Source organism: Mugil cephalus, chromosome 7 (genome assembly GCF_022458985.1).
Source record: "Mugil cephalus isolate CIBA_MC_2020 chromosome 7, CIBA_Mcephalus_1.1, whole genome shotgun sequence".
NCBI classification, from domain to species: domain Eukaryota; kingdom Metazoa; phylum Chordata; class Actinopteri; order Mugiliformes; family Mugilidae; genus Mugil; species Mugil cephalus.
In genome coordinates, this window is record NC_061776.1 from 99923 (window position 1) to 172011 (window position 72089).

Below are 72089 nucleotides of genomic sequence, written 5' to 3' on the forward strand. Positions count from 1 at the left end.
TTTAAACAAACTAAACATTTTGAACGCTTAAATATTGCCCTGTTTTGTCCTTAAATGTTCCCCCCTGAAAAAACACCTTCCCACCTCGGCCCCCCTGGTAATTTTGACCTAGAACCACCACTGGTCATTCCTTATAACAAACTGCAAATGCTTTTGGACATGCATCACTTGCTGTCATACAGTTCTCTGCTGTTTTATAACAATATGATCTGCTCATGTCATGTCAGTCACAAATGAACTGTACTTATGAATGCTGAATAGTCATTCCCTATGAAACTAATACAAGCTTGAGTCATTCCATACAAAAATACTGAGCACTGCTCCCCTTGATCTGTGCTTTCATCTGTCTTTAATCATCATCATTAATTATTAGTGAGTTAGTTGAAGGTAGCTGTTATGATTTAAACACTTTTCTCAGGAAAAAGAGACTTGATTAGAAAGAATTCCTCTTCTTTTCATCCCACCACCTTCTGTCCATTTGTCTAGACCATGGAACCACTGAGTCCAGTCCTCTGTGGCTGAGTTTTTGTGAGGTAATATGGAGTTGATGTTGGTGAACAATGTAAACCTGGATAAAAGTAAATGTCCCCAGTTAATACAGACATATGTGCTATATCAACTAAATAATTAATACAATAAAATATAAACAACATGGACCATGAAGATAAATGTAGAATAACCTTGATGCAGAAACGTACGCTCCCCTGTAGTTTTTACTTTGGATGTAAAATGATTGTGTTGTTAGTGTCCATGGTGTTTAGTGTGTGAACCTTCAGTTGGTTTGTCATTGATGTGGATTTGCTGCTCATGTGAATCCTCCCACAGTGTTTCATTAGCAGCTGTAACCACAGTGACTCTGATAAAACAGGAATTAGCAGAATCCATCTGATATGAAGCTGTGGTTTGAATACCACTTCCCTCCTCTTTGAAGAGTAGTCACATATCTGGGTTCAGGTTTTTGTACAGCCTCTTCTACACTTTGTATCACTGTGTTTCTAGAGCACAGTAGTAGAGAGCTGTGTCTGCCGGGGTTAGGTCTGTTATGGTCAGTTCAGTTGATGTATCTGTTGTTTTTGATGTATAGCGTTTATCAGGAATGTGTTCACTCCCACTCCAAGATTTAGCTCCTTTATAGAGAATAAACTGAGGAGCCTGAAGGTCAGAATGATGTCTGTACCAGTGAAGCGCAACACGAGTTTCATCTGTCTGATAGTTGCATCTGAGTGTGACAGATTGTCCTTCTGTTCCACTGACTTCATCTTCATCAGGAGAGATTGTGTCTCCAGCTGTTAGTCCTGGAAAAAGTAGAGAACATGAAGCCATTAGACTAACATTGTCCATGAGGCTGAGAGGAGAAGACAGTGGAAAATGTTTCCTGTACAGTGTTACTCTGTGGACATTCACAACAAAATCAACTGTACAACTCTGTCAGTACAATGTAGAAGATGATGAAAAGATGATTTTCATTGCATCAGAGCAAAGAAACAAGAAGAGTTGTGAAGTGCAGTCTGTATATCTGGTTAATGCAGCAGCTTCAACAAAACTTGAATCCCTGTTCTTCAACTCACCTATAATGTGAGATAGAAGCAAAAAGAGGTAAAGCAACATGTCTTTGGAGTTATTAAAGCCAGACAGACAGCACATCAACAATGTTCTTCCACCAGAGTAGAATGAGGAAGAAATAATGTCATTGGATGAGCTGATGATGTTGAGTGGGCGGGGCCAGTTACAGCTTGACTTCAACTCAACCAATCACATTCTTCTCTGCTTCAACAGCAGCTCTGTCTCAGATGTCAACTGCTTCATTTCTCTGTTGTCTTTGTCCTCAGTCCAATGAGTCAGAAATCAGTGGTTGAACAGAGTGTGGCTCCCTCTAGTGGATGTTGTGGAGTATTGTGTTGTCTTTGCTCCAAAGGTTTTTGTTCAGAGTTTTGGTGTTTCCTGTCACTGTGGGCCTCAGAGCACAGTAGTACACAGCAGAGTCAGACACATGAAGCTTCTGGATCTTCAGAGGAACTGAGTTCTGGACGATTTTAGCATCAATTCTGTCTCCAGTTGAAGGATTATCTTTTGTTCCAGTGTATCGTTGAAGCATGTACTTTGGAAAACCATTCACTTCTTGTTTGTACCAGAACAAATAAGCACCATAGTTAACATCAGCCTCAAAAGTACAGCTGAGTGTGAGAGTGTCTCCTTCAGTAGCAATGACATCTGCTGGTGTCTGCATCACTTTGTCTTCTCCTTTACACTCTGGGGAAGAACAGAACATGCAGAGGAAGAGATGAATCAATAAAGATGATTGATTCAAGGACAACAATCAGCAGCTTTAAATGTGTTCAAGTGTGTGAAGAGGAAACATGTTGAGCTTTCTATCTTACCAAAGAAAAGAGCAGCAAGAATAATCCACAGCCAATGTTCCATCTGTACAACAAGGTTTAAATCAACAGGAGAAACTAGCTGATGTTCAACATTCAGTCTGACAATTGTTGTCTTCCCAGCAGCAGTTATTATTGACACAATGGTTGAACCCAGTGCACAAGTAGTGCACCGCCTACTTGATAATGTCGCCCTCTAGTGGAAATAAAAGGACATTTTATTGTTCAAGTGTCTCAGCTGGAAGTTGTTTGTTCAGTGAGCTGTTCTTGCTGGAAGTGTGTTGTGTGTGTTAGTGTTGGGGGGTTAGTGAGTCTTGGGAGCAGGCAGCATGTTCAGAGTTGTGATGACCTGAGGGAGGAAGCTTTCTGAGTCTGAGGGTTCTGGCCTGGATGCTCAGGAAACGTTTACCTGATTGCACTAGGTAGAAAATGCAGTGGAGAGGGTGGGAGATAAAATGTTGGAGGCTTTCCTGATCCACCTCAACCTGTACATGTTGAGAGAAGATGGCGAGAGTCTTCTGACTGAGTCACATGTGTGTGCTCCCTCCCTGCCTGCAGGGGGTGCTGGGTTTCATTCATTCAGTCATCATCCCAATAAGAATGCCTGGGAAGGATGCAAACATCTCTAGTGATTACAGGCCCATAGCATCGACATCTCAAATGGGGAAGCTGTTGAGAGGATGATTAATGACAGACTTGTACTCTGGGTGGAAACCAGAGGTTTGTTGCTGAACTACCAAAGTGGTTTTAGGAAAGGTAGAGGAACAGTGGAGCCAGCAGTTCTCACTGAAGCCTCTGTTAGAAAGGCGCAGGTAAACAAGGAGTCAGTCATTGCTGTATTTGATACTGAAAAGGCCTATGATGTGGTTTGGAGGCAGAACCTTCTTATGAAGCTTCATCAGGTGGGAGTTAAAGGTAGAATGCTTCAATGGATGAAGAACTTTCTCTCTGGTAGGAAAATAGTGGTAAGAGTTAAAGAAGCATTTCGCAATGAACATACAGGACAGTATTATCAGCCCAGTGTTGTTGTTGGTCCTGATTAATGATGTTTTTAAGAATCTGGAAGGATCCATGGAGGTAGCTCTGTTTGCAGATGATGGGGCTATGTGGAAAAGGAGGAGGAACCTCAACTATATGGTAAGTAAAATGCAGCAAGCAGTGAATGAAGTTAAAAGATGGTCTCTAGAGTGGGCTTTTAGACTGGCTATTATTTTTCTGTGAGAGAAGTATTCCCCAAGACCTAAAGATTTCAGTTTCTGATTAAGAGCTGGAAAGAGTTGATCATTTAAATACCTTGGTTTGTGGTTTGATAAAACATTAACTTGCTCAGTTCATATCAGTAGAATAATAGACAAATGCAAGAAAGTGCTGAATGTGATGAGATGTTTACAAGGGCTGGACTGGGGAGCAAATAGATCTGTGATGAGATCAGTCCATGTTAATGTCATTAGATCAATACCAGACTATGGGTGGATCATTTATAGATGCGCAGTAAAAGCTAATTTAAAGGGGTCAGATGTAATCCAGAGTAAAGCTGTAAGATGGGGTTGTGGGCCTATGAAAGCTGCTCCAGCTGCAGCACTCCAAGTGGAGCTGGGGGAGATGCCTCTGCATATGAGAAGAGATCAGTTTATTGGGCCAACCTTAGAGGTCAGAAGGATGAGAAGAGCAGCAGATCTGTTCTTGTGCATTGACAGGACAAAGAGAGAGCTCAACTCAAAGCTTTGGTTGGAGCATAGAACAGGAAGCCAGAGAGATGGGCCTTCAGGAGCTTAATGTGAGTCCAACAGTGTGTTTCCCAGCAGTTCCTCTGATGTTGATGTACACGTGCTAGAGTTAGAAGGGAGAGATGTTACTGTCATGCAGTAGAGAACCAGATCAGATTATCATATGGAGAAAGAGTTGTTGTTTTTACAGATGCATGTAAGACAGAAACCAGTAGAGTGGGCGCTGCATTTACAATCCCCGGTCTGAGGATTTCTATAGGAGAGAGACTGAATAACAGCCTCTTTAGTTTAGTGTGGCTTTATTTCAGTCAAGTACACACATCAACACAACATTATGTACGCATGTAAATTAAAAAAGCAGATTTTTATTCACTTCATACATCATTTGATCAGTTTTATAGTTGAGAGGATCACTGAATTTTAAGTTCTGTGAGTTTATGGATGATTTGTTAGTTGGGTCTTGATAATCAGCTCTGTTGATTATTCTTAGTGCTCTATTTTGTAATATGAAAACTGGTTTAATAGTTTTATACATACGTCCCCAGACCTCCAAAGGTTCAGTACAATACATGTAGTGAATATTAGTGATGATGTGTTTAGTTTTATTTGATATTGCAGTAGATTGTATACGGCCATTGTGATAGCTCTATCCTGGGTTGAGTGTCATAGACCTGAGAGTGAGGTTTTAATGCTTCAGACTCATCATGGGCATTAATAAGCACTCTAAATGTCATGTCTCAGTCTAGGCTGGATATTGTTTTAGAAATAGTCCAGAGGACAGACAGATTGCAGCACTCCAACATCAGTAATGTCTTTCTAGGAGTTCAAGGGAATGAGTTGGCAGAAGAGCTGGTCCACAAAGCTGGTGAAGTCCCTCAGGTCACTATGAGCCACATCTACTAAAGGTTTGTGTGTCCAAAAAAAACGTACAAACTGATTTACTAACAGTGGACGCTAAGGGTTGTGTCTTTCAAAGGTGCAATATAGCACGTCAGCATCCAGTTAGCATCCAGTTAGCATCCAGTTAGCACATTGGCCTCAATGAATATACAGTATTGGGTGTTTACACACAATTATATGTGTACTGGGCAGAGAAAATGTGATCACACAAAGTGATTTATCAAACCTGAAAGTAATGTTGCTCATAGAAACTGTGTCTATATTTAACACGTCTCAAAAGGACGTGCAGACGGTTTGTCCTTTGTGTAGCTGTGCACATACTGTAGCTTCTGTTATTGTAGAGGAGGAATTCAAACATCTTACACGTTCTTTTTTTTATTCAGTAAATATCCAAACGGATCAGATGTGTCCACTAAATGATCTGGTCTACAGTGACTGTTCTGTAGTGTGGACCTCTTTTACTTGGCAGTCCGTCTCTACGTCCTGTCTTATTTTCAGATGTTTTTATCCAATTCAATTTTTCAATTTATTTATTTTATTTATAAAACACATTTCAAGCACAAGGCAGACTCAATGTGCTTTACAAGAGGTATATATAGTTACAATACAAACAGTTACATAAAAATCAGTTTGGAATCAATTGAAAGGTATAAGTGCAAGGTAGATTTTTAATCTGTTTTTAAAGATGGCTACTGATGTGGATGTTTAACTGTGTCAGGCAAGGTGTTCCATGTTTGTGGGGCATATCCACTAAAAGCTGCCTCCCCTTCTTTGGATCTGGTGCGAGGGATGAGTAAATCTGCCCGTTTACCGAAGTGTTGTTGCTGGGGTGTAAGTGATGAGCATATCTGTGATGTACTGAGGTGCTAGACTATGCCGTGCTTTATAAACCAGGAGCAGTATTTTGACATTGATTCTTGTTCTAACAGGTAACCAGTGCAAAGATTTAAGAACAGGTGTGATGTGTTGATATTTTTTGGTACCAGTCAGAATACGTGCAGCTGCATTTTGAATTAGTTGTAACCTCTGAATACTTGAATCTGGAGTCCAGTGAATAAACCTTTACAGTAATCTAATCTACTTGATATAAATGCGTGGATTCATTTTTACGAGTCTGATTTTGACAGAAAGCTCCTCAATTTGGAGATATTTTTGAGATGATAAAAAGATGATCTTGAAATGTGATTGATATGACGTCTGAAATTTAGATTGCTGTCGATAATTACGCCCAGATTCCTTGCTTCAATTTTGCTATGAAGAGAGAGAGAGTTAAGAAGTTCTGCGATTTTCAGTCTCTGAGCCTGTGCATCAAAGATGATTATTTCTGTTTTGTCTTTGTTTAGTTGTAAAAAGTTTTCTGACATCCATTGATAATATCTTTGATACACTGAGTGAGGGATATTATGGGTGATAGGTCATCTGGGTGTAGTGAAATGTAAAGTTGTGAATCATCTGCATAATTACGGTAACTAAGATTATGTTTGCGTATGACATGAGAGAGTGGAAGCATGTAGAGATTGAACAGCAGTCGTCCAAGAATTGACCCTTGAGGTACCCCACCTGTAATGTTCCTTTTGTTTGAATTGAATTCACCAATGGAGACATAAAACTGCCGATCATAAAGGTTGGTTCTGAACCAATTTAGAACTGGGGCAGACAAGCCAACCCACCTTTCAAGCCTTTCCAATAAAATTTTGTGGTCAACGGTGTCAAACGCAGAGCAAAGATCAAGTAGAACAAGAATCGAGATTTTTTGGAGTCTGTGTTTATACGTAGATCATCTAAAACTTTAATAACTTTAGCTTTAGCTCCATAATGTGTTTATTTGCCTCTTCAGCTGAAACCTTTGATGTAACGCCACCAAATATTATTCTGCACTTTCTCAACCGTGAACACCTACGGCCCTTTGCACCCGCTGTCATTTATCAATCAGTCTGAGCAAATCACCCACTAACCGTACTTCCAGCCCACATGCAAAATTCTAGATAAATTAGTACACAACTTAGTACACGCAATGTGGGATCTTGGTAGATCCGGCCCTATGAGTGTAAGTATTAGTGAGGCTGGAATCCAAAGCAGAGTCAAACTATAGTCTAAGGAAGAATGGAAATACATGTGGGATAGTGAGAGGACAGGGAGATGGTTTTGGAGTAGGACTACAAGTAGAAACAAGCAAGAAGGACATTTTTACAAGGATGAGGTTTGGACATAGAGGACTGAACAGTGTGTTAGTTAGAATGAATAAAGATAACAATGGAGCATGTTATAGAAAATGATCCATTATATCAACAGAAATTAATGTTTCTATCAGTCAATTATAGAAAGAAAATATTGTACTGAACATATCTGATCTATTGCAAAGACACTGAGAGATTTGGTTGAAAAGTTTTTTATTTTTTATTAATGACAGGTTTATTTCATAGGATTCAGATTATCCAGATCCACACTCCATTTCAGTAGGTGGCAGTAATGCACCTGAAAGTTGTTTACCATCCGCCATTTAAAATAATAAGGAGAAGAATCCAGCTCTGTCCCTCTTTTCCTGTGACCTCTCAGCAGCTGAAACGCTCCATAATCTGACTGCGTTGTCCGCTCCAGGTCTGAATGTTTTACCACCACAGTCCTGACAAGTAGAGCTGAGAACACAGTTTAGTTTTCTGGTTTCATCCTGTTTTTAGTCAGACAGTCAGGGAAGGAGCTCTGGATTTCATTTGGTGTCTGTGATAGTTCAGTTAGTAATAATGTTGGTTAGTTGTTTTGTCCATACCCACTCTGAAGATGAACATAGGAAATAAAGATTGTTCCTGGACAGTAATTCAAGGAAAAGGGGAGAGTCATCTTTTGTGTTGTGTACTAGTTTCCTCCAGGCTGGTCATAATAAGAGATGCCCATGATCCTCTCTGCTGAGCTCACGACTCTCTGGAGGAACTTTACAACCTTTGTGTTGGGAAGTCCAGCAGCCAGTTCCAGGAGGAGGTGTTGAGGCCTAGAAGGCTGAGCTTTACCATGAGCTGCTGTGGGATGATGGTGTTGAATGCTGAGCTGAAGTCTGTGAACAACATTCTAACGTCACTGTCCATGTGTTGGTGTGTCAGGGCCAGATGCAGAGCCAGGGATACTGCATCATCTGTAGATCTGTAGGAACCATACTCAAACTGGAAGAGGTCCAGAGTCATTCAAGAACACTGCTGGAGACTTCTGTGGCTCTGGTAGGATGGTGGAGGTCTTGAAGCACTTGGGTTCAACTGCTTGACTCAGTGAGGTGTTGAAGATGTCATTGAAGGCCTCTTCAGGTCTCTCCCAGGAATGTGGTCTGGTCCAGCAGCCTTGTGGGGACTGATCCAGGAGAGGGTCTTCATCACATCAGCTGAAGAAAGACAGAACACCTTGTTGCTGTCACATAGTGGATGGATGTGACAGTGGGAGTCCTTTTCTGTTCTGCTCTTTGACAGTGTTGCTCCTCCCTCCACCTGTTCCTCCTCTCATATCACTGGATGTTATGAAGACCAAAACCACAGCTGGATAGATTTTAGAGCTTTAAGCCCCAACACATAAACCTCTGTTATTCTGGAGGCTTTCTGCTGCGTTTTAGCAGCAACATCATCCAGTAAATAAGGAATCTAATGGACTATGATCCATGTCGTCACTTCATTCTACAGATTCTAAATCAGCCTCTTTTACTGTTTGACTGCTTTGAATGCTGTGGATTTTATTGGCTGGAAATATTATTTGAAGAACAGAGATTATTTCTCTGTCTTCAACATTCATTTATTTCTATGTTAGTTCTTAGTGTCCATGGTGTTTAGTGTGTGAACCTTCAGTTGGTTTGTCATTGATGTGGATTTGCTGCTCATGTGAATCCTCCCACAGTGTTTCATTAGCAGCTGTAACCACAGTGACTCTGATAAAACAGGAATTAGCAGAATCCATCTGATATGAAGCTGTGGTTTGAATACCACTTCCCTCCTCTTTGAAGAGTAGTCACATATCTGGGTTCAGGTTTTTGTACAGCCTCTTCTACACTTTGTATCACTGTGTTTCTAGAGCACAGTAGTAGAGAGCTGTGTCTGCCAGGGTTAGGTCTGTTATGGTCAGTTCAGTTGATGTATCTGTTGTTTTTGATGTATAGCGATTATCAGGAATATAATCATCCCCACTATTATCTTTAGCTCCTTTATAGAGAATAAACTGAGGAGCCTGAAGGTCAGAATGATGTCTGTACCAGTAAAGATCAGCACCACTTGCATCTGTCTGATAGTTGCATGAGAGTGTGACAGATTGTCCTTCTCTTCCACTGACTTCATCTCGTTCAGGAGAGATTGTGTCTCCAGCTGTTAGCCCTGGAAAAAGTAGAGAACATAAAGCCATTAGACTAACATTGTCCATGAGGCTGAGAGGAGAAGACAGTGGAAAATGTCTCCTGTACAGTGTTACTCTGTGGACATTCACAACAAAATCAACTGTACAACTCTGTCAGTTCAATGTAGAAGATGATGAAAAGATGACTTTCATTGTATCAGAGCAATGAAACAAGAAGAGTTGTGAAGTGCAGTCTGTATATCTGGTTAATGCAGCAGCTTCAACAAAACTTGAATCCCTGTTCTTCAACTCACCTATAATGTGAGATAGAAGCAAAAAGAGGTAAAGCAACATGTCTTTGGAGTTATTAAAGCCAGACAGACAGCACATCAACAATGTTCTTCCACCAGAGTAGAATGAGGAAGAAATAATGTCATTGGATGAGCTGATGATGTTGAGTGGGCGGGGCCAGTTACAGCTTGACTTCAACTCAACCAATCAAATTCTTCTCTACTTCAACAGCAGCTCTGTCTCAGATGTGAACTGCTTCATTTCTCTGTTGTCTTTGTCCTCAGTCCAATGAGTCAGAAATCAGTGGTTGAACAGAGTGTGGCTCCCTCTAGTGGATGTTGTGGAGTATTGTGTTGTCTTTGCTCCAAAGGTTTTTGTTCAGAGTTTTGGTGTTTCCTGTCACTGTGGGCCTCAGAGCACAGTAGTACACAGCAGAGTCTGTCACTGCAGCAGAGGAGATGTTCATAGTGATTTGCTTTTGCTCCACTTTAATCTTCAGTCGAGGGTCTTGAACAGTTGCTACTTGTCCTGAACCAAGGTGAGATATCAGGAACTCTGGAGGTTTTCCTGGATGTTGTCGATACCAGAAGAAGTAATCACTACTTGACAGTTCAGGGTAGTTGTAGGACAGAGTAACAGTGGTTCCTTCTAAACTGGACTCTTCAGTTTTGACTGCAGTGAGTTGTTCATGGCTGACACCTAAAGGAAGAGATAACTCTGTTATATCATGTTAGAAATGTTTCAATACATCAATTATATCCATTCAGCATTTTAATTTAACATCATTTTCCTGTATAGTGTAGCATACCTGTGAGAATGAAAAGAAGCAGAGAAAACGTCCAATAGTCCAACAACAGCATGTTGAATAAAGGAAATGTTTCTGGTTTGTGTTTCGAACTCTGTTGAATCTGTAAGTTTCTGTCTCTTCTGTAGTTCAGTAACAGCTCAGCTCCTCCCTGAATCTCTCTGTCTCCTCTTTGAGGATGTTGATGTTCTATCACCTCTACAATGAATCTAGAGCAGACTGTATCCTAACCAACCATAGAAGAACAGAGTTTGGGTCCCTCTAGTGGAATTTGTGGAGTATTGTGTTGTCTTTGCTCCAAAAGAAAAAAAATCAGCTGAACAAAGAAAGACATTGTTCTTTACAAGGAAGAGATTTGACGTGGGAACAAAACTTAAAATATATAATCAAGACTTAGAGAAGCTGAAACTTTTTAAATTCTTGGGGATATGGTTTGATTAAAGATTTACATGAGCTGTACATATTCAGAAAGTGGTGGATAAGTGTAAGAATGTATTAAACGTGATGAGGTGTCTCGTCAGAAGGGAATGAGGAGCAGGTAGAGCTGCTTTAAAGCAACATACAGTGGATTGATTAGATCTAGGTTAACCTGTTTAATCCCAAATTTTTCCCTGCAAAATAAGTGCATGCATCTCATACCTTAGACCTCCATAGTACATAAAATGTATGTTTTTTTTTTTAATTTCATGTTGGTTAAGTTAGTGAAAAAGTGGGTTATATACTCCACAATAACTATTGCATTTATTTATTTATTTATTATTATTTTTTTATTGCATTTCATGGTCTTGTTTTCATTGGAGCATTTCCCTTTATTGCGCTGTGGGGTGTCAACCTCTGGGTATCTTCTTATTCAGCTTGGTAGTCTACTGTGGGGGAATCACTAGTATCAAGTGATATTGTACATCCCTCAGGGGTTTGGGGTTGTGTAAAAAACAAACAAACAAGTAATACAGAATAAACACCTGAAACCTATCTTATCATAAAACCTGGCATGAGTATGTTTTATGCAAGCTGCAATGAATATTGCAATTATATTTAAACTTATATTTACTCTTCTTATGACCAAAAAATGCACAAACGCATATAGTTCACATCATATATCAGTAGAAGACCCTGAAGTATGCATGTTGAAAATATTTCAGTTGTTCAATTACATTAAGGTATTTTACCTACTTCCTCTTGTAAAAGTTTGAGGCGGACATTTCCTTCTGGAGCTGTAGCCCGTAAGTAAAGAGGCCTCGTGATGTGACCATTCACACTAGCTACATGATATTGATATAAGTTATAGGAGACACCCTATTCTTTCATTGTAAAACTTTAATTAGCTACCCAAAGTCAAACTGACACTTCAAGAGCTTCCAAAAAGTGTGGTAACTGTTCTTATCAGTGGGATTAAATGGTTATGGCAGTGTAATATATGGTTCAGCAGCAAGTTTATCTCTTAAGAAATTAGACAGAGTCTCATTTCAAAGGAGAGGAGGAGTTCCTCGACAGTAATTCAAGGAAAAGGGGAGAGTCATCTTTTGTGTTGTGTACTCGTTTTCTCCAGGCCGGTCATAACAAGAGATGCCCACGATCCTCTCTGCTTAGCTCACGACTCTCTGGAGGAACTTTACAACCTTTGTGTTGGGAAGTCCAGCAGCCAGTTCCAGGAGGAGGTGTTGAGGCCCAGAAGGCTGAGCTTTACCATGAGCTGCTGTGGGATGATGGTGTTGAATGCTGAGCTGAAGTCTGTGAACAACATTCTAACGTCACTGTCCATGTTGTGTTGGTGTGTCAGGGCCAGATGCAGAGCCAGGGACACTGCATCATCTGTAGATCTGTAGGAACCATACTCAAACTGGAAGAGGTCCAGAGTCATTCAAGAACACTGCTGGAGACTTCTGTGGCTCTGGTAGGATGGTGGAGGTCTTGTAGCACTTGGGTTCAACTGCTTGACTCAGTGAGGTGTTGAAGATGTCATTGAAGGCCTCTTCAGGTCTCTCCCAGGAATGTGGTCTGGTCCAGCAGCCTTGTGGGGACTGATCCAGGAGAGGGTCTTCATCACATCAGCTGAAGAAAGACAGAACACCTTGTTGCTGTCACGTATTGGATGGATGTGACAGTGGGAGTCCTTTTCTGTTCTGCTCTTTGACAGTGTTGCTCCTCCCTCCACCTGTTCCTCCTCTCATATCACTGGATGTTATGAAGACCAAAACCACAGCTGGATAGATTTTAGAGCTTTATGCCCCAACACATAAACTTCTGTTATTCTGGAGACTTCCAGCTGCTTTTTAGCAGCAACATCATCCAGTAAATAAGGAATCTAATGGACTATGATCCATATCATCACTTTGTTCTACAGATTCTAAATCAGCCTCTTTTACTGTTTGACTGCTTTGAATGCTGTGGATTTTATTGGCTGGAAATATCAATTATTTGAAGAGAAGAGATTATTATTATTTTCTGTTCTTAGTGTCCATGGTGTTTAGTGTGTGAACCTTCAGTTGGGTTGTTGGTTTGTAATTGATGTGGATTTACTGCTCATGTGAATCCTCCCACAGTGTTTCATTAGCAGATGTAACCACAGTGTCTCTGATAAAACAGGAATTAGCAGAATCCATCTGATATGAAGCTGTGGTTTGAATACCACTTCCCTCCTCTTTGAAGAGTAGTCACATATCTGGGTTCAGGTTTTTGTACAGCCTCTTCTACACTTTGTATCACTGTATTTCTAGAGCACAGTAGTAGAGAGCTGTGTCTGCCAGGGTTAGGTCTGTTATGGTCAGTTCAGTTGATGTAGACGATGTTTGGGATTTATAGCGATTATCAGGAATGTGTTCATACTGACTATTATCTTTAGCTCCTTTCCAGAGAATAAACTGAGGAGCCTGAAGGTCAGAATGATGTCTGTACCAGTAAAGGTCAGCACCACTTGCATCTGTGCGATAGATGCATCTGAGTGTGACAGATTGTCCTTCTCTTCCACTGACTTCTTCTTGATCAGGAGAGATTGTGTCTCCAGCTGTTAGTCCTGGAAAAAGTAGAGAACATGAAGCCATTAGACTAACATTGTCCATGAGGCTGAGAGGAGAAGACAGTGGAAAATGTCTCCTGTACAGTGTTACTCTGTGGACATTCACAACAAAATCAACTGTACAACTCTGTCAGTTCGATGAAGAAGATGATGAAAATATGATTTTCATTGTATCAGAGCAAGGAAACAAGAAGAGTTGTGAAGTGCAGTCTGTATATCTGGTTAATGCAGCAGCTTCAACAAAACTTGAATCCCTGTTCTTCAACTCACCTATAATGTGAGATAGAAGGAAAAAGAGGTAAAGCAACATGTCTTTGGAGTTATTAAAGCCAGACAGACAGCACATCAACAATGTTCTTCCACCAGAGTAGAATGAGGAAGAAATGATGTCATTGGATGAGCTGATGATGTTGAGTGGGCGGGGCCAGTTACAGCTTGACTTCAACTCAACCAATCAAATTCTTCTCTGCTTCAACAGCAGCTCTGTCTCAGATGTCAACTGCTTCATTTCTCTGTTGTCTTTGTCCTCAGTCCAATGAGTCAGAAATCAGTGGTTGAACAGAGTGTGGCTCCCTCTAGTGGGTGTTGTGGAGTATTGTGTTGTCTTTGCTCCAAAGATTTTTGTTCAGAGTTTTGGTGTTTCCTGTCACTGTGGGCCTCAGAGCACAGTAGTACACAGCAGAGTCTGTCACTGCAGCAGAGGAGATGTTCATAGTGATTTGCTTTTGCTCCACTTTAATCTTCAGTCGAGGGTCTTGAAAAGTTCCTACTTCTCCTGAAGCAGAGTGAGAGATCAGGAACTCTGGAGGTTTTCCTGGATGTTGTCGATACCCGAAGAAATAATCATCAGATCGAAGTTCAGGGTAGTTGTAGGACAGAGTAACAGTGGTTCCTTCTAAACTGGACTCTTCAGTCTTGACTGCAGTGAGTTGTTCATGACTAACACCTAAAGGAAAATATAACTCTGTTATAACATATTAGAAATGTTTCAATCCATCATTTCCATCCATTCAACATTTTAATTTAACATCATTTTCCTGTATAGTGTAGCATACCTGTGAGAATGAAAAGAAGCAGAGAAAACGTCCAATAGTCCAACAACAGCATGTTGAATAAAGGAAATGTTTCTGGTTTGTGTTTTGAACTCTGTTGAATCTGTAAGTTTCTCTCTCTTCTATAGTTCAGTAACAGCTCAGCTCCTCCCTGAATCTCTCTGTCTCCTCTTTGAGGATGTTGATGTTCTATCACCTCTACAATGAATCTAGAGCAGACTGTATCCTAACCAACCATAGAAGAAGAACAGAGTGTGGCTCCCTCTAGTGGATGTTGTGGAGGATTGTGTTGTCTTTGCTCCAAAACAGAATGGGTCCTAAGACTGATCCTTGAGGTACACCTTCTGTGACCTCAGGAAAGCTGGAGATAACCCCATCTGAACACATTCATTCTACATGTCAAGTAATCTGCAAACCAAGCGGTGGCTTGTTCAGAGATTCCGATCTTACAGAGAGTTTGTAACAGGAGACTGTGGTACACAGTGTCAAACGCCTCGGACGGATCAATGAACAGAGCAAAACAAACCTTTTTGGAATCCAGTGCCTCGGACACATCATTAAAACCTTTGAGGGCAGCAGAGGCAGTACTGTGCTGCTTCCTAAACCCTGATTGAAAGGGGTTTAAAATGTTGTTTGAATCTAAAAAATCCTTTAGTTGATCCCAGACCAGTTTTTAAATACTTTTGCCAGAATGTATAACTTTGAAATGGACCTGTAATTATTCACAAATGCAGGTTCACTTCCTTTTAGCAAAGACACAGATTTCAACCCATTAGGAAGTTTGTTTGTGCTGAGGCTTCAGTTAAAAACACAAGTTAGAGACTCAGAAATTAAGTCAGGAGTCAGTTTTAGAAGAAAAAAATTGATCCAATCATCGGGCCCAGATAATCTTTTGGAGTTCAACTTCTTTAAGGCACTAAAAACTTCAGAAGTAGACATAGGTACAAAATTAAAAGAACCATGATTGTGGGACTGCTAACAACTGCAGGTTTGTTATGCACAGCTGACTCTTTGAAATCACTATTCAGTGAATCAAACAAGTTTCCTGCTGTGTCAAAATGTTCATTGAAAAAGGTCGATCTGGCCCATTTATCAGTCACATTTATAGAGTCTCTGGCCAAAAACATTAGCAGTTCACTAGAAGACACAGCACCAGAACTAGATCTCACAACGTTCCAGAACTTATTGGGGTCATTATTTATAGGTGGTTTCAGATAACCACTGAGTCCAGTCCTCTGTGGTTGAGCAGGAGGTTATTGGCTGAGCATCATGATGTCAGATCTCTTATCTCCTCTCTGTAGGACGTCTCATCACCTCCCGTGATGAAGCCAATGATGGAGTCATCAGTAAACTTAGTGATTGTATTGGAGCTGTGTGGAGCAGACTGGATGCCTCCCTCTGTCTATTCAGGACTGTTGCTGTACTTTTGATTGGTCTGTCTCCAGCCAATGAGCTGCAGAGTCTCTATCAAACAGGAAGTTGTTTGCTGAGCTCTTCCCTGGGAGGAGGAGACCAGTCGGACCAGAGATGGCAGAGGGAAATGACAGAACAGGAAGTGAGATGGGAGTGGATGAATTTGAAGTAGAGAGCAGTGTGAATGAGGGATGGAGTTTGGCTGGTGAACAATGATTCACTAGGAATAAACAGAAGAAATGAGCAAAGGAGGCAGCCAGGAAACATGATTGTGATGCATTGATTTCATGCAGTGAGGACGAGCAGAATTCAAGGCTGAAGCAGAGAGATGAACACAAAGTTATTAATAAACTGACTCAGCAAGTTCAGTGAGTGGAATCCAGTGAAGGTGATGAAGATAACATATAATGTAATAGGAGAGGTCACGGATGTGAAAGTGATACAGAATGGGCCATTGTTGATATTCTGTAGAGATGGGGCACAACGAGGGAAAACAATACAACTAAACCAGACTGATGGGAAAGAAGTGATGTGCTCCATACCCGAGGATAAGAGAACAACCAGGGGAGGAATTTCAGGAATCCCAACAAATGTGATGCTGATGAGATTAAAGATGATGTGAAAGATGCAACAGTAGTGGATGTGAAGTGATTGTCAGTGGAATGGAGAAACGTTTGACAGCTCGTCTGTAATGATTGAATCTGAAGAGCCGGTGCTGTAATAAAATATATACTGGGTACATGAGTTATGAAGTAAGACCCTCCATCCCTCAACCACTGACATGGTATAAATGCCAGAAGTATGGACATATGGCAGCAGTTTGTAGAGGAAAACAAAGATGTGGAAGATGTGTGGGGGATCATGAGGATGGAAAGTGTGAAAGTGGAGCTAAACTGAAGTGCTGCTGTTGTGGAGGAGAACATGCTTCCATCTATAGAGGATGTGAAGCAGGCAAGAAGGCTGCAGAAGAACAGACAATCAGAGCCTCCCAGGGAGGATCATACAAAGAAGTGCTGAAAAAAGTGGGAACAACTCAGCAAGGTTCCAAAACTATGAGAGCAGAGAGCAGCAATAGATCATGTGGAGGATGTAGAGAAATAAAGGAAGATGCTCTGATAGTGAGTAAGAATGACTTTGTCTTGTTTATGGTGGATGTGATCAACTGTTCAGCTCAAACAAGCAGCAGAACAGAAAAGATTAAAGAGAAACATGTTGATACTAAAGGGCTGAGCTGGGAAACCATCAAGGAAGTGTTAGCTGGAGAAACCTAACTCTCAAGCATGGGCTGGTGGCTCCTCATGGTCCTAACCATCCTACAGTGGAATGACAGGAGTCTCATCACTGATGGACAAGAGATCAAGAAATCTCAGTCAGAATCATGTGAAAACACACAAGAGACATGGTTAAAGCAACAGTGGGACTTTAGAATAAATGATTGTGTTGCTATGAGAAATGAGGGGGAGGAGTGGCAACATTTGTAAAGAGGGGGGTAAATTATAAGTTGAAAGAAGTAAGTGAGGAGCAGGAATCAATTGTAATGAAGGTATGGACAGGGAGGAGCAATGTGACAATAGTTAATAATTATAACCCCGGGAACAGACTAAGCACGGATGATCTAAATGAGGCAAGAGGACGGACACTAGGCAAAGTAGTATGATGTGGAGACTTAATGCTCATAGCACACTGTGGGGAAGTAGAATACACATACTAATAAATACATAAAGGGTTCTATTCTAAATGTGTTGGTGAGAGAAGATGATTTAGAGGAAGTGGAGGAAGAAATGGGAAATATAGAGGGATTTAATGAGGAGGTGGTCGAGGCTCTAATGTAGGCAGCTGGAAAACCAAGACCAAAAACTAAGGGACAGAATCTAAGTAAGAGTGAGCCTTGGTGGAAGGAGGGTGGTAGCACAGACATAAAGAAAGAAACACAGCCTTCAGAAGGATGAAAAACATCACACACTAGATCCATTAATACAGAATAAAAAAGCACAAGCAATAGTCTGAAATATCAGACTGACAAATGACACACATTCGAGGCAACACTGCAGTAAGATAGGGAGAGAGACACAGTTAAAAGACATATGAGGAACCATGAGGAACATGAATGCAGTAAAAAGTGATGATGTAATACCAGTGCTACATGGAGGAAGTAGGGAAAAGACAGATGAATAAGAAACAGGAGACCATCATTAGAGGAGGTTCTACATCCATCATTTAACGTGTCTGAGTTAAAGGAAGCAATAGCTAATGCAAACAGACATCACCAGGGAAGGACGGAGTATGTTACAGTATGGTAGCACACATGAGTCATGGAGCACTGGGGGGTGTTAAAACTGGTCAATAAAATATGGGATACAGGCAAAATACCAGAAAAATGGAAGAAATCAGTAATTACTCCAAACCAAAACCAGGGAAAGACCCATCACATCCATCAAGTTACATCACAGCTGGAAAACTATGGAGAGAATGGGAATAGAAAGATGAATTTATTATTGAGAAAGTAAGAATCTTGTTTCTAATTATCAAAGTGGATTCTGTAACGGAAGATAGTGGATGATGTGTTGTGTTTAGAATCAGAGATACAGAAAGCTCAGGAAATACAGAAATGGTTCTTGCTGTCTCTTCTGATGGAGAGAAAGCTCATGATATGCTATGGAAGGAGGCTGGATAAGTTATGTATGAAAGGGAAGATGTACAACTGGGTGCTGAGCTTCATGTTTGATCAGAAAATAGACGGAAGTTTCAGTACAGAATATTCAAGAACATATTGGTAGAGAATGGGACACCACAGGAGAGTGTATGCAGCCCAACGTTGTTTAATACCATGATTAATGACATTTTAAAGCAAACGGAACCCAGTGTAGGGAAGTCATTATATGCTGATGATGGAGCCTTATAGGTTAGGGGGCACAATAGTAAATGTCTGCAGCAGAAGGTTGAACAATGGGCAGAGAGTTGGGGGTAAATCACAGACACTATGTTTGTCCAGACGCCATAAGGAAGGAACATTGAAGCTGTATATGGTGAAAACATTGAGCAGGTCAGTGGTGGTAGATTTCTGGGATGTGGACGGGTGAAAAGCTGACGAGGGGACAACAAATTAATAAAGTTAAAGACAAATGCTATAAAGCTAAGAACCTCTTAAGGTGTCTGTCAGGAAAAGACTGGAGAGCATCAAAATCATCACTGCTAAATATATATCAGGCTATTATGAGAGCATCATTAGCATTTAGCTGCTTGTCCCCTTGTGTGTGTTACTTCTCTGAGGAGAACTTATATTTAGAGACGTTTTGGACATAGTTGTCTGTATCACTTCATCTGATATGAATATTATTGTTGAAATTGTTCTCTTGTGATCCTTTTCCTTTGGACTCCCACTGACTGATTTATCTTGTATTTCAGAAGCTGAGAGTCTAAAGTGGTGGTTGCTGGGCCTCTGTGGTGGTGGAGTCTCCTTCACTGTGAACCCCCCTGTTTACTTGTTCACGTCTGTGTGTGTTGTGTTGACTTGATGTGTGTTTGGGGTGACCCTTCCCTGAGATGCCTCCTCTTGCTAGCCCTTCTCTCCACCCGTAAACCTCAGCTCTGAACCAACATTTAATGGATAAAATCCTTGAATTTAAACCATCATGTAGCTGTTTTCTTCCTGATGTGGATTTGCTGCTCATGTGAATCCTCCCACAGTGTTTCATTAGCAGCTGTAACCACAGTGACTCTGATAAAACAGGAATTAGCAGAATCCATCTGATATGAAGCTGTGGTTTGAATACCACTTCCCTCCTCTTTGAAGAGTAGTCACATATCTGGGTTCAGGTTTTTGTACAGCCTCTTCTACACTTTGTATCACTGTGTTTCTAGAGCACAGTAGTAGAGAGCGGTGTCTCCCAGGGTTAGGTCTGTTATGGTCAGTTCAGTCGATATAGACGATGTTTGGGATTTATAGCGATTATCAGGAATGTGTTCATACTGACTCAAAGATTTAGCTCCTTTATAGAGAATAAACTGAGGAGCCTGAAGGTCAGAATGATGTCTGTACCAGTAAAGTAGAGCACCACTTGCATCTGTCTGATAGTTGCATGAGAGTGTGACAGATTGTCCTTCTGTTCCACTGACTTCATCTTCATCAGGAGAGATTGTGTCTCCAGCTGTTAGTCCTGGAAAAAGTAGAGAACATGAAGCCATTAGACTAACATTGTCCATGAGGCTGAGAGGAGAAGACAGTGGAAAATGTCTCCTGTACAGTGTTACTCTGTGGACATTCACAACAAAATCAACTGTACAACTCCGTCAGTTCACTGTAGAAGATGATGAAAAGATGATTTTCATTGTATCAGAGCAAAGAACCAAGAAGAGTTGTGAAGTGCGGTCTGTATATCTGGTTAATGCAGCAGCTTCAACAAAACTTGAATCCCTGTTCTTCAACTCACCTATAATGTGAGATAGAAGCAAAAAGAGGTAAAGCAACATGTCTTTGGAGTTATTAAAGCCAGACAGACAGCACATCAACAATGTTCTTCCACCAGAGTAGAATGAGGAAGAAATAATGTCATTGGATGAGCTGATGATGTTGAGTGGGCGGGGCCAGTTACAGCTTGACTTCAACTCAACCAATCAAATTCTTCTCTGCTTCAACAGCAGCTCTGTCTCAGATGTCAACTGCTTCATTTCTCTGTTGTCTTTGTCCTCAGTCCAATGAGTCAGAAATCAGTGGTTGAACAGAGTGTGGTTCCCTCTGGTGGATGTTGTGGAGTATTGTGTTGTCTTTGCTCCAAAGGTTTTTGTTCAGAGTTTTGGTGTTTCCTGTCACTGTGGGCCTCAGAGCACAGTAGTACACAGCAGAGTCAGACACATGAACCTTCTGGATCTTCAGAGGAACTGAGTTCTGGACGATTTTAGCATCAATTCTCTCTCCAGTTGAAGGATTATCTTTTGTTCCAGTGTGTCGTTGTAGCATGTACTTTGGAAAATCATTCACTTCTTGTTTGTACCAGAACAAATAAGCACCATAGTTAACATCAGCCTCAAAAGTACAGTTGAGTGTGAGAGTGTCTCCTTCAGTAGCAATGACATCTCCTGGTGTCTGGGTCACTTTGTCTTCTCCTTTACATTCTGGGGAAGAACAGAACGTGCAGAGGAAGAGATGAATCAATAAAGATGATTGATTCAAGGACAACAATCAGCAGCTTTAAATGTGTTCAAGTGTGTGAAGAGGAAACATGTTGAGCTTTCTATCTTACCAAAGAAAAGAGCAGCAAGAATAATCCACAGCCAATGTTCCATCTGTACAACAAGGTTTAAATCAACAGGAGAATCTAACTGATGTTCAACATTCAGTCTGACAATTGTTCTCTTCACAGCAGCAGTTATTATTGACACAATGGTTGAACCCAGTGCACAAGTAGCGCACCGCCTACTTGATAATGTCGCCCTCTAGTGGAGATAAAAAGACATTTTATTGTTCAATTGTCTCAGCTGGAAGTTGTTTGTTCAGCATGTTCAGAGTTGTGATGACCTGAGGGAGGAAGCTTTCTGAGTCTGAGGGTTCTGGCCTGGATGCTCAGGAAACTTTTACCTGATTGCAGTAGGTAGAAAAGGCAGTGGAGAGGGTGGGAGATAAAATGTTGGAGGCTTTCCTGATCCACCTCAACCTGCACATGTTGAGAGAAGATGGAGAGAGTCTTCTGACTGAGTCACATGTGTGTGCTCCCTCCCTGCCTGCAGGGGGTGCTGTGTTTCATTCATTCAGTCATCATCCCAATAAGAATGCCTGGGAAGGATGCAAACATCCCTAGTGATTATAGGCCCATGGGGAAGCTGATGAGAGGATGATTAATGACAGACTTGTACTCTGGCTGGAAACCAGAGGTTTGTTGCTGAACTACCAAAGTGGTTTTAGGAAAGGTAGAGGAACAGTGGAGCCAGCAGTTCTCACTGAAGCCTCTGTTAGAAAGGCGCAGGTAAACAAGGAGTCAGTCATTGTTGTGTTTGATACTGAAAAGGCCTATGATGTGGTTTGGAGGCAGAACCTTCTTATGAAGCTTCATCAGGTGGGAGTTAAAGGTAGAATGCTTCAATGGATGAAGAACTTTCTCTCTGGTAGGAAAATAGTGGTAAGAGTTAAAGAAGCATTTAGCAATGAACATACAGGGCAGTATTATCAGCCCAGTGTTGTTGTTGGTCCTGATTAATGATGTCTTTAAGAATCTGGAAGGATCCATGGAGGTAGCTCTGTTTGCAGATGATGGAGCTATGTGGAAAAGGAGGAGGAACCTCAACTATATGGTAAGTAAAATGCAGCAAGCAGTGAATGAAGTTAAAAGATGGTCTCTAGAGTGGGCTTTTACACTGGCTATTATTTTTCTGTGAGAGAAGTACTCCCCAAGACCTAAAGATTTCAGTTTCTGATAAAGAGCTGGAAAGAGTTGATCATTTAAATACCTTGGTTTGTGGTTTGATAAAACATTAACTTGCTCAGTTCATATCAGTAGAATAATAGACAAATGCAAGATAGTGCTAAATGTGATGAGATGTTTACAAGGGCTGGACTGGGCAGCAAATAGACCTGTGATGAGATCAGTCCACGTTAATGTCATTAGATCAATACCAGACTATGGGTGGATCATTATAGATGTGCAGTAAAAGCTAATTTAAAGGGGTCAGATGTAATCCAGAGTAAAGCTGTGAGATGGGGTTGTGGGCCTATGAAAGCTACTCCAGCTGCAGCACTCCAAGTGGAGCTGGGGGAGATGCGTCTGCATATGAGAAGAGATCAGTTTATTGGGCCAACCTTAGAGGTCAGAAGGATGAGAAGAGCAGCAGATCTGTTCTTGTGCATTGACAGGACAAAGAGAGAACTCAACTCAAAGCTTTGGTTGGAGCATAGAACAGGAAGCCAGAGAGATGGGCCTTCAGGAGCTTCATGTGAGTCCAACAGTGTGTTTCCCAGCAGTTCCTCTGATGTTGCTTTACACCTGCTAGAGTTAGAAGGGAGAGATGTTACTGTCATGCAGTAGAGAACCAGATTAGATTATCATATGGAGAAAGAGATGTCAAGTACACACATCAACACAACATTATGTACGCATGTAAATAAAAAAAGCAGATTTTTATTCACTTTATACATCATCTGATCAGTTTTATAGTTGAGAGGATCACTGAATTTTAAGGTCTGTGAGTTTATAGATGATTTATTTGTTGGGTCTTGATAATCAGCTCTGTGATTATTCTTAGTGCTCTCTTTTGTAATATGAAAACTGGTTTAATCGTTTTATACGTACGTCCCCAGACCCCCAAAGGTTCAGTACAATACATGTAGTGAATATTAGTGATGATGTGTTTAGTTTTATTTGATATTGCAGTAGATTGTATACGTCCATTGTGATAGCTCTATCCTGGGTTGAGTGTCATAGACCTGACAGTGAGGTTTTAATGCTTCAGACTTATCATGGGCATTAATAAGCACTCTAAATGTCATGTCTCAGTCTAGGCTGGATATTGTTTTAGAAATAGTCCAGAGGACAGACCGACTGCAACACTCCAACATCAGTAATGTCTTTCTAGGAGTTCAAGGGAATGAGTTGGCAGAAGAGCTGGTCCACAAAGCTGGTGAAGTCCCTCAGGTCACTATGGGCCACATTTACTAAAGGTTTGTGTCCAAAAAAAAAAGTACAAACTGATTTACTAACAGTGGACGCTAAGGGTCGTGTCTTTCAAAGGTGCAATATAGCACTTCAGCATCCCGTTAGCATCCCGTTAGCATCCCGTTAGCATCCCGTTAGCATCCAGTTAGCATCCAGTTAGCACATTGGCCTCAATGAATAAAGAAAATGTGATCACACAAAGTGATTTATCAAACCTGAAAGTAATGTTGCTCATAGAAACTGTGTCTATATTTAACACGTCTCAAAAGGACGTGCAGACAGTTTGTTCTATGTGTAGCTGTGCACATACTGTAGCTGCTGTTATTGTAGAGGACGAATTCAAACATCTTACACTTTCTTTTTTTATTCAGTAAATATCCAAACGGATCAGATGTGTCCACTAAATGATCTGGTCTACAATGACTGTTCTGTAGTGTGGACCTCTTTTACTTGGCAGTCCGTCTCTACGTCCTGTCTTATTTTCAGATGTTTTTAGCTCCGTAATGTGTTTATTTGCCTCTTCAGCTGAAACCTTCGATGTAACGCCACCAAATATTATTCTGCACTTGCACTCTCAATGGTGAACACCTACGGCCGTTTGCACCCGCTGTCATTTATCAATCAGTCTGAGCAAATCACCCACCAACCGTACTTCCAGCCCACATGCAAAATTCTAGATAAATTAGTACACAACTTAGTACACGCAATGTGGGATCTTGGTAGATCCGGCCCTATGAGTGTAAGTATTAGTGAGGCTGGAATCCAAAGCAGAGTCAAACTATAGTCTAAGGAAGAATGGAAATACATGTGGGATAGTGAGAGGACAGGGAGATGGTTTTGGAGTAGGACTACAAGTAGAAACAAGCAAAAAGGACATTTTTACAAGGATGAGGTTTGGACATAGAGGACTGAACAGTATGTTAGTTAGAATGAATAAAGATAACAATGCTTTATGTCAGTGTGGTTTTAGTCAAGAAACTATGGAGCATGTTATAGAAAATTATCCATTATATCAACAAAAAAGAAAGTTTCTATCAGTCAGTTATAGAAAGAAAATATTGTACTGAACATATCTGATCTATTGCAAAGACACTGAGAGATTTGGTTGAAAAGTTTTTTATTTTTTAATGACATGTTTATTTTATAGGATTCAGATTATCCAGATCCACACTCCATTTCAGTAGGTGGCAGTAATGCACCTGAAAGTTGTTTACCATCCACCATTTAAAATAATCAGGAGAAGAATCCAGCTCTGTCCCTCTTTTCCTGTGACCTCTCAGCAGCTGAACCGCTCCATAATCTGATTGTGTTGTCCACTCCAGGTCTGAATGTTTTACCACCACAGTCCTGACAAGTAGAGCTGAGAACACAGTTTAGTTTTCTGGTTTCATCCTGTTTTTAGTCAGACAGTCAGGGAAGGAGCTCTGGATTTTATTTGGTGTCTGTGATAGTTCAGTTAGTCATAATGTTGGTTAGTTGTTTTGTCCATACTCACTCTGAAGATGAACATAGGAAATAAAGATTGTTCCTGGACAGTAATTCAAGGAAAAGGGGAGAGTCATCTTTTGTGTTGTGTACTAGTTTCCCCCAGGCCGGTCATAATAAGAGATGCCCATGATCCTCTCTGCTGAGCTCACGACTCTCTGGAGGAACTTTACAACCTTTGTGTTGGGAAGTCCAGCAGCCAGTTCCAGGAGGAGGTGTTGAGGCCTGGAAGGCTGAGCTTTACCATGAGCTGCTGTGGGATGATGGTGTTGAATGCTGAGCTGAAGTCTGTGAACAACATTCTAACGTCACTGTCCATGTTGTGTTGGTGTGTCAGGGCCAGATGCAGAGCCAGGGATACTGCATCATCTGTAGATCTGTAGGAACCATACTCAAACTGGAAGAGGTCCAGAGTCATTCAAGAACACTGCTGGAGACTTCTGTGGCTCTGGTAGGATGGTGGAGGTCTTGAAGCACTTGGGTTCAACTGCTTGACTCAGTGAGGTGTTGAAGATGTCATTGAAGGCCTCTTCAGGTCTCTCCCAGGAATGTGGTCTGGTCCAGCAGCCTTGTGGGGACTGATCCAGGAGAGGGTCTTCATCACATCAGCTGAAGAAAGACAGAACACCTTGTTGCTGTCACATAGTGGATGGATGTGACAGTGGGAGTCCTTTTCTGTTCTGCTCTTTGACAGTGTTGCTCCTCCCTCCACCTGTTACTCCTCTCATATCACTGGATGTTATGAAGACCAAAACCACAGCTGGATAGATTTTAGAGCTTTAAGCCCCAACACACTTCTGGAGGCTTTCTGCTGCTTTTTAGCAGCAACATCATCCAGTAAATAAGGAATCTAATGGACTATGATCCATATCATCACTTTGTTCGAAAGATTCTAAATCAGCCTCTTTTACTGTTTGACTTCTTTGAATGCTGTGGATTTTATTGGCTGGAAATATTGGCTGGTGTTTAGTGTGTGAACCTTCAGTTGGTTTGTCATTGATGTGGATTTGCTGCTCATGTGAATCCTCCCACAGTGTTTCATTAGCAGCTGTAACCACAGTGACTCTGATAAAACAGGAATTAGCAGAATCCATCTGATATGAAGCTGTGGTTTGAATACCACTTCCCTCCTCTTTGAAGAGTAGTCACATATCTGGGTTCAGGTTTTTGTACAGCCTCTTCTACACTTTGTATCACTGTGTTTCTAGAGCACAGTAGTAGAGAGCTGTGTCTGCCAGGGTTAGGTCTGTTATGGTCAGTTCAGTTGATGTATCTGTTGTTTTTGATGTATAGCGATTATCAGAAATATAATCATCCCCACTATTATCTTTAGCTCCTTTATAGAGAATAAACTGAGGAGCCTGAAGGTCAGAATGATGTCTGTACCAGTAAAGGCGAGGATAACTTGCATCTGTCTCATAGTTGCATGAGAGTGTGACAGATTGTCCTTCTCTTCCACTGACTTCATCTCGTTCAGGAGAGATTGTGTCTCCAGCTGTTAGTCCTGGAAAAAGTAGAGAACATGAAGCCATTAGACTAACATTGTCCATGAGGCTGAGAGGAGAAGACAGTGGAAAATGTCTCCTGTACAGTGTTACTCTGTGGACATTCACAACAAAATCAACTGTACAACTCTGTCAGTTTAATGTAGAAGATGATGAAAAGATGACTTTCATTGTGTCAGAGCAAAGAATGATGAAGATTTTTGAGTTTATGAACTGAGACACTTCTTTTTGGTGGAGAGTAAAAAAGACAAGGTATTGAAACTGCATAATAGCATGAATGAAGCAGCGACTGTTGTTTGACATTCTGAGTGATATTGTACTGTCCGAAAGAAGTAACTTTCAGGATTTATCTGAATCCGATAAAAGGCTCCGCCCAGCGGCCAATCAGCTGTTCAGGATAAGTTCCGCTGGATAAGTTGGAGTAAAGCCGGATAAGTTGAGCTCGCTTCGTGATACAGGCCTCAGGTGATTGTTTTCGTTGTTGTGTTCCTCCGGGTCAGTGTGAAGGACGATAGCGTCAGGTGGGACACGCCCCTTATCGGCACCTGTACGTCAGCAGCGTCATGAGCCGCTAATGTGGACAGGTTGATATGTCCCGCTGTACGGTGTCAGTCTCTCACCTCTCCTGAAGCGCGTGGGCCGCGTGCAGCTCCGCGAGCCGTTGGACCTGGTCTGTATGCGCAGTGGGTTCGGTCGCCAGGTATGTAAACGTCATAGGACGTTTGAAGGATGTTTATGGTGTGCGGTGTTAATGCTGATCTGTTGTAGGTCGGCGCTGTAGTTGTAGTTCCTTCTTGTTGGCTGCTTGTGGGGCTCAGTGTTCTGTCTCACAGGTAACTAGTGCCTCCAGCTTTGCACCGTTAGCTGTCGAGTTGTTTTGGCTGGATGTTTGGTTTGTTGAAGCTAGGCTCATGGCTGTGGTTGCCCTGCCTTGCTTCTTGTCTCCATACTTGCCTTGTGGTCTGCTATTAGTAGTAGGAGTAGTGGTGGTAGTACGGCCGCTCTGAAAATGTATAAACCCCATAAATGTAGTGATTACGCTAACTCTAGATGTGTGATGCTTGGTGGAAGGATGCTGCTCCGCTCACATTTAGTCAGTGGCTTCCAGACATGATGTCCTTCCTCAGGTTGGAGATGACTTACTTTAATAACACCCAAACAACACAGCATGTGCAATGTGAGCATGATCATTCCTGATTAAGTTGATGTGACCTATCAATAATGGAGTCAAATATAAAACACTGACGATATCATCTAAATAATTAATACAATACTATATCAACAACATGGATCATAAAGATAAATGTAGAATAACCTCAATGCAGAAACATACGCTCCCCTGTAGTTTTTACTTTGGATGTAAAATGATTCTGTTGTTAGTGTCCATGGTGTTTAGTGTGTGAACCTTCAGTTGGTTTGTCATTGATGTGGATTTGCTGCTCATGTGAATCCTCCCACAGTGTTTCATTAGCAGCTGTAACCACAGTGACTCTGATAAAACAGGAATTAGCAGAATCCATCTGATATGAAGCTGTGGTTTGAATACCACTTCCCTCCTCTTTGAAGAGTAGTCACATATCTGGGTTCAGGTTTTTGTACAGCCTCTTCTACACTTTGTATCACTGTGTTTCTAGAGCACAGTAGTAGAGAGCTGTGTCTGCCAGGGTCAGGTCTGTTATGGTCAGTTCAGTTGATGTAGACGATGTTTGGGATTTATAGCGATTATCAGGAATGTGTTCATACTGACTATCAGCTTTAGCTCCTTTCCAGAGAATAAACTGAGGAGCCTGAAGGTCAGATTGATGTCTGTACCAGTAAAGACGAATATAAGTATCACTTGTCTGACAGTTGCATGAGAGTGTGACAGATTTTCCTTCTGTTCCACTGACTTCATCTCGTTCAGGAGAGATTGTGTCTCCAGCTGTTAGTCCTGGAAAAAGTAGAGAACATGAAGCCATTAGACTAACATTGTCCGTGAGGCTGAGAGGAGAAGACAGTGGAAAATGTCTCCTGTACAGTGTTACTCTGTGGACATTCACAACAAAATCAACTGTACAACTCTGTCAGTTCAATGTAGAAGATGATGAAAAGATGATTTTCATTGTATCAGAGCAAAGAAACAAGAAGAGTTGTGAAGTGCAGTCTGTATATCTGGTTAATGCAGCAGCTTCAACAAAACTTGAATCCCTGTTCTTCAACTCACCTATAATGTGAGATAGAAGCAAAAAGAGGTAAAGCAACATGTCTTTGGAGTTATTAAAGCCAGACAGACAGCACATCAACAATGTTCTTCCACCAGAGTAGAATGAGGAAGAAATAATGTCATTGGATGAGCTGATGATGTTGAGTGGGCGGGGCCAGTTACAGCTTGACTTCAACTCAACCAATCAAATTCTTCTCTGCTTCAACAGCAGCTCTGTCTCAGATGTCAGCTGCTTCATTTCTCTGTTGTCTTTGTCCTCAGTCCAATGAGTCAGAAATCAGTGGTTGAACAGAGTGTGGCTCCCTCTAGTGGACGTTGTGGAGTATTGTGTTGTCTTTGCTCCAAAGGTTTTTGTTCAGAGTTTTGGTGTTTCCTGTCACTGTGGGCCTCAGAGCACAGTAGTACACAGCAGAGTCAGACACATGAAGCTTCTGGATCTTCAGAGGAACTGATTTGTTGGTGGAATCCAGTGTGGATGAAAATCTCTCCCTGAACTCATCTGCTGTGTTCCCTTGATCCTGTATAACGCGACTAAGGATGAACTTCAGGCTCTTTTTTCGATCGTGTTTGTACCAGAACAAATTGTCATTTCCTGCAGTTGCCTCAAAAGTACAGCTGAGTGTGAGAGTGTTTCCTTCAGTAGCAATGACATCTCCTTGTTTCTGGTTCACTTTGTCTTCTCCTTTACACTCTGGGGAAGAACAGAACATGCAGAGGAAGAGATGAATCAATAAAGATGATTGATTCAAGGAAAACAATCAGCAGCTTTAAAGAGTTACCTAGCCAGAGAGTCAGATACACAGATGGAGGTTAAACAGGATTTACACTCTTTATTGTTTGAACCATAGAAGGTGTTTTTACAAGGTAACAAAATGATGACAGAAATGATGTGCTCTGATTTTCTGGATCAGGAATATTGAAAGAGATTTTCATGTGTGTTCTACCACTCACCTATGATATGAGAGCAAAGTAAAAAGAGGTAAAGCAACATGTCTTTAGTTGTTGTCTTAGGGTTAGAGGTGGGGTTAGTCAGACAGCAGATGAACAATGTTCTTCCACTGCAGCAGAATGAAGCAGCCTCTCTGCTGCACAGCCCTTCTCCTCAACATCACCATGAACACACCAACAATCTGATTGGTCCACTTCATCATCAGTGGGTGGAGCGAGAGTTCAGTCAGAATCTTCCTGTATCCAGAGCAGCTCTGCTTCAGACACATATTTACTGAATGTCCACTTTCTGTTCTTCTCTCCATTGTTGGACCAAGGCAGGTCACACTAGAAGAAGCTTGATGAGCTGAAGGTTTAGTCTCTGCTCTGGAAACATGGACCATATCTCATAGATTCTCACATTAAATCTATTAATTAGATGCATATTATTCTCTAATCATGACAGTTAAATACATTATATGAGGTTCACAGTTTGACACAATAATGATTCAACTGAAAACTCATTGATTTCACAACAGAATACTTGTTCTTTATTCCTCTGTCTCTGGATTCTTACTCTGGTTTCATCTAAAGACTCTAATTCTGTCTTATATCATCACCTCATCACAGCTCTGATGTTGTGTATTTACAGCAGCTGTTAACTGACAAACAGATGCTACAAACTCTACAGACTCAGATCAACAGGTTTTGAATCAATGAAAATGAAAGAAAAATAATACTACCACCTTTGTACACTTAGAATAGATAGACATTTATTGTCATGACTCTAAAAAACAATGAAACACAGCTTGAGAACTCCAGTACTGCAGCAGCAGCATCAAACATTCACTCATAAATAAAAACATCAATAAAAAGAGATTAAAAGTGGAACTGGTTGAGTGTAATTAAGTCCAGCTTTGGATCTCTGGGCTGGTGGCAGTAACAGCTGGTGGCTAGAAGCTGTTTTTTATTGTCCTGTATCTTCTCCCAGAGGGCCGAGGAGAAAACAGAATGTCCAGGGTATGAACGATCTGTGGAAATACCACTGTCTTTCTTTTCCAGTGGGCCAGTGTAAATATGTGTGATCCACTAAGACGCTGAGCTGCCCTCACCACCCACTGGAGATCCTTCTTGTTGTCCTCTGTGCAGCTGGAGAAGCACACAGTGCAGCAGTAGGTCAGGATGCTCTCTATGGCTGACCGCTAGAAGCTGGTGAGCAGGGTGTGAGGGAGGAGAGCAGTTTTTAACTTCCTGACAAACTACAGTCTTTGTTGGGCTTTCCTCACCTGGTGTGAGATGTGCTCCAGGTGAGGTGGGAATTTGAAGCTCTCTACCCTCTCCACCTCCTCCCCATAAATGGAAAGGGCAGAGTGCTCAGTGCCTCTAGATGTCCACTTCAGAGAGATGAGATGAAATCCATCATGTAGAGTAAATTAAGTGTATCAGGTAACTGATAGCTTTCACAGCCTGAACACTGTCTCATTGTTGAAAGGTAACACAAAGGTGAGGGCTACTAAAACATCTCCTAGTATTAGACTCACCATGGAACACAATACGTTTTATTGCTTCATGGTGGTCATGGTGTCTTTACAGTTAATACTAGGTTTAGATTTCTTCAATAATAGAGTGATGCTATGGCACCTTGACATGTTTCAGCTGAAGGTTGGACTCAAACCGATGGTAGGGTGTCGTGGTCTTATCAGCTGATGTTACCGAGGCATGACCATCCTGTCAGGGTTTTTCTGCTCCAGGTGTGTGAGAGCATGAAGGCTCCCTGGTCTCTGTTCATGGTCCTCGGGCCCTGCTTCCTGGTCTCAACTGCCTCTCTGATCCAACGTCTTCTGTGTGGACGACTCTGGCCTTGTCCCAGTCCATCATGTGCTTTTCTCTGGTCCACTGGCTTATTTCAACTTTTCTTCTTGTGTCTTTTCTTTTGTTGCTCTTCTTTGTCTTTTCTTCGTCTCCTTCTCACATTCTTTTCATGTTCTTGTTTTCATGCACTGAAACTTCTCCCCTTCTCCCTGATGTGTGTCTTATTGCATGACTGACATGGGTCTCGTATATATCATTGCATTTGTTGTGTTGTGGGATTTTGTCCTTGTAGTGTACTAGTATTTGCTGTAGTTGTGTGCTGATGTTGTATTTCTTCATGTCTCTCTGGATGCGTTCGGTGACCCCTCTGACATACGGTAGCGTCACCATTCCTCTGTTGTCTGTTGTGTTGACCTGTTTCTTTTCCTCCTTGTATGTTGTTATGTTTGTTGTGTTATGTGTTGTTCCTCCTGTGCTTATTGTTGTTGTGTGTTGTGACTACTGGTAATTTGTGTGCGGTGGGATATTCTGATGTCCATAGCAGGTATTGGTCTGGAGGGGTGAGTTTTCTGTAGGTTTTTATTTTCGTGGTGGATTTTTATGTCCCAGAAAGCTGTGGTTGGTTGGTTGGTTTTCTTCTTCATGTGTGAATTTGATGCTGCTGGTGGTGTCCATGGTGTCTCAGTGATCAGTGATTCTTCTCCAACATGTCCTCCACATATCTCTTCCACAACATATACAATAGAAGCACACAGCAGCTCACTAATGAATGTAGTTAGTACAGAGGTCAATGACAGTGACACTGATGTAGAAGAGTAAACTGGTAGAGCAGCATTTAAACAGTAATTATAGTATAAATGTATCAGTAGTAGTGGAGATGTGTCTATGGAGAACAGCTGGACTGTGAAACAGGTCTGGAGGTTATTTCCCAACAGTCTTAATAAAGAGAGATTGAAGGTGTGAGGGGTTTGACAGCTTTTTAAGTCTGTTGGTTGTGGATTTGATGACTCTATCTCTTTCCAGAACTCAGCGTGGTGAACAGTCTATATCCAGGGTGGCTGTGGTTCTTCTAAATGTGGAGTGGGCCAGTGTAGATGTCTCTGAGGAGGCGTAGTGGTGAGTCAGTGGTCCTCTCTGCCGTCCTCTCTACTGACTGCAGGTCCTTCCTGTTCTCCTCTGTCCAGCTGCTGTGAGTGAGGACAGTCATCAACACCTGGAGACAATATGGTACAACAGTGACATTATCAGGTCAGAGTCCATCTGCTGCTTCCTCCTCTTTAAAGGGGCCAGTAGAGGAGGTTCATCTGGTTAAGAAGATTCCTCCCAGGCTTTACCAGGACCAGCAGGAGGAGACCCCTGGGTAGACCCAGATTCCACTGGAGGGATGATATATCTCAACTCTCCTGGAACAACTTAGGATACGTCAAGAGGAACTAGAATACATTGGTAAAGACAGGGATGTCTGGAATTCCATGCTGAGATGTTGACACCACGACCCAACCTCTGTTAAGTGGAGAAGCATTAATGGATGGAGGAATCTATCCATTATCTCAGAACCACAACAGTTTGTTGAGATCTGATGATTCCAAGGATGAACTTTAGACCAGAAATATGAAAGGAATCTTTGGCACATTAACAACAGCATCATTGTGTCATGACAGGTCTTTTAAGTCAAGATGTTACAAATTAAAAAAATACAAAATTATATCAGTTATGAATTCATGGATGTAGAATTAGTCCAATATGAGAATGAAGGGTCCAGTATATGAACACATGAGTTTGATGAGGCTCAGGAGGTAGAGCAGGTCAAAGGGTTGGTGGATCAATAAGATGGTTTTTAAACTGTGTCTATGCGTTTGTTGATAGAGGCTCATTATGAAACCAGAGTGTGGCTCCCTCTAGTGAATGTTGTGGAGTATTGTGTTGTCTTTGCTCCAAAGGTTTGTGTTCAGAGTTTTAGTGTTACCTGTCACTGTGGGCCTCAGAGCACAGTAGTACACAGCAGAGTCAGACACATGAAGCTTCTGGATCTTCAGAGGAACTGATTTGTCTTTGAGCTCAGCATCAAATCTGTCTTCAGGGAAATCTGGAGCATTTTCTTTTGTGCTTGAATAACGTTTCAGCATGTACATAGGAAAACTATTATCTTCTTGTTTGTACTAGAACAATGTGGGACCTGCGTAACTTGTCTCAAAAGTACAGCTGAGTGTGAGAGTGTCTCCTTCAGTAGCAATGACATCTCCTGGTGTCTGCATCACTTTGTCTTCTCCTTTACACTCTGGGGAAGAACAGAACATGCAGAGGAAGAGATGAATCAATAAAGATGATTGATTCAAGGACAACAATCAGCAGCTTTAAATGTGTTCAAGTGTGTGAAGAGGAAACATGTTGAGCTTTCTATCTTACCAAAGAAAAGAGCAGCAAGAATAATCCACAGCCAATGTTCCATCTGTACAACAAGGTTTCAACAGGAGAAACTAGCTGATGTTCAACATTCAGTCTGACAATTGTTCTCTTCACAGCAGCAGTTATTATTGACACAATATTTGAACCCAGTGCACAAGTAGTGCACCGCCTACTTGATAATGTCGCCCTCTAGTGGAGATAAAAAGGCTTCCAGCAGCTTGTCAGTGTGTCAGCTGGTGTTTTTGTTCCCACTCTGGGTTTCCTGTCACTGTGGCCTCAGATCCCAGTCGTACAGATCAGGGTCAAATTATGTTCATTGTCACTTCCACAATATCTGAATATTTTATTGCAACTACTTCTCCAATTAATGGATCTACTATCACTGTACTTTTACTACTCTACTTCCACTAAAATATATTTTTGACATACAGGACAAAAGAAATATAGAAACAGAAGATATACAGGTGGAATCTACAAGTGAATGTTCCCTGTGATTGATATATACAAGTACACAGGATAACTGAGGTACCAGATTTAACTCTATAGTCAATCATTGTTACTGACATTTATACAGTGCAAACATCATTTACTGTGACTTTATCATTCTCATGCTGTAGATTGTTGTCATTCTGAATACTGCTGTGCTTTAACTTGTTGTGCTACTCCCCGTCCAACATTTTATTTCTCTCTTATCCCTGTGTTAATCATCCTCATGACACATCAACCTGAATGTGAATCTATCTGTGGGTAGTAGACTTTGTAGCTGTGTGATGGTTTACAGAGGTCTTCAAATGTGATACAGATGCCTTTCGTTCAAATGTCATGTACACTCCTGATCAAAATCTTAAAACCAGTTACAAAATTGCAAGACTTTGCATTTTGCACTGTTGGATCTTAAGATGGTTCTAAGTCGAGCTTCAAGATGCAAAAATTAAGAAATAAGAGCAAGAGACTGAACAATTTAAGCAGGCTATTTATTGAAAATAACAATTTAAGTGAACTAGGCTGTTTATCATCTGATGAAAAGTTTAAGACCATAGCTCAAAAAACCCCAACTCCCCCTCAAAACAGAAATGAAAGTCTCAAAAGGAGTCAGTAATAAGTAGCTCCACCATTCTTGTTGGTCACTTCAAAAAATAGTTTTGGCATGCTTGGTGCAAGTGTTTCCAGAGGGCTAGTGGGAACATTGATCCACGTGGTGAAGATGATTTCATGAAGCGCATCCACTGTTTGGAACTGACGTCCATTATTGTAAACTTCTCTTGCCATCCATCCCCAAATGTTCTCAATCGGATTTAAATCAGGGGACAACATGGAGGATGATCCAAAAGATTGATGTTATTCTGCTGGAAGAAGTCTTTTGTCTGGCAGGCACTGTGAACTGCAGCATTGTCTTGTTGAAAAACACAGTCATTACCAGACAGACCAGGACCCTCAGTCCTGAGGGATTCACACTGCAACATCTCCACATAGCCAGCTGCTGACCTGAAGCTCCATTGTTTCTTTGAAGGAAAAAGCAGCAGCAGCAGATAATGATGGTGCCCCCTCCACTGTGCCACGTAGAAAACATCTCAGGTGGCATCTCCTTATCATGCCAGTAACATTGGAAGCCATCAAGGTTAATTATTTTTTTCTGGCCAGAGAATAAAACTTCCTTCCACCTTTGAATGTGCCATGTTTGATGCTCCCTTGCAAAGTCCAAACAGGCAGTTTTGTGGTGTTGAAGGAGTCGTGGCCTTTGAAGACGTTTTATGTTTTTGATGCCCTTCCCTGGCAGATGCCATCTTATGGTTATTGGGCTGCAGTCAGCACCAGTAATGAACTTAATTTGAGTTGAGGAAAGTCCCGTGTCTTAGCAGACAGCCAGTCGGATCCTGTGGCTCAGTGCTGGTGAGATTTTTTTGGGTCAACCACTTGACTTTTTTGTTCCATAACAGTCAGGTCCTTTTAAAAAAATTAAATTACTGCGTCCAACCTCAGCAGCAATGGCACGTTGTGAGAGGCCTTTCTTATGCAGCTCAACAATCCTGCCACGCTCAAAGACAGTGAGCTTTTTTGCTTTTGCCATTAGGAGGTCTTGACAGTGTGATTGCTTGACGGAAAATGACATGGAACCTAAATTCTTGTACAAATTTTGGCATTTAAAGGCAGTGGTGTTAAACTTTTGATCAGCTGATAATCAGCCTATGTCAGTTAAATTGTTGTTTTCAATAAAATGCCTGCTCAAATTTTTAGTCTCTTGCTAGCATTTCTTCTTTATACATTTTGAAGCTCGACTTAGAACCTATTTAAGATCCAGTGATGTCAATAGCAAATTCTTACAATTTGGTTCCCGGTCTTAAGATTTAGATCAGGAAGGTATAGAAACTGTCCAGAAAATTTTTAAGATCTTCTAATGTTCAAGTGTCTTAGCATTTTATTTGAAAGTTGTTTATTCAGTGTGTTGTTCTTGTTGGAAGTGTGTTGTGTGTGTTGGTGTTGGGGGTTAGTGAGTCTTGGGAGCAGGCAGCATGTTCAGAGTTGTGATGACCTGAGGGAGGAAGTTTTCTGAGTCTGAGGGATCTGGCCTGGATGCTCAGGAAACTTTTACCTGATTGCAGTAGGTAGAAAAGGCAGTGGAGAGGGTGGGAGATAAAATGTTGGAGGCTTTCCTGATCCACCTCAACCTGCACATGTTGAGATAAGATGGAGGAAATGGAAAGGATCCTGAGACCATCCACCACTGTTGTCTTCTGTGGATGTCCAGGTCTTTTTATGTTGCTGAGTTCACCAGAGTTTCCTTTTTTCTCTCAATGAACCAAACTGGACCAACACAGTGGTTAAATTGACCCGAGGTGTGAGTGTGAGTGAATGGTTGTTTGTCTCTGTGTTCGTCCTGTGATAGACTGGAGACCTGTCCAGGGTGTAACCTGCCTCTCACCCAATGACAGCTGGGATAGACTCCAGCAACCATGTGAGGATAAGTGGTAGAAGATGAGATGAACCAAACTGTTGGTTTGTCCTCTCCTAATGTTCCTGCTCTCTCTCTGATGGATTAGTTTATTGTTGCAGAACTTTGTTCACCTCTTTGAACACATGTTGTTCATGTTCATGTTGTTCAGTTTCCAAATGTCCACGTTAAACTTGGAAACACCTCCAGGGGTTTAACTTGTTTGACTGATGAATAAATAATCAATGAATATCAGATTGAAGCAGGAATCTGCAGAAAATTCACCTCTATACAAGTTTCCACCACATCCCAAAGGTTCCTCTGTTGGATGGAGATGTGGTGACTGTGGAGGCCGTTGGAGAACAGTGACCTCATTGTCATGTTCCAGATGATATGAGCTTTGTGACATGGTGCATTATCCTGCTGGAAGTAGCCGTCAGAAGATGGTCCACTGTGGTCATAAAGGGATGGACATGGTCAGCAACAATACTCAGGTAGGTTGTGGCATTTAAACCATGACCCCCCCCACCATTACACCCCCACCACCAGCCTGAATCGTTGATACAAGGCAGGATGGATCCATGCTTTCATGTTGTTTAAATTCTGACCCTGACATCTGAATTTCTCAGCTGAAATTGAGACTCATCAGACCAGGCAGCGTTTTTCCAGTCTTCTATTGTCCAGTGTTGGTGAGCCTGTGTGAACTGTAGTCTCAGTTTCCTGTTCTTAGCTGACAGGAGTGGCCCCCGGTGTGGTCTTCTGCTGCTGTAGCCCATCTTCTTCAAGGTTGGACGTGTTGTGCGTTCAGAGATGGTATTCTCCATTCCTTGGTTGGAACCAGTGGTTATTTGAGTTCCTGTTGCCTTTCTATCATCTCCAACCAGTCTGCCCATTCTCCTCTGACCTCTCACATCAACAACTGCTGCTCACTGGATATTTTCTCTTTTTCAGACCATTCTCTGTTAAACCCTAGAGCTGGTTGTGAGTTAAAATCCCAGTAGATCGACAGTTTGTGAAATACTCAGACCAACAACCAGACCACATTCAAAGTCTCTTAAATCCTCTTTCTTCCTCATTCTGATGCTCGGTTTGAACTTCAGTAAGTTGTCTTGATGACCTCTACATGAATAAATGGCTTGAATTGCAGCCATGTGATTGGCTGATTAGCTATTTGTGTTAACAAGTAATTGAACAGGTGTACCTAACAAAGTGATGTTTGTTTTACTGCTGTTGATTTCATTCCTGTAAGGATTGTGACTATTAGTCTAGTCTATTATTAGGGTTAGGGTTACTATCTTTCTGATCTCTTGTAATTATCTTGTAACATTTGAATTTACTATAAGTAATTACACAGAAATTGGAAAGACATTTCGTTATGGTAGACACTTATCTGATGATGCTGTAACTAGATATAAGGAATTAATACCTTCAGTATTTACCTCAGTGCCTTGTGTTAGTGATGTGGATGTCAGCAACCACATCTTCTTCTAGACACCAACCCAACTAAGTTGCTCAAGGAGATTTTTCCATTAATCAATACCTCCATATTAAATCAGATAAACTTATCTTTATTAATAAGGATATGTTCCCCAGTCTTTTAAAACTGCTGTAATTAAACCATTACTTAAAAAACCCACTCTTGACCCAGATGTTTTAGCCAACTATAGGCCAATTTCCAACCTTCCTTTTATTTCTAAAGTTTTGGAAAGGGTTGTTGTCAATCAGTTGGTCAGGAATGGTTTGTTTGAAGAGTTTCAGTCAGGTTTTAGAGCTCATCATAGCACAGAAACAGCTCTGGTTAAAGTTACCAATGATCTCCTCATGGCTTCAGACAATGGACTTTGGTCTCTATGCTTGTCCTGCTAGATGTCAGTGCTGCATTTGACACTACTGATCACAGTATTCTACTACAGAGACTTGAAAGTGTGATCAAGATTACAGGAACTGCACTAGACTGATTTGAATCATATCCGTCAGACAGATTCCAGTTTGTCCATGTAAACAACAACTCTTCTATATATACCAAAGTAAGCTATGGAGTACCTCAGGGTTCTGTGCTAGGACCAATATTATTCACATTATACATGCTTCCCTTAGGCAATATTATTAGAAAGCACGGCATAAACTTCCATTGCAATGCAGGTGATACCCAGCTATATTTATCCATGAAACAATATGAAACTAATCTGTTGGTTAAACTCCAAGCGCCTTAAAGACATAAAGGCTTGGATGACCTGTAATTTTCTCCTTTTAATTCATGTGATTGGAACATTTCATTTTAACTGTTCTTATTTTAAACTCTGTTAACTTCTTTTACCTCTCGTCCACACTGTCATAGGGTGGTGTTCTTCAGTAAGGCTCCTTGAAGAGTGCAGACAATGCTGTTAGCTAAACACTCACTGCTACACCAGTGCAGGAGCTTCCATGAAGCTCAATGTTGATTCCTGAAAGTAGTCAACCTTCCTGAGGCCGGCTGTGCGGCTTCATCCTGTCATAGAACAAGAATATGTCACATGGACCTAAACATTACTGTTGAGGAGGAAGTAAAGTCCAAATAAAAAGGCTGAGAGCAGAGCATCAGACCATCATGACTGTGTTTAACACAAACCAAGTTACAAAAACAAGGTCTCACTCACATGGAGGCAACACAATAGACTTAAAGGAGCATGAAACAGCTTGTACTCATTCATTAAGGTGACCAGCATGGTACAGGATGTAATGTACACAACAACACATACAAAAGAGCTTAGTTCACATGAGGATAACTCACAAACAGATACAACTAGCATGAATCCTCCCACAGTGTTTCATTAGCAGCTGTAACCACAGTGACTCTGATAAAACAGGAATTAGCAGAATCCATTTGATATGAAGCTGTGGTTTGAATACCACTTCCCTCCTCTTTGAAGAGTAGTCACATATCTGGGTTCAGGTTTTTGTACAGCCTCTTCTACACTTTGTATCACTGTGTTTCTAGAGCACAGTAGTAGAGAGCTGTGTCTGCCAGGGTTAGGGCTGTTATGGTCAGTTCAGTTGATGTATCTGTTGTTTGGGATTTATAGCGATTATCAGGAATGTGATCACTCCCACTCCAAGATTTAGCTCCTTTATAGAGAATAAACTGAGGAGCCTGAAGGTCAGAATGATGTCTGTACCAGTAAAGAAGAACACCACTTGCATCTGTTGTATATTTGCATGAGAGTGTGACAGATTGTCCTTCTCTTCCACTGACTTCATCTCGTTCAGGAGAGATTGTGTCTCCAGCTGTTAGTCCTGGAAAAAGTAGAGAACATGAAGCCATTAGACTAACATTGTCCATGAGGCTGAGTGGAGAAGACAGTGGAAAATGTCTCCTGTACAGTGTTACTCTGTGGACATTCACAACAAAATCAACTGTACAACTCTGTCAGTTCAATGTAGAAGATGATGAAAAGATGATTTTCATTGTATCAGAGCAAAGAAACAAGAAGAGTTGTGAAGTGCAGTCTGTATATCTGGTTAATGCAGCAGCTTCAACAAAACTTGAATCCCTGTTCTTCAACTCACCTATAATGTGAGATAGAAGCAAAAAGAGGTAAAGCAACATGTCTTTGGAGTTATTAAAGCCAGACAGACAGCACATCAACAATGTTCTTCCACCAGAGTAGAATGAGGAAGAAATAATGTCATTGGATGAGCTGATGATGTTGAGTGGGCGGGGCCAGTTACAGCTTGACTTCAACTCAACCAATCAAATTCTTCTCTGCTTCAACAGCAGCTCTGTCTCAGATGTCAACTGCTTCATTTCTCTGTTGTCTTTGTCCTCAGTCCAATGAGTCAGAAATCAGTGGTTGAACAGAGTGTGGCTCCCTCTAGTGGATGTTGTGGAGTATTGTGTTGTCTTTGCTCCAAAGGTTTTTGTTCAGAGTTTTGGTGTTTCCTGTCACTGTGGGCCTCAGAGCACAGTAGTACACAGCAGAGTCTGACACTGCAGCAGAGGAGATGTTCATAGTGATTTGCTTTTTCTCCACTTTAATCTTAAGTCGAGGGTCTTGAAAAGTTCCTGCTTCTCCTGAAGCAGAGTGAGAGATCAGGAACTCTGGAGGTTTTCCTGGATGTTGTCGATACCAGAAGAAATAATCATCAGATCGAAGTTCAGGGTAGTTGTAGGACAGAGTAACAGTGGTTCCTTCTAAACTGGACTCTTCAATGTCCTCAGCTCCTCCCTGAATCTGTCTGTCTCTCCTTCAGGGTTGGACTGGTGGACCTTTGACTTAATGTGGGCTGGTCCAGTCCACTACTTTTTTTTCTAGTTATTATTTTGACATAGCCTTTCATACGGCCTATGTGCTGTGGTGAAAGTTTCTTTATCTTCTAAATTCCCTCCAGTTGGGCCAGCCAGGCAGCCACTCATCACTGGCTACAGATGGCTAGCAGTGTGTTGACACGTTATTGGTTATTGTTTGTCTATGTTAATCAGTCATGGGCTGACAGGCTCAGAGAGTCCTGACAGTGCTGTCAATCACTACGCAGCCAGTGTGGGAGGAGATGGGCTGCTGCTGAGCCAGTTAATGAGTAATAAGAGCATCTTTAGCCTTATTCACATGGGATTAGTTTTACCTGAGGACGTCCTGTGATACAGATGTTACCTCCTACGTCCGTGTTCCATGTGGTTCACTCAGGACAAACAAACCCTTACTTTTACTCTAATTTGCGTTCGGTTGTTGTGGCTCTGCTACTTTCCATCTCACTCCATACACTCAGAGACAAATTTTCTTTGCACAGGATGATGGATGATAAAAATATATTTTTGATACAACTTTTTAAGAAATTACCACTGACCTGGTGGTATTTACATCAGACCCACCTTTATAGATGAACACATTAATGATTTAATGTTTTCGGATCTGGCGTTTCAGAAATAACTCAGCCGGTATCCATCCAGTCATGGTATGGGGTGTACTGTGGTACATGAGCAGGAAATTTGCAAGTCTGTGACTGAGTGGCAAAGAAGCCTTTCGCTCCGCCTCCAACACGTCCTTCATCAGCGCTTGTTTCAGAATTTGCACTGATCTCTCTGCAGCCCCATTTGACGCAGGATGGTATGCAGGCACAGCAGTGTGTTTGACACCGTTTCTCTCCAGGAACTGTGTAAATTCTCTCGACACCAGCTGCAGACTATTATCCGATACCAGCTCTATGCAGTCCATAACAGACTTCACAGCCTGAGAGGTGATGGAAGACATGGGAAAAACTTCTAACCACTTTGAATGGCTATCGATGATCACCAGGAAATTCTCAGCAAAATCATTGTGAATTCTCTGCCACACTCTTTCCGGCCATCTCCAGTGGTGCAGCGGTGTATTTTCTGGACGGTTTAGCAGATAGAGCAACCTTTCACCAGCTCTACAATGTCCCCATCACAGCCAGGCCACCACATGTAGCTGCAGGCGAGAGCTTTCATGCAGCAGATACCTGGGTGCACATGATGAAGGTCTTCCAGTAGTTGTTGTTGATAACCTGGGGGTACGATGACTCGCTGGCCCCAAAGAACGTAGTTTTGTTCCACCGACAACTCCTGCCTGCGTATGAAGTAAGGCTGCAGTGCTTCATCCTGCACATAACTGGGCCATCCATTCATTGTGTAGCTCCACACCTTGATCAGTATAGGATCTTTTAAAGTGTCTCTCTCAATGTCTTTTGCACACACTGGCAGTTCCTCCAAGTGTGAGAAGTAATAAATACCTCCCTCTTCTCCTGTGTTGTTGACTAAGGCTCTGGGTAGGCCAGACAATAAGTTTGCATGATCAGCTGATCTCCTGTACTCAGTATCATAGCTGTATGCCATGAGGATGAGAGCCCGGCGTTGCATCCTTAATGCTGCTAAAGTTGGAACAGCTGACTTTGGTCCCAGGATAGTTAACAGTGGTTTTTGATCTGTGATGAGCGTGAATTTCCTCCCATACAAATACTTATGGAATTTTCTTACTCCAAAGATGGTGGCTAGTGCCTCCTTTTCGATTTGGGTGTATTTTCTTTCCGCCTCAGTTAAGGTCCTTGATGCAAAAGCCACAGGCCGTTCCTCTCCATTTTCCATGACATGAGAAATAACAGCCCCTACTCCATAAGGTGACACATCACATGCAATCCGGAGTGGCAACTGTGTGTTGTAATGCACTAACACCTTATTCTGCTTTAATAGCTGCTTTGCATCTTCAAATCCCTTAGCACACTCAGAAGTCCAAACCCACTTAGCCTCTTTTCTCAGCAGGTTGTGTAGAGGGTGGAGGATGGTGGAGGAGTTTTGCAGGAACCGGCTGTAGTAATTAAGAAGACCTAAGAAAGACTTCAGCTCTGTGACATTTGTTGGCTCGGGCGCTTTGTTTATTGCTGCCACCTTTTCATCCGTGGGATGCAGGCCGTCCCGGTCAATGCGATGTCCCAGATACTCCACTCTGCTCCGAAAAAACTGACATTTGGACAGTTTTTACTCTGACACCATGTTTCTCCAGGCATGTGAGCACTTTGTCCAGTGTTTTTAAGCACTTCTTCTCCGATGAAGCAGTGATGAGAATATCATACAAGAAACATGTCACATGGTCCAGTCCTTGTAGAATCTGGTCCATAACCGACTGAAGAATTGCAGGTGCGCTGGAAACACCATAGCTGAGATGATGAAATTTGTACAGGCCTTTGTGAGTGTTGATCGTCAAATAGTTCTGACTCTTCACCTAAAAGCAGCTGCTGGTAGGCATGAGAGAGGTCAAGCTTACTGAATGATGTTCCTCCTGCTAAGGTAGCGAACAAATCTTCTGTGTTAGGTAATGGTCTGCTCTTCAATACACTGATTTATACTGACCTTGTAGTCGCCACAAATCCTAGTTGTTTGATCTGCTTTTGGCACAGTGACTATTGGAGAGGCCCACTCACTTTTCTCAGTCTTCATTTTTTCCAATCTGTCCAGCTCCTTTTCCACCGCTTCCTTTAATGCGTAGGGAACTGGGAGAGCTTTGCAGAGGATCGGTGTGGTGCCTGGTTTTATGCAGATTTTGGCTTTAAATCCCTCTATGCAGCCTTGGTTCTCAGAGAACACTGCCTGGTGGCGCTGTAACACTTCATTGACTCTTGGGTTCCACTCTGCCTGTATTTGCACCCGGTGTACAGTGAAAATCTGTTTCCAGTTCAGCTTTAACTCCTTTATCCAGTTCTGACCAATCAGAGCTGGTCTACTTCCTTTCACAATGACACGAGGCAGAGTGACTTTCTGTGTGTTGTACTGTACTGATATCATGATGGATCCTCGAACGATACTTTGGTCTGAATATGATTTCAGCTTTAGCTTGGGGGCTGGTTTTAAAGGGAAACTGTTCAGATGTTTCTGGTAATAATCCTCAGATACCACTGACACAGCTGACCCTGTGTCCAGAAGCATTGTTGTGCTGTTATCACCCAGTGCGACATCAACGGTGTTCCCCTTCCCACAGCTCGAGGTGGAGTTTACTGTAAACACTCCACAAAGTTCAGCTTCTTCATGTCTTCTGGATGTTCGTCCTTCAGCTTCTATATACTGAGTTTGAGAAGTAGCTTTTCCCTTTCTACATTCACGGGCTATGTGTCCAGTTTTGGAGCATGTGACACTTTTCATTTTTAAATCTGCAGTTACGTGCTGAGTCTCTTCCCCCACATCTGTAGCATGTCTGTTGTGTCCCAAAGTAGTTTTTATTCCCTTTTGGCCTTTGTGTTGTGCTTTATTATTGTTCTCTCGACTAAACTGTCCTTTCCTTCCCTTGTCAGAAAAAGCATTAGGGCTTGATAGGGCATTTACCTGATGAGGCTCACCGTGTCCACAAAACGCCATTGATTTTTTTTGACGCCAGTTCCATTGCTAGTGCCACCTCACAAGCCTTTGGAAAAGTCGGATACTTTTCTGACATGGCATCGGAGTGTAGTCCACTTACAAAGCGATCTCTCAGCGCATCATCCAGGTACTGTCTGAAGTCACAGGTAGCTGCTGGCTGCCTCAAAGCGACCACATACTCAGAGACACTTTCATCCTCTTTCTGGTTACGCTTCTGGAAACGAAATTGTTCCGTGATTACGATCGGTGCTGGCTTGTAATGCTCAGGACTCTCACCAGATCAGGATATTGCATAGTACTCAGTACTGTCGGCGACACCAGATTCTTCAGCCCCAATCACAGAGAGAAACATGCACACCTTCTTTTCATCCATGGTTTCATTTGCCAGCATTCGCTGCTCCAAACGTTCCAGATACGACTCGAAATCCTCCTTTGCATCATTGTATTCATCCACACGACCGATTTGCATAGCCATGGCAGATCTTTCTGATGCTAACTGCTAGTCCGACTTGTAACTGGTTTCTCAGTGAAGAACAAGAAAAAAAGAGAGAGAGAGAGAAAATAACTACGTTTCCTCAACTACGACCAGTGTACGGTGACTTTTTCATTTAAAATCCTTGTTGCCATGTGTAGTATTTTGTGCGAGAGACAAGAATCAGGCCGAGCATGGCTTCAGAACACACTTCACTTCCAGCAACAGACACATGACAGGTGCTGCTCGGCTCAGTAAACACATTGAAAAAGGTGTTGGCCAACCAAAACCTAACCCAGCAACTAACTGCATTAATTCACTTCAATCTATTACAACCCCAGAGACGAGTGAGTGGGTCAGACTCAGCAGCGGAGGCCGGTGGTGACCTTGTCCGTGGCCGACGATGATGAGCCAGTGGAGGCAGACATGGTAGTATCGTTAGCCTGGGGCTGCTAGGCTACATGTTTGAGACATGTCCAAAACAAAGTGAAAGCGGTTTTACATTGAATGTGATGTTACCTTCATTGATAAAGTCAAGCAGTTAAAGCTTTACCTGCAAAGTGGCCCACGAAGCTTCCTGAGAACAGAGTGTAGTATTTAGTCTGTTCTTACTCTTGTTCATGGAGAAAATACATTTACATCCATTCAGTAAAGTATCTAATTACATAAAACAGGATGTGAATACTAAAGCATTAGTTCTGTCTGATGATTTTGAATTATTAATAAAAGTATAATAGCTGCACAGACAATGTTCATAAAGGTGTACATATTTTGACAGTACAAGACAAGGAGAGATGTGATAAGAATAAACAGTTATTATCTTCAATAAAAGTGCTCAGGCTATTTTACACCTTCCAAAAATCATTTTTCTCAGTTGTTTTGGCGCATTACTCTGATCACAGTTAAAAGTCTCATAACTGTTAGTCCAACCTCCACAACACTGAGTCATTTGTGAACATCATAGTCTCAGTTTGTCTTTGCCATTAATGGTTTTACACAGGGGCCATCAGGGGCCAGTGCCTCTGTAAAATTGCTCCTGGCTCCTGTTGTGGCCCCTTTGCTGAACAGATAATAGATTTATTCACTTCTTATGTGACATGCGGTGGCTCAAAGATCAGAACTAACGTGATGGAGCATTCTACACGGACTCTTTGAAGTGCTACGCTTCAATTTGGATCTTTGGATGTGAAGTGAACAGCCAGCAGTCCTGCATGGACGACTGCACAGAGGCCAGGGTTGGAAAACCATTCAAATTCATCACATTTTACTGTTGTTCACTACAATGATGAAATCTATCTTTATTGGTCTTGTTATGTTTGTGAATAAGCAGCTATTGAAGTCAGTAACATGATGTCATGTTGGGAAATGGGTGAAACAACCAACAGCATGTAGCTACTTGTTTAATGAAGAACTTGAATGGCCTTCTGAGAGTAGATGCTACAATCCTCTCCATTTTCTTTTTAGTAGGATATCATCATGAAACCAAGGATATTTTGATCTTTTTTTAATTTTTCTTTCTGTTTTTCCTCCTGACTGCACATAAAGAAAGAGTGAGATGATGAGTGTGATTTAGATAAAGATGGTGATTGGACATTTAAGTCTCACGCTGTGAAAAAGAACTCTGCATGTAGCTAAATGCTGAGATTAAAAAAGTGTCATTGTGCAGATAAAACAGAAATCTTATTTTACAAAACAAGACAAACATGGTTTCAATGTTTATTGAGCACATTTTATTTCATGTTTATTGAGACAAACATGTTTGTCTTATTGTATCAATACTTGATGTATTTTGTCTTGGTTTTAAACAAACTAAACATTTTGAATATGGAGTTGATGTTGGTGAACAATGTAAACCTGAATAAAAGTAAATGTCTCCAGTTAATACAGAGTTCTGTGTTCTATAAACTAAATAATTAATACAATAAAATATAAACAACATGGATCATAAAGATAAATGTAGAATAACCTCAGTGCAGAAACATACGCTCTCCTGTAGTTTTTACTTTGGATGTGAAATGATTGTGTTGTTAGTGTCCATGGTGTTTAGTGTGTGAACCTTCAGTTGGTTTGTCATTGATGTGGATTTGCTGCTCATGTGAATCCTCCCACAGTGTTTCACTAGCAGCTGTAACCACAGTGACTCTGATAAAACAGGAATTAGCAGAATCCATCTGATATGAAGCTGTGGTTTGAATACCACTTCCCTCCTCTTTGAAGAGTAGTACATACGGGTATCTAGGTTTATTTTGTACAGCCTCTTCTACACTTTGTATCACTGTGTTTCTAGAGCACAGTAGTAGAGAGCTGTGTCTGCCAGGGTTAGGTCTGTTATGGTCAGTTCAGTTGATGAATCATTTGTTTTTGATGTATAGCGTTTATCAGGAATGTGTTCACCTGTGTACCCTTTAGCTCCTTTATAGAGAATAAACTGAGGAGCCTGGAGGTCAGAATGATGTCTGTACCAGTAAAGGTTGACACTGTTTTCTGTCTGATAGTTGCATGAGAGTGTGACAGATTGTCCTTCTATTCCACTGACTTCATCTTCTTCAGGAGAGATTGTGTCTCCAGCTGTTAGTCCTGGAAAAAGTAGAGAACATGAAGCCATTAGACTAACATTGTCCATGGGGCTGAGAGGAGAAGACAGTGGAAAATGTCTCCTGTACAGTGTTACTCTGTGGACATTCACAACAAAATCAACTGTACAACTCTGTCAGTTCAATGTAGAAGATGATGAAAAGATGATTTTCATTGTATCAGAGCAAAGAAACAAGAAGAGTTGTGAAGTGCAGTCTGTATATCTGGTTAATGCAGCAGCTTCAACAAAACTTGAATCCCTGTTCTTCAACTCACCTATAATGTGAGATAGAAGCAAAAAGAGGTAAAGCAACATGTCTTTGGAGTTATTAAAGCCAGACAGACAGCACATCAACAGTGTTCTTCCACCAGAGTAGAATGAGGAAGAAATAATGTCATTGGATGAGCTGATGATGTTAAGTGGGCGGGGCCAGTTACAGCTTGACTTCAACTCAACCAATCAAATTCTTCTCTGCTTCAACAGCAGCTCTGTCTCAGATGTCAACTGCTTCATTTCTCTGTTGTCTTTGTCCTCAGTCCAATGAGTCAGAAATCAGTGGTTGAACAGAGTGTGGCTCCCTCTAGTGGATGTTGTGGAGTATTGTGTTGTCTTTGCTCCAAAGGTTTTTGTTCAGAGTTTTGGTGTTTCCTGTCACTGTGGGCCTCAGAGCACAGTAGTACACAGCAGAGTCAGACACATGAAGCTTCTGGATCTTCAGAGGAACTGATCTGATGGTGGAATCCAGTGTGGATGAAAATCTCTCCCTGAACTCATCTTCTGTGTTCCCTTCATCTTGTTGAACACGACTCAGGATGAACTTGGGGCTGTTGTTTCCATCCTGTTTGTACCAGTAGAGATAATTATTTCTTGTTGTACTGCTGTTATATAGACAGCCAAGTGTTAGAGTCTCTCCTTCAGCAGCAGTCTTATCTCCTTCTGGTTGCAGCACGTTGTCTTTTTGTGTTCTGCATTCTGTCAAACACCAACAAACAGTATCAGTGTGCTGTTAAAGAATCATGTCAGTGTTGGATTGATATCAAAGAAACAGAGCTGTGTTCATACCAAGGCACAGAGCAGCCAGCAGCACTGAGATGAACACAGGCTTCATATCTGCAGTGTGGAGTAACTGTGAGCTACAGCAAGTAGAAAGAAGGCTGGAATCTCTCTGTTGAGTCTTCATCAACAATAAATTGATGGATTAGAGGGAGGAGCCTGATCATAGTGACAGGACTCATTCACAGCCCTGTGTTTTTCTCCCTGCTGACAACTTTACCCTCAGCACATCTGTGTGCTGCTCTCCTTTCCTAGTAGAACTGCTCTTGGATGGAGTCGTCATTGGAAGTTTCAGGTGACTTGTTTCCTGTTTTACACCTGGTGCAGATTCACTTTGTTCCCAAACATATAAAAGCTTCTGGTTGTTGTGAACCTGCTACAGTACGACCTCTTTAATATCTGTTCGCAGGTAAACTGAGGACACACAAACATTCCTGGGATTTATTTTATTGTGCGTGCTGTTGTTGATTTTCTATGATGTTATTCTGCTCGTTCAAGTGTTTTTCATCCCATCAGATTGTCAGGACAAAGATGATCGTGAGCAGAAGGAATGCCATGGTCTTGGATGTTCCATCATTGGACCACAGGAGAGCTCACTTCTCCATCACCAGTCCTTCATCATTCTTGACCTATATTGGAGCTTGGAGAGAAGACAAAGCACAATCAGCACTCCTCCCCCCTGACTGATGTGTTGGATGGGATGGAGAGAATGAGAACTGTCTCTAACCTGTGGTGACTCAAGTCTTCAGCTCACCTGTCACTTTGTTGGAGCTTGTCAAGTTACTGTGGCTTAGTTGAAATATGTAAAGGTTCACGAACCCGTCTGCAGCAAACTTTTCCAGCTGTCTCTGTGGTCAGCAGTATCACCTGGATTCAGGTCATGCACTTTCTTTTCTGTGGCCTTTGGCAGAGTGTCCTTCACCTGTTTGTCAACATCAGAGAGTAGAGAAGACAGATTTACACAATAACATCTGTATATTTAGCTGAATACAGTGAAAAGATTTAAGATTTGGTGTTTTAGCAGCAGCATTGTGAATGACTTGCAGTGTTCTTATTGTGTTGTGGTGGTGGACAGGAAGGAGTTTATTACAGTCGTCCAACCTACAATAAATAAAAGCCTGAAGCAGCTTTTCTAAATCTCGCTGGGACTCAAAGTTTGTCATTTTAATTTAGTTCTCAGATGCCATGATGGTGATTGTGATGCAGCTTTGATGCGGCCACTGAAATGTAGATCCTCAAAAGTGACAACTAAAACTGCCTCAGCAATATCAACACATTTTATCCGCTCTGCAGGGAATGACTGCTGGAAAACTGCTTTAGTGCCAACTCAGTTACATTCAACATCCATGCTTAAAATGACATGTCTCTGAAACTGATGAAAAGACTGATCAATCAATCTAAATCAATCATGTGGCCATTTGAGAAGGAATGGTTTGTTGGAGGACTTTCAGTCAGGTTTTAGTTAAAGTTACTAATCATCTCCTCATTGTCTCAATGAACTTGTCTCTATACTCATCCTGCTGATCTCAGAGCTGCATTTGATACATTGATCACAATATTTTACTAAGACTCCAACATGTTGTTGTGATTAACTGAGGAAACACCACATGAATCTCTTGCTATGTAGATGACACCCAGCTATATTTATCTATGAATCCAGATGAAACTGATCAGTTAGTTCAACTCCAAGCATAAAGGATTGGAAAACTTGGAACTTTCTACTTGGAAACAAAACAGATGTGAGTGTTTGTCTCTAAACACTTCACATCTAATCAGACAGTTTCTCTGGATGGCATTAGCTTGACCTCCAGTTCTACTGTGAGGAATCTTGAAGTTCTATTTGACCAGAATATGTTCTTTCATTCATAAGACAAGTGACCAGGACTGCCTTCTTTAACTTCAACAATATTGTCACAACTAGGAACATCGTGTCTCAAAGTGATGCTGGAAAACTACTTGATGTATTTGTTACTTGTAGGATGGATGAGTATAGAAATGGTTGTAGTCTGATTACATCCACACCTCCACCCTGTTCTTTGTATCACCAGTAAAACACTAATAGGAAACACATTGTTCTGAGCCTGGTTTCAGAACAATCACACGGAACAACACTATTCTAGATAGAATCTAGTGGACTTCAGAGCTCAGAGACTGGTTTTACTGCTGCATGGCTCCCTCTAGTGGATGTTGTGGAGTATTGTGTTGTCTTTGCTCCAAAGGTTTTTATTCAGAGTTTTGGTGTTTCCTGTCACTGTGGGCCTCAGAGCACAGTAGTACACAGCAGAGTCTGTCACTGCAGCAGAGGAGATGTTCATAGTGATTTGCTTTTGCTCCACTTTAATCTTCAGTCGAGGGTCTTGAACAGTTGCTACTTGTCCTGAACCAAGGTGAGATATCAGGAACTCTGGAGGTTTTCCTGGATGTTGTCGATACCAGAAAACGTAATCACTACTTGACAGTTCAGTGTAATTGTAGGACAGAGTAACAGTGGTTCCTTCTAAACTGGACTCTTCAGTCTTGACTGCAGTGAGTTGTTCATGGCTGACACCTAAAGGAAGAGATAACTCTGTTATATCATGTTAGAAATGTTTCAATACATCAATTATATCCATTCAACATTTTAATTTAACATAATTTTCCTGTATAGTGTAGCAAACCTGTGAGAATGAAAAGAAGCAGAGAAAACGTCCAATAGTCCAACAACAGCATGTTGAATAAAGGAAATGTTTCTGGTTTGTGTTTTGAACTCTGTTGAATCTGTAAGTTTCTGTCTCTTCTGTAGTTCAGTAACAGCTCAGCTCCTCCCTGAATCTCTCCGTCTCCTCTTTGAGGATGTTGATGTTCTATCACCTCTACAATGAATCTAGAGCAGACTGTATCCTAACCAACCATAGAAGAACAGAGTGTGGCTCCCTCTAGTGGAATTTGTGGAGTATTGTGTTGTCTTTGCTCCAAAAGAAAAAAAAATCAGCTGAACAAAGAAAGACATTGTTCTTTACAAGGAAGAGATTTGACGTGGGAACAAAACTTAAAATATATAATCAAGACTTAGAGAAGCTGAAACTTTTTAAATTCTTGGGGATATGGTTTGATTAAAGATTTACATGAGCTGTACATATTCAGAAAGTGGTGGATAAGTGTAAGAATGTATTAAACGTGATGAGGTGTCTCGTCAGAAGGGAATGAGGAGCAGGTAGAGCTGCTTTAAAGCAACATACAGTGGATTGATTAGATCTAGGTTAACCTGTTTAATCCCAAATTTTTCCCTGCAAAATAAGTGCATGCATCTCATACCTTAGACCTCCATAGTACATAAAATGTGTGTTTTTTTTTTTATTTCATGTTGGTTAAGTTAGTGAAAAAGTGGATTATATACTCCACAATAACTATTGCATTTATTTATTTATTTATTATTATTTTTTTATTGCATTTCATGGTCTTGTTTTCATTGGAGCATTTCCCTTTATTGCGCTGTGGGGTGTCAACCTCTGGGTATCTTCTTATTCAGCTTGGTAGTCTACTGTGGGGGAATCACTAGTATCAAGTGATATTGTACATCCCTCAGGGGTTTGGGGTTGTGTAAAAAACAAACAAACAAGTAATACAGAATAAACACCTGAAACCTATCTTATCATAAAACCTGGCATGACTATGTTTTATGCAAGCGGCAATGAATGTTGCCATTATATTTAAACTTATATTTACTCTTCTTATGACCAAAAAATGCACAAACGCATATAGTTCACATCATATATCAGTAGAAGACCCTGAAGTATGCATGTTGAAAATATTTCAGTTGTTCAATTACATTAAGGTATTTTACCTACTTCCTCTTGTAAAAGTTTGAGGCGGACATTTCCTTCTGGAGCTGTAGCCCGTAAGTAAAGAGGCCTCGTGATGTGACCATTCACACTAGCTACATGATATTGATATAAGTTATAGGAGACACCCTATTCTTTCATTGTAAAACTTTAATTAGCTACCCAAAGTCAAACTGACACTTCAAGAGCTTCCAAAAAGTGTGGTAACTGTTCTTATCAGTGGGATTAAATGGTTATGGCAGTGTAATATATGGTTCAGCAGCAAGTTTATCTCTTAAGAAATTAGACAGAGTCTCATTTCAAAGGAGAGGAGGAGTTCCTGGACAGTAATTCAAGGAAAAGGGGAGAGTCATCTTTTGTGTTGTGTACTAGTTTCCTCCAGGCCGGTCATAACAAGAGATGCCCACGATCCTCTCTGCTTAGCTCACGACTCTCTGGAGGAACTTTACAACCTTTGTGTTGGGAAGTCCAGCAGCCAGTTCCAGGAGGAGGTGTTGAGGCCTAGAAGGCTGAGCTTTACCATGAGCTGCTGTGGGATGATGGTGTTGAATGCTGAGCTGAAGTCTGTGAACAACATTCTAACGTCACTGTCCATGTTGTGTTGGTGTGTCAGGGCCAGATGCAGAGCCAGGGATACTGCATCATCTGTAGATCTGTAGGAACCATACTCAAACTGGAAGAGGTCCAGAGTCTTTCAAGAACACTGCTGGAGACTTCTGTGGCTCTGGTAGGATGGTGGAGGTCTTGTAGCACTTGGGTTCAACTGCTTGACTCAGTGAGGTGTTGAAGATGTCATTGAAGGCCTCTTCAGGTCTCTCCCAGGAATGTGGTCTGGTCCAGCAGCCTTGTGGGGACTGATCCAGGAGAGGGCCTTCATCACATCAGCTGTAGAAAGACAGAACACCTTGTTGCTGTCACATAGTGGATGGATGTGACAGTGGGAGTCCTTTTCTGTTCTGCTCTTTGACAGTGTTGCTCCTCCCTCCACCTGTTCCTCCTCTCATATCACTGGATATTATGAAGACCAAAACCACAGCTGGATAGGTTTTAGAGCTTTTAGCCCCAACACATGAACCTCTGTTATTCTGGAGGCTTTCTGCTGCTTTTTAGCACCAACATCATCCAGTAAATAAGGAATCTAATGGACTATGATCCATGTCACCACTTTGTTCTACAAATATTAAATCGGCCTCTTTTACTGTTTGACTACTTTGAAGGCTGTGGATTTTATTGGCTGGAAATATCAATTATTTGAAGAGCAGAGATTATTTCTCTGTCTTCAACATTCATTTATTTCTATGTTAGTTCTTAGTGTCCACGGTGTTTAGTGTGTGAACCTTCAGTTGGTTTGTCATTGATGTGGATTTGCTGCTCATGTGAATCCTCCCACAGTGTTTCATTAGCAGCTGTAACCACAGTGACTCTGATAAAACAGGAATTAGCAGAATTCATCTGATATGAAGCTGTGGTTTGAATACCACTTCCCTCCTCTTTGAAGAGTAGTCACATATCTGGGTTCAGGTTTTTGTACAGCCTCTTCTACACTTTGTATCACTGTGTTTCTAGAGCACAGTAGTAGAGAGCTGTGTCTGCCAGGGTTAGGTCTGTTATGGTCAGTTCAGTTGATGTATCTGTTGTTTTTGATGTATAGCGTTTATCAGGAATGTGTTCATTCGCACTCAAGGATTTAGCTCCTTTATAGAGAATAAACTGAGGAGCCTGAAGGTCAGATTGATGTCTGTACCAGTAAAGCACAGCACCACTTGCATCTGTCTGATAGTTGCATGAGAGTGTGACAGATTGTCCTTCTGTTCCACTGACTTCATCTTCATCAGGAGAGATTGTGTCTCCAGCTGTTAGTCCTGGAAAAAGTAGAGAACATGAAGCCATTAGACTAACATTGTCCATGAGGCTGAGAGGAGAAGACAGTGGAAAATGTCTCCTGTACAGTGTTACTCTGTGGACATTCACAACAAAATCAACTGTACAACTCTGTCAGTTCGATGAAGAAGATGATGAAAAATATGATTTTCATTGTATCAGAGCAAGGAAACAAGAAGAGTTGTGAAGTGCAGTCTGTATATCTGGTTAATGCAGCAGCTTCAACAAAACTTGAATCCCTGTTCTTCAACTCACCTATAATGTGAGATAGAAGCAAAAAGAGGTAAAGCAACATGTCTTTGGAGTTATTAAAGCCAGAAAGACAGCACATCAACAATGTTCTTCCACCAGAGTAGAATGAGGAAGAAATAATGTCATTGGATGAGCTGATGATGTTGAGTGGGCGGGGCCAGTTACAGCTTGACTTCAACTCAACCAATCAAATTCTTCTCTGCTTCAACAGCAGCTCTGTCTCAGATGTCAACTGCTTCATTTCTCTGTTGTCTTTGTCCTCAGTCCAATGAGTCAGAAATCAGTGGTTGAATAGAGTGTGGCTCCCTCTAGTGGATGTTGTGGAGTATTGTGTTGTCTGTGCTCCAAAGGTTTTTGTTCAGAGTTTTGGTGTTTCCTGTCACTGTGGGCCTCAGAGCACAGTAGTACACAGCAGAGTCAGACACATGAAGCTTCTGGATCTTCAGAGGAACCAAAGTCCGGTTGATTTTAGCATCAAATCTGTCTTCAGGGAAATCTGGAGCATTTTGTTTTCCAAATTTTTGACGTTGCAAAATGTACTCCGGGATGCTGCTTTGATCTTGTTTGTACCAGAACAAATAGTCGGTTCCTCCACTGGCCTCAAAAGCCTCATTATTTCCAATCTGTCCAGCTCCTTTTCCACCGCTTCCTGTAATGCGTAGGGAACTGGGCGAGCTTTCCACAGGATCGGTGTGGTGCCTGGTTTTATGCAGATTTTGCCTTTAAATCCCTCTATGCAGCCTTGGTTCTCAGAGAACACTGCCTGGTGGCGCTGTAACACTTCATTGACTCTTGGGTTCCACTCTGCTTGTGTTTGCACCCGGTGTACAGTGAAAATCTGTTTCCAGCTCAGCTGTAGTTCCTTTAGCCAGTTCCAACCAATCAGAGCTAATCTACTTCCTTTCACAATGACAAGAGGCAGAGTGACTTTCTGTGTGTCGTACTGTACTGGTGTCATGATGGATCCTCGAACAGTGATACTTTGGCCTGAATATGATTTCAGCTTTAGCTTGGGGGCTGGTTTTAAAGGGAAACTCTTCAGATGTTTCTGGCAATAATCCTCAGATACCACTGACACAGCTGACCCTGTGTCCAGAAGCATTGTTGTGCTGTTATCACCCAGTGCGACATCAACGGTGTTCCCCTTCCCACAGCTCGAGGTGGAGTTTACTGTATACACTCCACAAAGTTCAGCTTCTTCATGTCTTCTGGATGTTCGTCCTTCAGCTTCTATATACTGAGTTTGAGAAGTAGCTTTTCTCTTTCTACATTCACGGGCTATGTGTCCCGTTTTGGAGCATGTGACACTTTTCATTTTTAAATCTGCAGTCACGTGCTGAGTGTCTTCCCCCACATCTGTAGCATGTCTGTTGTGTCCCAAAGTAATTTTTTATTCCCTTTTTGTGTTGTGCTTTATTATTGTTCTCTCGACTAAACTGTCCTTTCCTTCCCTTGTCAGAAAAGCATTAGGGCTTGATAGGGCATTTACCTGATGAGGCTCACTGTGTCCAGAAAACGCCATTCAGTTTTTTGACACCAGTTCAAAAGTCAGATCCTTTTCTGACACGGCATCGGAGCGTAGTCCACTTACAAAGCGATCTCTCAGCGCATCATCCAGGTACTGTCTGAAGTCGCAGGTAGCTGCTCACTGCCTCAAAGCGACCACATACTCAGAGACAGTTTCATCCTCTTTCTGGTTACGCTTCTGGAAACGAAATTGTTCTGCGATTACGATCGGTGCTGGCTTGTAATGCTCAGTACTCTCACCAGATCAGGATACTGCATAGTACTCGGTACTGTCGGCGACACCAGATTCTTCAGCCCCAATCACAGAGAGAAACACGCACACCTTCTTTTCATCCTTGGTTTCATTTGCCAGCATCCACTGCTCCAAACGTTCCATATACGACTCGAAATTTCTCCTTTGCATCATTGTATTCATCCACACGACCGATTTGCATAGCCATGGCAGATCTTTCTGATGCTAACTGCTAGTCCGACTCGTGCCTGGTTCCTCCGCGAAGAAATAACTCAGTTTCCTCAACTATGACCAGTGTACGGTGACTTTTTCAGTCCATAAATGCAGTGGTTTCATTTAAAATCCTCGTTGCCATGTGTAGTATTTTGTGCGACAGACAAGAATCAGGCCGAGCATGGCTTCAGAACACACTTCACTTCCAGCAACAGACACATGACAGGTGCTGCTCGGCTCAGTAAACACATTGAAAAAGGTGTTGGCCAACCAAAACCTAACCCAGCAACTAACTGCCTTAATTCACTTCAATCTATTACAGCCCCAGAGACGAGTGAGTGGGTCAGACTCAGCAGCGGAGGCCGGTGGTGACCTTGTCCGTGGCCAACGATGATGAGCCAGTGGAGGCAGACATGGTAGTATCATTAGCCTGGGGCTGCTAGGCTACATGTTTGAGACATGTCCAAAACACAGTGAAAACGTTTTTACGTTGAATGTGATGTTACCTTCATTGATAAAGTCAAGCAGTTAAAGCTTTACCTGCAAAGTGGCCCACGAAGCTTCCTGAGAGCAGAGTGTAGTATTTAGTCTGTTCTTACTCTTCATGGAGAAAATACAATTACATCCATTCGGTAAAGTATCTAATTACATAAAACAGGATGTGAATACTAAAGCATTAGTTCTGTCTGATGATTTTGAATTATTAGTAAAAGTATAGTAGCTGCACAGACAATGTTCATAAAGGTGTACATATTTTGACACAGAGTACAAGACAAGGAGAGATGTGATAAGAATAAACAGTTATTATCTTCAATAAAAGTGCTCAGGCTATTTTACACCTCTCAAATATCATATTTTTCTCAGTTGTTTTGGCGCATTACTCTGATCACAGTTTAAAGTCTCGTAACTGTTAGTCCAACCTCCACAACACTGAGTCATTTGTGAATGTCATAGTCTCAGTTTGTCATTGCCATTGGCGGTTTTACACAGGGGCCATCAGGGGCCAGTGCCCCTGTAAAATTGCTCCTGGCTCCTGTTGTGGCCCCTTTGCTGAACAGATAATAGATTTATTCACTTCTTACGTGACATGCGGTGGCTCAAAGATCAGAACTAACGTAATGGAGCGTTCTACACGGACTCCTTGAAGTGCTACGCTTCAATTTGGATCTTTGGATGTGAAGTGAACAGCCAGCAGTCCTGCATGGACGACTGCACAGAGGCCAGGGTTGGAAAACCATTCAAATTCATCACATTCTACTGTTGTTCACTACAATGATGAAATCCATCTTTATTGGTCTTGTTATGTTTGTGAATAAGCAGCTATTGAAGTCAGTAACATGATGTCATGTTGGGAAATGGGTGAAACAACCAACAGCATGTAGCTACTTGTTTAATGAAGAACTTGAATGGCCTTCTGAGAGTAGATGCTACAATCCTCTCCATTTTCTTTTTAGTAGGATATCATCATGAAACAAAGGACATTTTTAATTTTTCTTTCTGTTTTTCCTCCTGACTGCACATAAATAAAGAGTGAGATGATAAGTGTGATTTAGATAATGATAGTGTGGTTGGACATTTAAGTCTCGCGCTGTGAAAAAGAACTCTGCATGTAGCTAAATGCTGAGACTAAAAAAGTGTCATTGTGCAGATAAAACAGAAATCTTATTTTACAAAAAAGACAAACATGGTTTCAAGGTTTATTGACCACATTTTATTTCATGTTGATTAAGACAAAGCACGTTTGTCTTATTGTATTAATACTTGATGTATTTTGTCTTGGTTTTAAACAAACTAAACATTTTGAACGCTTAAATATTGCCCTGTTTTGTCCTTAAATGTTCCCCCCTGAAATAGCACCTTCCCCACCTCGGCCCCCCTGGTAATTTTGACCTAGAACCACCACTGGTCATTCCTTATAACAAACTGCAAATGCTTTTGGACATGCATCACTTGCTGTCATACAGTTCTCTGCTGTTTTATAACATCATGATCTGCTCATATCATGTCAGTCACAAATGAACTGTACTTATGAATGCTGAATAGTCATTCCCTATGAAACTAATACAAGCTTGAGTCATTCCATACAGAAATACTGAGCACTGCTCCCCTTGATCTGTGCTTTCATCTGTCTTTAATCATCATCATTAATTATTAGTGAGTTAGTTGAAGGCTGTTATGATTTAAAGACTTTCCTCAGGAAAAAGAGACTTGATTAGAAAGAATTCCTCTTCTTTTCATCCCACCACCTTCTGTCCATTTGTCCTGCACCATGGAACCACTGAGTCCAGTCCTCTGTGGCTGAGTTTCCACTTGTTGGTGCTTTTTGTGAGGTAATATGGAGTTGATGTTGGTGAACAATGTAAACCTGGATAAAAGTAAATGTCCCCAGTTAATACAGAGATATGTGCTATATCAACTAAATAATTAATACAATAAAATATAAACAACATGGATCATAAAGATAAATGTAGAATAACCTCGATGCAGAAACGTACGCTCCCCTGTAGTTTTTACTTTGGATGTGAAATGATTGTGTTGTTAGTGTCCATGGTGTTTAGTGTGTGAACCTTCAGTTAGTTTGTCATTGATGTGGATTTGCTGCTCATGTGAATCCTCCCACAGTGTTTCATTAGCAGCTGTAACCACAGTGACTCTGATAAAACAGGAATTAGCAGAATCCATCTGATATGAAGCTGTGGTTTGAATACCACTTCCCTCCTCTTTGAAGAGTGGTCACATATCTGGGTTCAGGTTTTTGTACAGCCTCTTCTACACTTTGTATCACTGTGTTTCTAGAGCACAGTAGTAGAGAGCTGTGTCTGCCAGGGTCAGGGCTGTTATGGTCAGTTCAGTTGATGTAGACGATGTTTTTGATTTATAGCGTTTATCAGGAATGTGATCATTCCCACTCAAGGATTTAGCTCCTTTATAGAGAATAAACTGAGGAGCCTGAAGGTCAGAATGATGTCTGTACCAGTAAAGGTAAATATAAGTATCAATTGTCTGATAGTTGCATGAGAGTGTGACAGATTGTCCTTCTCTTCCACTGACTTCATCTTCATCAGGAGAGATTGTGTCTCCAGCTGTTAGTCCTGGAAAAAGTAGAGAACATGAAGCCATTAGACTAACATTGTCCATGAGGCTGAGAGGAGAAGACAGTGGAAAATGTCTCCTGTACAGTGTTACTCTGTGGACATTCACAACAAAATCAACTGTACAACTCTGTCAGTTCAATGTAGAAGATGATGAAAAGATGATTTTCATTGTATCAGAGCAAAGAAACAAGAAGAGTTGTGAAGTGCAGTCTGTATATCTGGTTAATGCAGCAGCTTCAACAAAACTTGAATCCCTGTTCTTCAACTCACCTATAATGTGAGATAGAAGCAAAAAGAGGTAAAGCAACATGTCTTTGGAGTTATTAAAGCCAGACAGACAGCACATCAACAATGTTCTTCCACCAGAATAGAATGAGGAAGAAATAATGTCATTGGATGAGCTGATGATGTTGAGTGGGCGGGGCCAGTTACAGCTTGACTTCAACTCAACCAATCAAATTCTTCTCTGCTTCAACAGCAGCTCTGTCTCAGATGTCAACTGCTTCATTTCTCTGTTGTCTTTGTCCTCAGTCCAATGAGTCAGAAATCAGTGGTTGAACAGAGTGTGGCTCCCTCTAGTGGATGTTGTGGAGTATTGTGTTGTCTTTGCTCCAAAGGTTTTTGTTCAGAGTTTTGGTGTTTCCTGTCACTGTGGGCCTCAGAGCACAGTAGTACACAGCAGAGTCTGTCACTGCAGCAGAGGAGATCTCCAAGTCGACTCCATTTCTCTCCTGGTTCAGTTTAGCAGTCAGTCCAGGGTGTGGAGGTGTTGCTGTCACCACGTTGGGATCTTTTGTATCAGTGATCAATAGAAGGAACTGAGGAGCTGATCCAGGATCCTGTCGATACCACTGGAGATCATCAGCTTTAACTGAATAGTTACAGGACAGAGTAATACTACTGCCCTCTGATGAAAACACTTCAGCTCTGATTGCAGTAATATCATCTTCCAAGCTGTGACCTAGAGATGAAACAACATGTTATATCTACAGTCCTGTTCCACAGTCACATGTCCATCCTTTGAAAGACTCAGTGATGCTGCTAACAGTGTCGTCAACAGTTCTTAGTGATGAACTCGTCACATCTTTGTAATGTAGAATGTGTCAAATGTTCAACATTGAACTCCAGCTCCAAGAAAATCCAAAGTGGACGAGTAATGCTTTGATAGTGTCTTTGTGTTCCAGGTGTTGTTGTCAGAAACATACGTACCTACGAGAGCTGAACAGACCAGAATCACAGCCAGTTTTTCCATGTTGACAGACGTGAACTGTTGGAACTGATGTTCAGTGTCAGTTAGTTGTGAGTGGTTGTGTGAGTTGTGTTTGGTCTGATGTTCACAGCTGCAGTCAGTCAGTCAGTCATTCAGTAGGAGGAGACTAGTTCATTGAGCTCAGCACAGCTCTAAAGAGTGGTGATCTGACTTAGTGGAGCTTTAGTATCAGCTCCAACCAGGACATACACCCTCACTCTGACACTGCCTACAGTCATTAAGCTACTTCATAGGACCCACATATCCAAGGTTAAATAGTCTAGCATCCACCCTGGAGACTTACACACAACAAGTAAGGCCCTACATTTCACTTTAGACTGAACTGAACCCAGTGGAAAGATGTAATATCTGGAGTATTGTGTTCTCTCTTCTTGCTGTTGTAGCAGCAGCATTTTGAATCAGTGCCAGTTCTCTTATTGTCTGATTGTGGAGGCCAGTAAGGAGTTCATTACAGTGGTCCAAGCAACAAGAAAGAACAACACAAAGGAGATTTTGTGAACCTTGTTTGGACAGAAACTTTCTCATTTTAGTATTTTTCTAAGTTTCCACGATGATGAGTTTGATTCAGTTGTGATGTGAACACTGACACTTAGAACCTGGAGCTCTATGTTAGATAGAGCTGCATTCAACACCACTGACGACTATCAGAGAGTAGAGAACACACATTTACACAATAACACAACATTTCATCCTCAAACTGACTAGAGTGTTTAACATTTCCATGGTTTATGGAAGTTTCTCTCACCACCTTTAGACACATGGTTCTGACCATGTGTCCATTTAACATAGTGAGGATGTTGATGTTCTCTCACCTCTACAATGGATCTAGAGCAGACGTATCCGAACCAACCATAGAAGAAGAACAGAGTGTGGCTCCCTCTAGTGGATGTTGTGGAGTATTGTGTTGTCTTTGCTCCAAAGGTTTTTGTTCAGAGTTGTGGTGTTTCCTGTCACTGTGGGCCTCAGAGCACAGTAGTACACAGCAGAGTCAGACACATGAAGCTTCTGGATCTTCAGAGGAACTGATTTGTCTTTGAGCTCAGCATCAAATCTGTCTAAAGGGAAATCTGGAGCATTTTGTTTTCCAAATTTTTGACGTTGCAAAATGTACTTTGGAAAACTATCAACTTCTTGTTTGTACCAGAACAAATAGTAGTTCACGTCAGTTGTTTCAAAAGTGCAGTTGAGTGTGACAGTGTCTCCTTCAGTAGCAATGACATCTCCTGGTGTCTGGATCACTTTGTCTTCTCCTTTACACTCTGGGGAAGAACAGAACATGCAGAGGAAGAGATGAATCAAAAAAATGATTGATTCAAGGACAACAATCAGCGGCTTTAAATGTGTTCAAGTGTGTGAAGAGGAAACATGTTGAGCTTTCTATCTTACCAAAGAAAAGAGCAGCAAGAATAATCCACAGCCAATGTTCCATCTGTACAACAAGGTTTAAATCAACAGGAGAAACTAGCTGATGTTCAACATTCAGTCTGACAATTGTTCTCTTCACAGCAGCAGTTATTATTGACACAATGGTGGAACCCTTTGCACAAGTAGTGCACCGCCTACTTGATGATGTCGCCCTCTAGTGGAGATAAAAAGGCTTCCAGCAGCTTGTCAGTGTGTCACCTGGTGTTTTTGTTCCCACTCTGGGTTTCCTGTCACTGTGGCCTCAGCTCCCAGTCGTACAGATCAGAGTCTGTCACTGCAGCAGAGGAGATCTCCACAACAAATGTTGTTGATACCAGAAGGAGTAATCAGAGCTCTCAGCAGGTCTGGAGTATCTGTAGGACAGAGTAACAGTGCTGCCTTCTAAACTGGACTCTTCAATGTCCTCAGCTCCTCCCTGAATCTGTCTGTCTCTCCTTCAGGGTTGGACTGTTGGACCTTTGACCCAATGTGGGCTGGTCCAGTCCACTACTTTTTTTCTGGTCATTATTTTGACATAGCCTTTCATACAGCCTATGTGCTGTGGTGAAAGTTTCTTCATTTTCTAAATTCCCTCCAGTTGGGCCGGCCAGGCAGCCACTCATCACTGGCTACAGAGGGCTAGCAGTGTGTTGACACATGTTATTGGTCTATTGTTTGTCTATGTTAATTAGTCATGGGCTAACAGGCTCAGAGAGTCCTGACAGTGCTGTCAATCACTACACAGCCAGGGTGGGAGGAGATGGGCTGCTGCTGAGCCAGTTAATGAGTAATAAGAGCATCTTTAGCCTTATTCACATGGGATGAGTTTTACTTGAGTACGTCCTGTGACTCAGATGTTACCTCCTACGTCTGTGTTTCATGTGGTTCATTCACTCAGGATAAACAAACCCTTACTTTTACTCTAATTTGCTTTCGGTTGTTGTGGCTCTGCTACTTTCCATCTCACTCCATTGCGTCAGAGACAAATTTACTTTGCACATGATGATGGATGATAAAAATATATTTTTGATACAACTTTTTCAGAAATTACCACTGACCTGGTGGTATTTACATGAGACCCACCTTTATAGATGAACACATTCATGATTTAATGGTTTCATCCACAGGCGAATAGTTCATCAACATCTTGACTTTGCTCTAACACCTGTCCAGACTTTGATTTATAGCACATCCTTCATAATCCTTGATGACAAGAGGCAGAAAAAAGCTGCAAATCAAACAAAAGTCAACAAACAGTCGCTGTGTTCTGAGAATTATGGTTCAGGTCATTTTAGGTGTAATTTTTATTTTACAAACCATGGACTTGGACCATTCACGGATATGCACAGCATCTCCTTCCTGAAAGAACCGAAGAGTTGAGCCACCACGGTCATGATGAAGTTTCTGTGAGGCTTGTTTCTCTTCAATCCTGGCAAGCTCTGGCTTGAGTAAACTGAAATGGGTTCGGATCTGGCGTCTCAGAAATAACTCAGCCGGTGTCCGTCCAGTCATGGTATGGGGTGTACTGTGGTACATGAGCAGGAAATTTGCAAGTCTGTGACTGAGTGGCAAAGGAGCCTTTCCCTCCGCCTCCAACACGTCCTTCATCAGCACTTGTTTCAGAACTTGCACTGATCTCTCTGCGGCCCCATTTGACGCAGGATGGTACGCAGGCACAGCAGTGTGTTTGACACCGTTTCTCTCCAGGAACTCTGTAAATTCTCTCGACACCAGCTGCAGACCATTATCCGATATCAGATATATGCAGTCCATATGCAGAGAACAGGCTTCACAGCCTGAGAGGTGATGGAAGCTTTAATAAAATACATAACAATTTATAACTTTTAGATTGTGTGTTTTTTATGCATTTTCGACTGATATTCTGTCTATACCCATAAACAGTAAACAACCATAAAAACCAGAGTCTGATCATTTCTATGGAAGTGGGCAAACTTACAAATTCAGCAGGGGATCAAATACTTATTTCCCCCACTGTAACTGGGCCGTCCATTCATTGTGTAGCTCCACACCTTGATCAGTATAGGATCTAAAGTGTCTCTCTCAATGTTTTTTGCACACACTGGCAGTTCCTCCAAGTGTGAGAAGTAAAAAATACCTCCCTCTTCTCCTGTGTTGTCGAATAAGGCTCTAGGTAGGCCAGACAATAAGTTTGCATGATCAGCTGATCTCCTGTACTCAGTATCATAGCTGTATGCCATGAGGATGAGAGTCCGGCGTTGCATTCTTAATGCTGCTAAAGTTGGAACAGCTGACTTTGGTCCCAGGATAGTTAACAGTGGTTTATGATCTGTAGAGGGTGGAGGATGGTGGAGGTGTTTTGCAGGAACTGGCTGTAGTAATTAAGAAGACCTAAGAGAGACTTCAGCTCTGTGACATTTGTTGGCTCGGGCGCTTTGTTTATTGCTGCCACCTTTTCATCAGTAGGATGCAGGCCATCCCGGTCAATGTATTGTCCCAGATCCTCCACTCTGCTCCGAAAAAACTGACATTTAGACAGTTTTACTCTGACACCATGTTTCTCCAGGCGTGTGAGCACTTCATCCAGTGTTTTTAAGCGCTTCTCCTCTGATGAAGCAGTGTTGAGAATATCATCCAAGAAACATGTCACATGGTCCAGTCCTTGTAGAATCTGGTCAATAACAGACTGAAGAATTGCAGGTGCGCTGGAAACACCATAGCTGAGATGATCAAATTTGTACAGGCCCTTGTGAGTGTTGATCGTCAAATAGTTCTGACTCTTCACCTAAAAGCAGCTGCTGGTAGGCATGAGAGAGGTCAAGCTTACTGAATGATGTTCCTCCTGCTAAGGTAGCGAACAAATCTTCTGTGTTAGGTAATGGTCTGCTCTTCGATACACTGATTTATACTGACCTTGTAGTCGCCACAAATCCTAATTGTTTTGTCTGCTTTTGGCACAGTGACTATTGGAGAGGCCCACTCACTTTTCTCAGTCTTCATTTTTTCCAATCTGTCCAGCTCCTTTTCCACCGCTTCCTTTAATGCTTAGGAACTGGGCGAGCTTTGCAGAGGATCGGTGTGGTGCCTGGTTTTATGCAGATTTTGGCTTTAAATCCCTCTATGCAGCCTTGGTTCTCAGAGAACACTGCCTGGTGGTGCTGTAACACTTCATTGACTCTTGGGTTCCACTCTGCTTGTGTTTGCACCCGGTGTACAGTGAAAATCTGTTTCCAGTACAGCTGTAGCTCCTTTAGCCAGTTCCAACCAATCAGAGCTGGTCGACTTCCTTTCACAATGACAAGAGGTACAGTGACTTTCTGTGTGTCATACTGTACTGGTGTCATGATGGATCCTCGAACAGTGATACTTTGGCCTGAATATGATTTCAGCTTTAGCTTGGGGGCTGGTTTTAAAGGGAAACTCTTCAGATGTTTCTGGTAATAATCCTCAGATACCACTGACACAGCTGACCCTGTGTCCAGAAGCATTGTTGTGCTGTTATCACCCAGTGCGACATCAACGGTGTACCTCTTCCCACAGCTCGAGGTGGAGTTTACTGTATACACTCCACAAAGTTCAGCTTCTTCATGTCTTATGGATGTTCGTCCTTCAGCTTCTATATACTGAGTTTGAGAAGTAGCTTTTCTCTTTCTACATTCACGGGCTATGTGTCCAGTTTTGGAGCATGTGACACTTTTTATTTTTTAATGTGCAGTCACGTGCTGAGTGTCTTGCCCCACATCTGTAGCATGTCTGTTGTGTCCCAAAGTAGTTTTTTTATTCTCTTTTGGCCTTTGTGTTGTGCTTTATTATTGTTCTCTCGACTAAACTGTCCTTTCCTTCCCTTGTCAGAAAGCATTAGGGCTTGATAGGGCATTTACCTGATGAGGCTCACTGTGTCCGCAAAACGCCATTAAGTTTTTTGACACCAGTTCCATTGCTAGTGCCACCTCACAAGCCTTTGGAAAAGTCAGATCCTTTTCTGACATGGCATCCGAGCGTAGTCCACTTACAAAGCGATCTCTCAGCACATCATCCAGGTACTGTCCGAAGTTGCAGGTAGCTGCTCGCTGCCTCAAAGCGACCACATACTCAGAGACACTTTCATCCTCTTTCTGGTTACGCTTACGAAACCGTTCCGCGATTGCGATCGGTGCTGGCTTGTAATGCTCAGTACTCTCACCAGATCAGGATACTGTATAGTACTCGGTTCCTGTCGGCGACACCAGATTCTTCAGCCCCAATCACAGAGAGAAACACGCACACCTTCTTTTCATCCTTGTTTTCATTTGCCAGCATCCACTGCTCCAAACGTTCCAGATACGACTCGAAATCCTCCTTTCCATCATTGTATTCATCCACACGACCGATTTGCATAGCCATGGCAGATCTTTCTGATGCTAACTGCTAGTCCGACTCGTGCCTGGTTCCTCCACAAAGAAATAACTACGTTTCCTCGACTACGACCAGTGTACGGTGTCTTTTTCAGTCCATTCATGCAGTGGTTTCATTTAAAATCCTCGTTGCCATTTGTAGTATTTTGTGCGACAGACAAGAATCAGGCTGAGCATGGCTTCAGAACACACTTCACTTCCAGCAACAGACACATGACAGGTGCTGCTCGGCTCAGTAAACACATTGAAAAAGGTGTTGGCCAACCAAAACCTAACCCAGCAACTAACTGCCTTAATTCACTTCAATCTATTACAACCCCAGAGACGAGTGAGTGGGTCAGACTCAGCAGCGGAGGCCGGTGGTGACCTTGTCCGTGGCCGACGATGATGAGCCAGTGGAGGCAGACATGGTAGTATCGTTAGCCTGGGGCTGCTAGGCTACATGTTTGAGACATGTCCAAAACACAGTGAAAACGTTTTTACGTTGAATGTGATGTTACCTTCATTGATAAAGTCAAGCAGTTATTTCTTCGTGCAAAGCTTTACCTGCAAAGTGGCCCACGAAGCTTCCTGAGAGCAGAGTGTAATATTTAGTCTGTTCTTACTCTTGTTCATGGAGAAAATACAATTACATCCATTCAGTAAAGTATCTAATTACATAAAACAGGATGTGAATACTAAAGCATTAGTTCTGTCTGATGATTTTGAATTATTAATAAAAGTATAATAGCTGCACAGACAATGTTCATAAAGGTGTACATATTTTGACACAGAGTACAAGACAAGGAGAGATGTGATAAGAATAAACAGTTATTATCTTCAATAAAAGTGCTCAGGCTATTTTTACACCTCTTAAATATCATATTTTTCTCAGTTGTTTTGGTGCATTACTCTGATCACAGTTAAAAGTCTCGTAACTGTTAGTTCAACCTCCACAACACTGAGTCATTTGTGAACGTCATAGTCTCAGTTTGTTAATACCATTGGCGGTTTTACACAGGGGCCATCAGGGGCCAGTGCCCCTGTAAAATTGCTCCTGGCTCCTGTTGTGGCCCCTTTGCTGAACAGATAATAGATTTATTCACTTCTTACGTGACATGCGGTGGCTCAAAGATCAGAACTAACGTGATGGAGCGTTCTACACGGACTCTTTGAAGTGCTACGCTTCAATTTGGATCTTTGGATGTGAAGTGAACAGCCAGCATTCCTGCATGGACGACTGCACAGAGGCCAGGGTTGGAAAACCATTCAAATTCATCACATTTTACTGTTGTTCACTACAATGATGAAATCCATCTTTATTGGTCTTGTTATGTTTGTGAATAAGCAGCTATTGAAGTCAGTAACATGATGTCATGTTGGGAAATGGGTGAAACAACCAACAGCATGTAGCTACTTGTTTAATGAAGAACTTGAATGGCCTTCTGAGAGTAGATGCTACAATCCTCTCCATTTTCTTTTTAGTAGGATATCATCATGAAACAAAGGACATTTTTAATTTTTCTTTTTGTTTTTTCTCCTGACTGCACATAAAGAAAGAGTGAGATGATGAGTGTGGTTTAGATAAAGATGGTGTGATTGGACATTTAAGTCTCACGCTGTGAAAAAGAACTCTGCATGTAGCTAAATGCTGAGATTAAAAAAGTGTCATTGTGCAGATAAAACAGAAATCTTATTTTACAAAAAGACAAACATGGTTTCAAGGTTTATTGACCACATTTTATTTCATGTTGATTAAGACAAAGCACGTTTGTCTTATTGTATTAATACTTGATGTATTTTGTCTTGGTTTTAAACAAACTAAACATTTTGAACGCTTAAATATTGCCCTGTTTTGTCCTTAAATGTTCCCCCTGAAATAGCACCTTCCCCACCTCGGCCCCCCTGGTAATTTTGACCTAGAACCACCACTGGTCATTCCTTATAACAAACTGCAAATGCTTTTGGACATGCATCACTTGCTGTCATACAGTTCTCTGCTGTTTTATAACATCATGATCTGCTCATGTCATGTCAGTCACAAATGAACTGTACTTATGAATGCTGAATAGTCATTCCCTATGAAACTAATACAAGCTTGAGTCATTCCATACAAAAATACTGAGCACTGCTCCCCTTGATCTGTGCTTTCATCTGTCTTTAATCATCATCATTAATTATTAGTGAGTTAGTTGAAGGTAGCTGTTATGATTTAAACACTTTTCTCATGAAAAAGAGACTTGATTAGAAAGAATTCCTCTTCTTTTCATCCCACCACCTTCTGTCCATTTGTCCTGCACCATGGAACCACTGAGTCCAGTCCTCTGTGGCTGAGTTTCCACCTGTTGGTGCTTTTTGTGAGGTAATATGGAGTTGATGTTGGTGAACAATGTAAACCTGGATAAAAGAAAATGTCCCCAGTTGATACAGAGATATGTGCTCGATCAACTAAATAATTAATACAATACGATATAAACAACATGGATCATAAAGATAAATGTAGAATAACCTCGATGCAGAAACGTACGCTCCCCTGTAGTTTTTACTTTAGATGTAAAATGATTGTGTTGTTAGTGTCCATGGTGTTTAGTGTGTGAACCTTCAGTTAGTTTGTCATTGATGTGGATTTGCTGCTCATGTGAATCCTCCCACAGTGTTTCATTAGCAGCTGTAACCACAGTGACTCTGATAAAACAGGAATTAGCAGAATCCATCTGATATGAAGCTGTGGTTTGAATACCACTTCCCTCCTCTTTGAAGAGTAGTCACATATCTGGGTTCAGGTTTTTGTACAGCCTCTTCTACACTTTGTATCACTGTGTTTCTAGAGCACAGTAGTAGAGAGCTGTGTCTGCCAGGGTTAGGGCTGTTATGGTCAGTTCAGTTGATGTAGACGATGTTTTCGATTTATAGCGTTTATCAGGAATGTGTTCACTCCCACTCCAAGATTTAGCTCCTTTCTTGAGAATAAACTGAGGAGCCTGAAGGTCAGAATGATGTCTGTACCAGTAAAGATAAATATCAGTTTCATCTGTCTGATAGTTGCATGAGAGTGTGACAGATTGTCCTTCTGTTCCACTGACTTCATCTCGTTCAGGAGAGATTGTGTCTCCAGCTGTTAGTCCTGGAAAAAGTAGAGAACATGAAGCCATTAGACTAACATTGTCCATGAGGCTGAGAGGAGAAGACAGTGGAAAAATGTCTCCTGTACAGTGTTACTCTGTGGACATTCACAACAAAATCAACTGTACAACTCTGTCAGTTCAATGTAGAAGATGATGAAAAGAGGATTTTCATTGTATCAGAGCAAAGAAACAAGAAGAGTTGTGAAGTGCAGTCTGTATATCTGGTTAATGCAGCAGATTCAACAAAACTTGAATCCCTGTTCTTCAACTCACCTATAATGTGAGATAGAAGCAAAAAGAGGTAAAGCAACATGTCTTTGGAGTTATTAAAGCCAGACAGACAGCACATCAACAATGTTCTTCCACCAGAATAGAATGAGGAAGAAATAATGTCATTGGATGAGCTGATGATGTTGAGTGGGCGGGGCCAGTTACAGCTTGACTTCAACTCAACCAATCAAATTCTTCTCTGCTTCAACAGCAGCTCTGTCTCAGATGTCAACTGCTTTATTTCTCTGTTGTCTTTGTCCTCAGTCCAATGAGTCAGAAATCAGTGGTTGAACAGAGTGTGGCTCCCTCTAGTGGATGTTGTGGAGTATTGTGTTGTCTTTGCTCCAAAGGTTTTTGTTCAGAGTTTTGGTGTTTCCTGTCACTGTGGGCCTCAGAGCACAGTAGTACACAGCAGAGTCTGTCACTGCAGCAGAGGAGATCTCCAGATCCATTTTAGTTTCTTCCTTTCTTACATTTACAGACAGTCCATCCACTGTTGTTTTCATTATGTCTCCCGATTCCAGATGAGAGATCAGGAACTCTGGAGGTTTTCCTGGATATTGTCGATACCAGAAGAAATAATTATTCGTAGCTCCTTTGGTGTATTTACAGGACAGAGTAACAGTGGTTCCTTCTAAACTGGACTCTTCAGTCTTGACTGCAGTGAGTTGTTCATGGCTGACACCTAAAGGAAGAGATAACTCTGTTACATCATGTTAGAAATGTTTCAATCCATCATTTCCATCCATTCAACATTATAATTTAACATCATTTTCCTGTAGTGTAGCATACCTGTGAGAATGAAAAGAAGCAGAGAAAACGTCCAATAGTCCACTGACAGCATGTTGAATAAAGGAAATGTTTCTGGTTTGTGTTTTGAACTCTGTTGAATCTGGAATTTTCTCTCTCTTCTATAGTTCAGTAACAGCTCAGCTCCTCCCTGAATCTCTCCGTCTCCTCTTTGAGGATGTTGATGTTCTATCACCTCTACAATGAATCTAGAGCAGACTGTATCCTAACCAACCATAGAAGAAGAACAGAGTGTGGCTCCCTCTAGTGGATGTTGTGGAGTATTGTGTTGTCTTTGCTCCAAAACAGAATGGGTCCTGAGACTGATCCTTGAGGTACACCTTCTGTGACCTCAGGAAAGCTGGAGCTAACCCCATCTGAACATATTCATTCTACGTGTCAAGTAATCTGCAAACCAAGCGGTGGCTTGTTCAGAGATTCCAATCTTACAGAGAGTTTGTAACAGGATGCCTCCCTCTGTCTATTCACAACTGTTGCTGTACTTTTGATTGGTCTGTCTCCAGCCAATGAGCTGCAGAGTCTCTATAAAACAGGAAGTTGTTTGCTGAGCTCTTCCCTGACTCTGAGCTCATTCATCTCTTGTTCCAGGTTGTCTGACCTCCATGATTGTTGCAGGTATGAGACATTCCTCCTCTGCTGACTTCTGACTCCTGTGTTTTTAGTTGCCATGGTTGTTCTTGTAGCTTTTCTATACAAGTCCAGTCCTGTGGAACTTCATTGTTCACAGGCCACTCCTGGTGACTCTGCTGCTTCCTCAGTGCTTCCCCACTCCTGAGTCCAAGTACTGCCAACCACAATGTAATGTCCTTTATGTGATATGATCATTTGTCAGTTATTTGCCTGTTAAAGGATTTTTTATTATTTACCACAGGAGTTGTTGGGGCCTACGAGCCATGCTAGAGGCTACACTGCCTGGCTGACATATTTCCATACGCTGCTGCTTTGCCTGATAGGAATGCTCATTTTTGGTCTTTTAGCTTTGTCTCCTCTTCGGTCTTTTTACCTGGTCTGTCTTCAGAACTGGTTTGTATCTGGGATCCATTTGCCTGTGGATCTCTGAGCCTTTTAGCTGCTTATCCCCTTGTGTGTGTTAATTCTCTGAGGAGAACTTC

General features: G+C 41.7%; 1 pseudogene and 1 gene segment (V, D, J or C); both read right to left on the reverse strand.

Annotated features, from left to right (window-relative positions):
• Nucleotides 1–7932: 7932 nt before the first annotated feature.
• Nucleotides 7933–10514, reverse strand: LOC125010569. The segment is given in 3 exon segments: nt 7933–8137; nt 9934–10291; nt 10401–10514. Coding segments are annotated over 3 exon segments (615 nt in total).
• A 1495-nt stretch (nt 10515–12009) lies between these two features.
• LOC125010570 lies at nt 12010–33881 on the reverse strand (annotated as a pseudogene).
• Nucleotides 33882–72089: the final 38208 nt, after the last annotated feature.